The 71,504-nt window shown below is 42.0% G+C and overlaps 4 protein-coding genes across 7 annotated transcripts; 3 read left to right on the top strand and 1 right to left on the bottom strand.

Annotated features, from left to right (window-relative positions):
* Positions 1-1,874: 1,874 nt before the first annotated feature.
* LOC105702254 (chromosome-associated kinesin KIF4) lies at positions 1,875-5,662 on the top strand. 2 transcript variants are annotated; one of them, XM_023432246.1, is made up of 9 exons: positions 1,875-1,990; positions 2,079-2,157; positions 2,486-2,711; positions 2,800-3,235; positions 3,311-3,576; positions 3,815-4,249; positions 4,341-4,728; positions 4,835-5,201; positions 5,528-5,662. In XM_023432246.1, the coding sequence occupies exons 3-9, from the start codon at positions 2,486-2,488 to the stop codon at positions 5,534-5,536; spliced, it is 2,127 nt and encodes a 708-aa protein (XP_023288014.1). In that variant the 5' UTR covers positions 1,875-1,990; positions 2,079-2,157; the 3' UTR covers positions 5,537-5,662. The 2 variants fall into 2 exon arrangements, with proteins under 2 accessions (XP_023288014.1, XP_023288015.1); XM_023432247.1 differs by having other exon boundaries at positions 1,876-1,995.
* An 882-nt stretch (positions 5,663-6,544) lies between these two features.
* LOC111673939 lies at positions 6,545-7,924 on the top strand. The gene is made up of 4 exons (XM_023432244.1): positions 6,545-6,959; positions 7,080-7,232; positions 7,563-7,630; positions 7,855-7,924. Exons 1-4 carry the CDS (start codon positions 6,804-6,806, stop codon positions 7,922-7,924), a joined length of 447 nt encoding a protein of 148 aa, XP_023288012.1. The 5' UTR covers positions 6,545-6,803.
* Positions 7,925-8,414: 490 nt separating this feature from the next.
* On the bottom strand, positions 8,415-10,975 carry LOC105702260 (NADH dehydrogenase [ubiquinone] 1 alpha subcomplex subunit 10, mitochondrial). The gene is made up of 4 exons (XM_012429685.2): positions 10,752-10,975; positions 9,527-10,186; positions 8,819-9,211; positions 8,415-8,718 (listed from the first exon to the last, which is right to left on the bottom strand). The coding sequence occupies exons 1-4, from the start codon at positions 10,815-10,817 to the stop codon at positions 8,650-8,652; spliced, it is 1,188 nt and encodes a 395-aa protein (XP_012285108.1). The 5' UTR covers positions 10,818-10,975; the 3' UTR covers positions 8,415-8,649.
* An 856-nt stretch (positions 10,976-11,831) lies between these two features.
* Positions 11,832-28,499, top strand: LOC105702258 (tyrosine-protein kinase PR2). Of its 3 annotated transcripts, XM_012429684.1 has the most exons (9): positions 11,832-12,179; positions 12,245-12,443; positions 13,104-13,196; positions 13,656-15,251; positions 15,345-15,584; positions 15,658-15,779; positions 16,622-16,852; positions 22,185-22,813; positions 23,588-28,499. In XM_012429684.1, exons 3-9 carry the CDS (start codon positions 13,118-13,120, stop codon positions 24,594-24,596), a joined length of 3,906 nt encoding a protein of 1,301 aa, XP_012285107.1. In that variant the 5' UTR covers positions 11,832-12,179; positions 12,245-12,443; positions 13,104-13,117; the 3' UTR covers positions 24,597-28,499. The 3 variants fall into 3 exon arrangements, with proteins under 3 accessions (XP_012285107.1, XP_012285106.1, XP_023288013.1); XM_012429683.1 differs by lacking the exon at positions 12,245-12,443; XM_023432245.1 differs by lacking the exon at positions 12,245-12,443 and having other exon boundaries at positions 13,659-15,251.
* Positions 28,500-71,504: the final 43,005 nt, after the last annotated feature.

Genomic DNA, 71,504 nt, shown 5'->3' on the forward strand with positions numbered 1-71,504 from the left:
GGCCAGCAAAGAACGCGGCCACAAGAAAAGGCACCTACCGTCGTAGAGGCTGAAAAAATCCTAAGCTGATTAATTTATACATCGTTGAAACGAGCTACTGACGCTACTCGATATCGATATTTCATAATTTCTCCAAGAAAGAAAGGCCAAGCCCAGCACGCACTACGGCCCCAGGGTAGTGGAAGGCTTGGCCAAAAACAGCTGAAAATCCTGAAACGTTCCCCTCGTCGAGGCGGCGTCTCTAAATCGATCCGCAGACACATCGAAGTGCCACCTCGACTCAAGGTCGGCTCCTCGCGAGATCCTCCTCCCAAGTCTTTTTAAAATCATCCAAAGAAATATTGCGAAACCGATGGCCCCGAAGTCGGAGGGTCGTCCGACTTCCCGGCGCATGATAAAGAAACGCGAAACGTAATCTACCGCGGACCCAGGAGAAAGCTATTCCTAGTCTAAATCAACATACAAGAAATAAGCAAAGTTCACGCGGCCACTCGCGAGTCGGCGAGAAGTCACATCCCGTCTACTCGCGGTCCCTCAAACAAATCGTAACGTACAACCGATCCCCGTGCCGGTACGGACCTTTCGTCCTGCGACATGAAGGGATCGGAGGAAGGAAACGTTGAGACTTACCAACGGGACGATACGTCTTTTTCTGGCGGTACTCCCCCAGGAGATCCCTCCGCAGAGACCTGGGGTTTCTGACCTCCTCTCCATCTGCCTCCCTTCGACGTTGGCTCTGGCTGCATTCCACCTTTGTGTCCGCTTCCACTGCTTTCGCTGCTATCGCTGCATTCGCTGCATTCGCTGGATACGCTGGATACGCTGGATACGTTGTTTACGCTGTTTATGCTGGATACGCTGGATACGCTGCATGCTTCTACTGCCTTCGTTGAATTCCTTTTCTTTCGCTGAACGATATTTAATCCATGGCACTCGCGGACCGTGATCACTGTCGCGTCCTAACCTCATTGTCTTCGTGTCGATTCGGAAACTGCGCGTACATCCCACCTCGTCACCTACGAAGCCTCCCTTGCACCTCGTTAAGATCTCTGAATACCGTCGATTGAGATTTACTGCACCATGTTGATATAAATTTCGAACGTAGTATGCAATACGTCCCTCGCGCCCCCCGCCATTTTCTTAATTTTTGACGACATCTTATCGCCGAGCAACGCGGAATTTCAATCGCCCAAGGGGTAGAATGGATTTCGTAAAGAAAAAAAATGTTTATGAACAAAAACAATTAATGGTAATTATTTAAATATTATTGTGAAGTGTCTCTGACCCACTTAAAGTAGTTTTTGTTAAATGATTATTCACAGAATTTCTTAAAAAATATATTAAAAAAATGTTTTATTAAAAGTTAAGAAGTTTCTTAGCGATTCAATTGTTCCATCCACTGAAACGAAGTTAGAATATTATATTAGTGTAAAAAAAAATAGTTTATTCATATTTATACAGTGAAATGCCATAGGAAATTTACAATGCATCCACTTTCGGACATAGAAGCGGAATCATGATATCATGTCTCTTATATATTTACATTTTATACCTTTAGGATATCCATTCTGCCTCGGATGATTCAAATTCCGCGCTGCTCCCGCCACTAGTACGTCGCGCGGCTGGCGAGGACAGTGGGTCCGCGAGGAAACCATTGATGAATGCCAGTGTACTATAATTCACGGGCTTAATGTTGGCCACACTGGTCCACAGGGCCAGTGTCCAATTGGGACCCTCCAAATTGTTATGGCCCGTTCACACTACACAGACCTGGTTAAATACCACTGAAATATATAGTAAATTGGAATTGGCAACACTGCCTACAGTTTCGACCGTGGAGGTAAACGAGATATCGTATGCAACTTCACACAAACGTTCTATTTAATTTGAACAGAGATGAGCAGGTTCTGATTCGAACTTAACGGATATACCGAAAAGAAGTTAGCAAAGGTTGCAAATCGGCGCAGGAGGTCAAAAACGGATTAGTCAGGTAAAGTAGGTTTTAAATGCCGATAAAGTAATTCATATGTCATTCATAATCATTCATATACTCATTCATATATTTCTAATATTCTTAGCGGTGGTAAGGACCGAAGAGCTCGTCTGAGACGCTGAGCGCCTCTTCATCGCTGCTTCCACGAGACTCGAAAAATTCAAGTGAGACAATATTAATTTTTTAATGTAAATTACATTTCTCCAATTATTCACGACGATATAACAGATTAGATTTGACTTCCTTGAAAAATGGTTACAGATTTAATTTAATTAACAATGACCTGAACTTAGTGACAGCATTGCTTAAGAAAGGAAAAGAGTTTGATTTCGACGTTTATTGAATAATGAGTGTGATACAAAATTGAACTAGTGTTATAGACATTCATTTATGGTTACGTGCAAGGCTTTCCCCCTCAAAGACAAATGTAACGTTACCTACAAACGATGTGTTATTATTAATAAATGTGTGTATCAATTAAAACTGTTATAGATGAGCGAAGATACAGTTCGTGTGGCTGTCCGCATCCGACCACTGGTTCGGACAGAAATTGAGAAAGGATGCCAAACGTGTCTCACGGTAATTCCTGGAGAATCACAGATTCAAGTAAGAGGGACTGAAAAAGCCTTCACGTTCAACTATGTATTTGCGCCAGAGATTGAACAGGATTCTTTTTATAAGACTGCTATTCAAGATATGGTGAAAAATGTTTTCCAAGGTATGCATTTTCTTGCCAAATTTTTCCATAGATATTAAGTATACAGATATAAAAAACTTGCATAAAATATTACATTCATTATTTATAGGATATAACGTAACAATTCTGGCTTATGGACAAACCGGAAGTGGGAAAACACACTCAATGGGCACGAATTATGCCCATGGGGAACAGCCAGGGGTTATTCCCAGAGCTGTGCAAGATATTTTTGCTATAATTAATTTGAAGCAAGACTGGATTTTTAATGTAACCGTTTCCTTCATGGAACTGTACCAAGAACAATTATACGACCTGTTATCAAAAAAGCAACGCAATCAATGTATAGTGGACATTAGAGAAGATTCAAAGGGTGTTAAGGTTGCAGGGTTAACGGAAGTCAATGTTACAAATGCTGAAGAAACTCTGCAATGCTTAACACAAGGTTCTTTGGGTCGAGCGACTGGAGCAACGGCAATGAATGCGTGTAGCAGTCGTAGTCATGCAATTTTTACCATCACAATTTACCAGCAGAAAAGAGATGATCCGTAAGCATAATTAAGTAACCGATAAAGGATTAATGTTTTCTTTTTTCTAAATTGTAAATTTTATGTATATTGCAGCAATACTGCGACAACTGCGAAATTTCACCTTGTCGACCTAGCAGGATCGGAACGCAGTAAAAAGACGCAGGCCACAGGAGAAAGATTCAAAGAGGGCGTTAATATAAATAAGGGTCTCCTAGCTCTGGGAAACGTAATATCCCAATTGGGTGAAGGTGGAAGTCACTCTTACATTGGATACCGTGATAGTAAACTCACGAGGCTCCTCCAAGATTCTCTTGGAGGAAATTCAATGACGCTTATGATAGCGTGCGTAAGTCCAGCAGGTAGGTATCTTTAAGTAGCTGAATTAATTTTAAACAGCATTATTCTCTATTTTAACGTATTCGACCGCATGACAAATTAGTAATTTCATTCGAAATTAAGTAAAACAATTCATGAACATGTAACGAAAGATGACCGAATTAATGCTGGGGAGAAAACATGCTGATGGATACGTGTTAATATGTGGACAAGTTTTTACTTAATATTACATATGAATACTAATAGCAACTAATTTTCTAGATTACAATCTTGACGAGACCATAAGTACCTTGAGGTATGCCGATCGTGCCCGACGAATTAAGAACAAGCCAATCGTTAATCAAGATCCAGGAATTGCTGAAATCAACCGATTACACAAAACAATTCAGGAATTAAGAGTAGCATTGCTGGACACAGGACATGGGGGCTCATGTCCTCCCGAGCATAACGAACTTCAGGAGAAAAATCGACTGCTGCAAAAGAGAGTCCGTGACCTCGCAAGCAAGTTGAACGAAAATCTGCTGGAAGTTGTCCACATGCATGAACAGGCTGAACTTGCCGAACAAGCGCGGGAAAGAAACAAAGCGCAGTTGACTGCTGTTCTACACGAGTTTGAAGATCTTTCGAGCTTAAATGTATGTGCCATCTGCACAGACCTATGTAACAAAATTGAAACTATACGGATGAAACTGCTTGGTATGTATATAGAAAATGAATGTATAATTCGATGCAGTTTTAACACAAGTTTGCCAAGAACAATTATAATCGAAAGAATGTTTAACCATAGATCTTCAGAAAGACGACGCGAAGAATGCTGAAGAACTTCGTTGCCACGATATTTGTGGAAGTGCGGGAAGTTCAAGCAGTGGAATTGTTGAAGAAAAACCCCATACATCTGGATCGGAGGACGAATTCGATAAAAGCACGGATCTTGACGAAAAACAAGAAGAGCATACGTTGCAGCAAGCTGAAAGAAACAACGAGGTGCAAAATATCAATAGAGAACTGGCGTTAAAGGAAGATCTGATATCGAAACTTCTGAAAAACTCGTCCCATCTGGCAGATTATACGAAAGAACTTCAAGAGATGGAACAAGAGATAAAATCCCTACAGGCTGAGAAGGAAGAGCTTCTTCAAGCTTTACAAAGTGTTAAAGCGAATAACGCAAGCTCAAAGTTAGTGTTTCTAATATTTTTTTTTTTTTTACATCACTTTATTGTACTTAAGTAATAGAAGTGACACAGATATATTTTTATTTTAACATTACCCATGATTTTCTAGAATTGCAGAGACACGCCGAAAGAAGGTACAAGAACTAGAGAAGAAAATAACGGAATTAACGCGAAAATGTGTGGAACAAAACAAAGCAATCAAAATGAAAGAAAAGTCCGATCAGCAAATAAAAAATCTAACTACTGAGATTCAGTCTTTAAAACAAATTCGTGTCAAACTGGTGCGACAAATGCGATCCGAAGCTGAGAGGTTCGGTAAATGGAGACAAGAACGTGAACGTGAACTCTCTAAATTGAAGGATCAGGACAGGAAACGACAGAACCAAATGGCTCGTCTCGAATCCCTGTATAACAAGCAGCAAAATGTCATGAAGCGAAAAATAGAAGAAGCCACGTCGATAAATAAGAGATTAAAGGTATATTTCATATTTATGGGTAATCCTGTATTTACAGAATACAATATTTAGCCGTATAAAGGGTTTTCCATAAAGAGATTCCTTTTAAAATTTGTTGAATCGAATGTTTCGAAGAACATTTAATAAGAAAATGGTACGACCTACATAGGTCTACATTATCTACATTAACGATACATAGAAAACGAGAAAATTTACTATAAATACGAAAAATTCGTGCGATGTATGAGTATTGGTCTTTTCTTAAATCAAATCTTTATCGTATATTCATTGTAACGGTTTAATATCAAGTTTGCACTTAAAAGCAATAACTTGTGCACCTTGGACAGGAGGCTTGAGATGCAAAAAAAAGCGCATCAAAGGAGGGAAAAGACAAGTGGCAGCAAAGAAAACGCTCATGCATGGGTTACGCAGGAATTGAAGATTCTGCTTAGTACCGTTGATGCAAAGTGCACCCTAGAACGACTTATGCAGGACCGAGCTGTACAAACCAATGAACTTCAGACGCTAAAGTCAAGCGATTTAGATGACAGTCCTGCAACGAAGCAGAAGATTGCTGAGCTTGAACAATTTATTGACTTGCGTAATGCACAAATTGCGGATTTCCAACAAAAGATATTGGAAGCGGATCAAGGTATGCAAGAACAATACAATAAAGGCATAGTAACATCTTTGATCCATTGTTAAGAAGAGACTGAAAGTTTGTAGCATTTTCAACCGGGCTACGCTTTCTTACCCCAGTGTTACATAGACGTAATGCAAGTGCAAGTAGCGGGTGTGAGGCATAGCTGCCTGGTCTCGGTGTTGACTAGGGTTACACGTTTTTCGTGTATTGTTACACCATGGCAGAGTTACCGTACCGGTCGGCTGTGTAACTTATAAAAATATTTTCCGGAAATTAAGAAATTAAATATTCGTGCTGCAATTGCTGCAAAAACATGATTAGAAAACTGAAATCGCTTGGATTGAGTTTAACGTTACCTTTTATTAAAACTAGTACAATTCGCTTCCATGGGGGTAGACGTCATTTAAACGCTTGTGTGGTCTCAACCTTGTAGTTGTTCCTGAAGTGTTTGTCCGAACCCTGTCAATGTAACATTTTCCATCCTATTACAGAAAACAGGGCACGAACCAGGTGGCACGCTGTGCAATCTCTAGATTTAAAGGAAGCTTTGAATATCCTCTTTGATTTTTCTGCAGAAGATCGAAAAAAACGGGACGCGGAAAAGCATAAATATGATCTACTCATGGTGAGTATTTACATTGAAATTTCGTTCGATTGTCGGATAGAAGTAATATTCTATATTTGAGTCACATTGAAACAAGAAGAGATACATTCTTTGAAAAAATGCGTACTATCAGTAATTTTTAAATATTTGCATTATGATGTAACAAAATGCCATACCGGTTTAAAGTGTTTTCTGGACTCAATATAGATATTTGGTTCAAATACTTTCGATCACAAGACCCAACAGAGCACATACATTTTTGTGCAATAAAGTTCAACATAGTCTCTTTTTTTCAGTCGTCTTCTTTTGCGTTTAATTTATCATAAATTCCTTATCGTATTCCTTATCGTTACAGGATAAGTGTGATAAGCTTCAAATGAAAATTCGAGAATATGAATTGCGAGAGAAAGAAAGTCGCACAAAGTATAGACAGGAACTATTCCGTGAGTTACAAGAACAAGCGTCTCAGGAAGAATCAGACGATGAAATAAATGATACTGATCACAAGCCACGGAAACAAAAATCTGTTACGGTGAGGAATTCTACTACTTTCTTTTTTTTTCAATACGTGTATTTATAAACATAATTAGTTTTCATAAATGATTTAAGAAAATAAGTAGTTATTGAACAGAAATTTTACGATAATCTGCAGGTAAAAAAATGGAAATCAAAACTTAACGACGTTGATAGTAAACCACTCTATGATGTGTCCAATGTTACTGACGATAGTATAGTGGATGACGATGTTACTAAAGACCCAGACTGGAAAAAAACTCCTCTTTATAAGAGGATTCGAACACTTTGGGTAAGTCTTGAGTGAAATGTGCATGAATTGTCATAAATTTTACGTTGCAATTATTTTTGTTTTTACTGAAGAGTACCGCAGCAAAATCTGATGACGAACGCGTGGCGACAAAAAGGTCCTCAGACGGAGATATAAAATGCGCTTGTAAAACAAAGTGTACCACTCGACTATGTACTTGTAGAAAAAATCAGAAAGCTTGCAGTAATTGCAATTGTAATCCAGAAACTTGTCAAAATGTAGACAAAGAAAACGTAAGATAACTCACTTCATTTACTGTACAACTTAAATGTTGAATATAATGTCATTAATGCGATATGTGTTAAATTGCAGACGAGGTTAACATTATTCACTGACTTTTCTACTGACCCGACGCCCGTGAAAGCAACGAAGAGATCAAGGTAATTGTAAATTGTGTGGCATTTAGTAAATTTATTTACAAAAATTTGCGGTTTCACTATACACCTAAATAGTAAATTGTAATGTGATTACTTTTTAGAGTAACTTGATTGTGGTAGTATATAATATGAAACACACTTATAAGAAGAAACATTCTTGCTGAAACGTCACTATTCTTTGCGGCCTGATTTAAAATTGTGTTTCATCTTTCTTTCTAATTTTATAGGAAGTCAAAAAAGCCGGATGAAGAGAAACAAACCTTTTTAGATGTAACAACGACGTTAGAATCAATTTAAAACTGGACTCATCGCAGAAGGAATTTTATAAATTGACTCAAACATTTGCATTCCTTTATGTTACAATAATCATTATAAGGAGAATAAGCAATTGAAAATGTTGAGTTATTAAATTTAGTTTTTCGGTGATACTGTACATTAACCATAAAACTGTAATAGTACTTTCCGACAAAACAAATACTGTTCAATCAAATATTTCATTTTATTCGATGACGTACTTTTTAATGTGTAAATATTTTACCGTGAGACCATTGTTGTACCCTTCCACTTATTATTTCAGATGTAATTGTAATTATGTCGTAAATGGAAGATACAGTATAGTAACTTTAGAGGTCTAGTTGCAGATTATGGTGAAATTCTTAGGTTTCTTTTTATCGCAATTGGATAAAATTACGTTTTGGACCTATGCTTGGGCGAAATAATGATTGAAAAGAGTAATGTAAATATCTTACGTTTTGGTAGAACCGTATTTCAAAATTAAGGACAAATCTGTAAATATCGAAATGAAATATATTTTTTAATAAAACATACATTATTAAAAATTGCTTATAATGATCAACGAATTTTCTTCACATTCAAGATAACCCAATTTGCAATAGATGAACGTGTCCACTACAGAGCATGTACTTAATTTTCTAGGGATGAGATATCTTATTGGGAATAGCGTGTACCTGTGGGATTCTGAAAGTTCACTAATTTCACTAGTTTTTAATGGGATAATATTACTACAGTTTAAATAACACGTTGTCACCCAGTTCAGGATTATAGCCTTTTGTATATTTAAGCTTCGATATCTAGAAAAGAAAACAAAGGTTTTGTAAAAATTACCAGAGAGTAATCAATTCTGTTCTAACATACTTGATAAATAAATATTATTGCAAATTCTCTATTTACCTGATTTGTAGCCACATGATATTTTTCTTGCAAAGTGCCCTCGAGCAGCATTTCTGGCACATCGAACCGGAAAGATAGACAGGTTTGCATTAGAAAGTACTTGGCTTGACTATAAAGAATCCTCAGCTCACGCCATTCGTGTGGATGATTAAGATCCCAGTCCTTAAATCTTGTATCTTTTCTATCCGTAACCTCGAAACTCAACCTTTCAATATCTTCAATCACCACTTCTAAATCACCCTCGTTACTCCAATCGTATAATAAAACATTACTTGATTTTGCCATTTTTGGTAAGTACTCATGTTTATATTTTTCTTCAATGTTGGTAAGAAATTCCATTGTAAGTGCTTTTCCCTCTACCTCATATGGAATACCACGTTTCATAATATTTTTCTGTAATCATTACATGTCACTTACTACCATTCTTTATGTTTTTTAAATGTACTACATACTATAGTATACTTTTCTTAAATGCAGATATCACCGTTAATATAATAATAATATATCTATATTTTAATTTAATACAAAGGTAAACAAAACATTTATTCATGACATAGAAGTAAATCAAATATTTAATTTATGACAGTACTACGGTATAAAAACTAATCGATTAAAAACAGAGTAAACGCTGATGGCTATATCTAGTGATATAAACATAAGTGAAGCATAGATTGAACAGACATACATTTATACTCTAAAGATTTTTACCTTTATAGTTTCTGCTGGCACATCCAAATATATAATCAAATGTGGAAGCATGAGGTGGAAAAGACTATTGTCCACGACCTCATTATAGTATAACAATGAACCATTCGAGACATATCCTGCCTTATGCATGGCTTCCATGAAAACGTAATCCGACCAAGGGGTGCGTTGAAGTACAACACCTTGACCAGTTGAGAATAGATGTGTTAACGCATCTATATATTGACTAAATCTCATGACATAGTACATATGTTGGTAAAGATTTGAGTTTACATGATGAGGATCTCTACAAAATCTCTCTTCATCACATGTTTGTAACACAGGTGTATTAGTAAACAAGTGATCCAGTGACCTACGATCGAAACCTTGTTCATTTATTAGAATATTTGCCCAACGTGGAGGTGGAAAATAGTGCATTTCCAGTTGCTCGGCTAAATATCTAGCAAGTTTATCCTTTCCAGCAGCAATTGAGCCTTCAACAACCACAATTTTTGAATTATCATCGAATCTTGCCAATGTCTTGTCACTAACTTGATAATATCTATTAAATTTCTTTTCCTTATAAGGAAATGGTGGTGGTCGAGGTGGCCTATTCACACGCGCCGTTTTGCAAGTAATTAAGGCTACCTGTATCTTTTTAACATTTGCACCACTGACATTAACCTGTGAAATTATTGTTTTGTTAATAATTCATACATCAAGACTTAAAAATTCAGTCAAAATTCATTTTACTCTATTTGCCTGTACTAATATATTTAAAATTGCACATAATTATTTCTCATTACTGCTGTATCAGTTAGAACAAAATAAAAGAAAATCAATTTTATTACTAATATCAGTATAACTAAATCAGATGTTTTTCCGTGAATAAGTTAGTAAGGGATAGAGAACGCAATAGATCCATACGATCTTTTAATAAACTTGTAATTTTTAAGCGACATTATCAACTTATCATATCAGTTTCTTTCTTAATCAGGTTTTAATAGATGGAGGAATGTTCTCTAATAAATGTAAATCAATTACTTCTGAATCGCAATTAACAACGGAAATTAGTTGGTAATTCAAAGCAAAATCTGGTTGATCACGAAAGGAGAAATTTGTAGTTAATTCCGTGAATGTATTTTCAAATTATTTTACAAGTATAATTAAGAATTGCATAATTTACTTAATTAAGATTTTGATAAAACTATGCGGTAATTTAGACGTAAAAGGGCAACCGGATACTAACCTTACATAACCCCGCAAGAGCTCCAACATACAGTGGTTTTATCCGAGCACCGATTGATAATGCCATTTTTATAATGAAGTGCTCACAATTTTTAAGAAGCACGACAGAAGATGGTTTAAAAAATCATTTTTATAATCGTTGGTCCTTTAACAGATACATTTCACAGTCAGCTGAGCCAACCCTATCGAACACCATTGAAAAATTAAGGCCCGGTTCCACAACTCGAGTTAACCGGAGTTTAATTGGTTTACAGCAGGTTGAAACCAGGTATAAACCAGATAAACTTCAGTTAACTCGAGTTGTGAACCGGTCCTAAGGCCCGGTCTACATCCGCCTAAAACTGATATTTTCAGAGATGATTTAGGAGATTGCTTACGGGCAGAGTCGCTCTATCGATCCTGTGCTGCCCTCTGGTTTCGTACGTGAGCTTTCACCGTTTTTTTTCCCCCAAGGGCGGCGCAACGAATTTCTGGTAGGGGCGCGTACACACGGGATGGCGGTGCCTTCTATCAGTCGCCGTTGGCGGCTCACGTACTCGTGATGGTAATACCATGCGGCTGTGACGGTGGTGGCTTACCTACGCTTACCGACACTGCTCGCTTTTGATGGTAAGGGCAGAACGCTCGTGGCGCCCTCTTTGACTTTATCCTTTACTTACCTTATTTATTTTATCCTCAAATGGGAGGTAAAAAACGGTGAAAGCTAACGTACGAAACCAGAGGGCAGCACAGGCTGCGATCGCGCGACCCTGCCCCTGCGCAATCTCCCAACTCATCTCTGTATATTCTTACGTCCATGGCCTTGCGAGTCCTCGCCCGTCATTCGCAGTCATTCGAGAAATCTCGCGTATCGAGAGATCGATGCAGGCGGCAGCGCTATCTCGCGTGGACCGCGAGGGGCGGCGAGGTTTCCCAAGGCTGCCCTTTGGTCGCTGCGTCGCCGCCGCGCGTGCGTGGTGTGCGCCAGCACGTGTGCCTGTGTGAGCTCGCCCGGCTGTGTGTAGGGATGCGCGATACGGAGCTCTCGTTTGTGGTTGAAGGTGGGTGCGAGCAACGCGTCGGTGTGTCAAGCCGTGTCGCCTCGCTCGCAGGCCTCGGGTGAGAGCGAGTGTGTCGCGTTTCGGATTGCCTGGCGTGTCGCGGCGAATGCTCGAGACCGCGAACGGAGGAGCACCGTGCGCGCATCGACGGGTCGTCGTCCCGAGGAACTCGCCCGGTCGATCGGGCTCGGCGAAGATGTGAGAGAAACGAGGAAACCGCAAAGTCGTCGCCCCGTCGCCTGGCATCTTCGCCGGCCTCGCAGGGAGGAAGGAACCAGCGGACGGCGTCGAAGTGTCAGGGGGTGTCAGGAGGCGTCGGAAAGTGTCAAAGAGCGTCGAAAGGCGTCGAGGGAAGCCCGTTCGCAGTGGTCAGCGTCGAGAGAGCATGGGTGAGTCGACGACGCCTCAACTGGCCGAGGCCCGATCACTATTTATAAATCGTTCTCTATTTAAGGCCCTGACGCGGGGCGTGTCTTCGGGGGAGCCGGAGCCGGAGCTGCACGCGACTAGCGCACGAGTCTGGAGTAGGATGGGATTTTTTTTGCCCTCTGAGATCTTCCCAGCTATGCTGGCTCTGGCGCCAAGAGGCTCCGAGTGAGAGCGTTCCGATGCCAGGATATTAACTTTTGAGCCGGTCGATTCGTAGGTTCCTGGTTAGTTAGGCTTTTTAAATTCGGTGAACTCTGTATGCTTTGTTTTGTTCCTCCGATGAACACCAGGAGTAAAATTTGTGATATCGAGTCATGTGTCAAAGTTATTGATTCTTGCCATTTTAAACTATACTCGAGATGAGAAGTCGTTCATGTTTATTCGGTATTTGTGTGTGAAATTGTTTAGGGCGATAGGTATTTTAGGTATCTTGGATGACAGAGCAAAGTGGAAGAATTCTTTAATTTGTGAGTTTTGTCATGAATTTGCAATTGGGTAGGTAGACTGGAAAGTATTCCTTGACAAGGAATGTACGTACAAACATTGTCGATTCATCGAACTAACAAGGTTTCTTCCTTCAATGTCAGTCACGGATCGTGATCGTTTTAAAGTCATGTTACCGTTTCCAAGAATGTGAAAGTGGCCTTGTTCCATGTATAATGCTTTGTACCGCATAGTCTTGTGTTATAGCTTCTTGTTTGGTCATACATAGTTCTTGGTCTTTGTCTCTGAAGTTTTTTACCTTGGACACTCCAGTTCCCATGCTCCAAATACTTTATTACAATTACTAACGATTATCAAAGCGACGGTATAAGGAAGTTGTAAAGTTAATTTTAATATAGTTTGGGACATAAGACTGTACATATGTAACAATTTTGTTACAGACACACAAGGAGGGATGTCGCGAAATACTGGTCCTGGACTGTATGAATTTCTTATGGAGGCTGAATTGCAACAATATTATCCGGGTATTCGAGGTAAGCATAATATATTTTAATTGTTTATCAAATATTGAAATTGATTTCTTTTCTCATAATTTCATAGTTAATAAAAACGTGTAATATCGGTATTTGAAGTAACAAATACATAGATGTTTTTATTGCATACATTTTTGTTGATACATATAAATATACGCGCTAAGTTGAACATACTCTTGATACTGTGGCGTGACCTTGTATAATGACTTAACTGCTTAAGTGCAGTTGCACCCTATGTACTCGAAGCTATTACACTTTATATGTAACCTAGATTCAATAATATACCCTTGATTGATGATCACGTCGGTTACCAAACTGCGTATATCTATCTATAGTGAATCATAGAAAATAACCTAATGGAAGCATTTTCATAATTCAGCACGTATTACATTTTGAAAAATCTATATCAACGAAGTAACACGTCGTTAACGAAACAGAATCAATGTACAATGTTTTTAGGAGACCTGAAAGTACAGACGACTGCTCAGCTAAAATATGTAACAGAAGAAGATCTAAACGCAATCGGTATGAGTAAACCAGAGATGCGCCGTCTAAAAAAGTATTTCCAAAAGCACTTCCCGCAGAACTATTTGTCCAAGTTCAAGAAGATGCTTCTTCCAAAACGGGAGGAACAAGTACCCGGGGCATTGGGAATGTTACCCGAGGAAAGGCAGGACCGGCCTCCAGTCCGAGTCCCCAACAAGCACATGATACCAGCCGATGCGATAATTGTTAACAAAGAACTAGGAACCGGAGAATTTGGGGTGGTACAACAGGGAGTATGGACAAACGACGGGGAAAGAATTCAAGTGGCAATAAAATGTCTTTCAAGAGAACGTATGCAGAACAATCCTATCGAGTTTCTAAAAGAGGCTGCCATAATGCATGCCATCGATCACGAGCACATCGTCAGGTTGTACGGTGTCGTTCTAGACACAAACTCTCTGATGTTGGTTACGGAGTTGGCACCTCTTCGCTCTCTTCTGGAGTGTCTGAAGGAACCCAGTCTACGAGCCAGTTTTCCAGTACTGTCGCTGTGCGACTTCGCTGTACAGATTGCAGACGGCATGCAATACCTGGAAGCCAAAAGACTGATACATCGCGACCTAGCCGCAAGGAACATCTTGGTTTTTTCTAAGAACAAAGTGAAAATCTCGGACTTCGGCCTATCCAGGGCACTCGGAGTAGGCAAGGATTACTACCAGACGAATTTCAATGTTAATCTGAAACTGCCGATTGCGTGGTGTGCGCCAGAGTGCATCTCCTATTTGAAGTTCACATCTGCGAGTGACGTGTGGGCTTACGGAGTGACTCTTTGGGAGATGTTCAGTTATGGCTTTCAGCCCTGGGCTGCTCTGACGGGCCACCAAATCTTAGAGGCTATCGATGAACCCAACTTCCAACGCCTCGAGCAGCCCGACTGTTGCCCTAAGGATTACTTCTCGTTAATGCAACAATGCTGGCAGCACGAACCTACGAAGAGACCAAAGTTTTCAGAGCTAATCAACCTTCTGCCAGATTTGAAGCCTGAACAGGTTCAGGCGGTTCAAGATAGTGCGGAAACAGGGCAATTAGTATACCGACAAGGGGATGTGATTACGGTTTTGGACAAGGGGAGCAGCAACACGCTTTGGAAAGGTGTACTGAATAACGGGAAGACGGGACTGTTCAATCCGGCACACACGATAGCCTACCTCGGCTCGAATTTGCCGAGTAACAAGCCCGGGGAGTTTACGAGGGGCGATGGGAAAAATGCCTTCTCCTCGCAGCGTAGAAAAATACGAACAGACATGATCTCTTCTCCGCAAGGGGATTTCAAACACACCGGTCACGTTGGACTGGACGGCGCCTACTTCGGTGACATCAGTTTCTTAGGCGGAAAGTATCCGCACCTTCCGCGTCAAGTGGTCACGCCGTATAAACCTCAGGAAGACGCGACGGACAACTCTAGTCAATTTGCCAGTCAAGATGCAAGGAATGCAGACACTACCAGGGAATCGATCAGGGATAGCAGGAGTATTCAGCACGTGCACCACGACACCCAAAGCAAACACGGTAACGAGAAATCTCTTCGTTTCACTTTCAAGCCCTACTTCCGTTGTTTTTGAGACTAATTCAATGAAGTACTGATCGTGTGGTACCTTTCAGAAAGCCTTTGGTCTGACACGAGCTCTGATATATCTCATCTGGGAGCACCAAGCAATACCAGCAAGCAATCCATGATTTCGTGCATGGCCACGGGTACGGATAATGGCGGGGCCGATCACGAATATCACGAGATCAGTGACGAAGAGAACCAGGACAGTCCGTTGAGATTCGACAAACCTCTGAACTTCGACTTCGGTCCCAGCCTTCTGGACGAGATGGATCAGATGTTTCGATCGATGGGTAACTATAATCTAGGAGAAGGCTGTATAGCTTAACCCCTTAGAACCAGTTGACAAGGTAACTCTCCTTTTAGGTTCGTCACCGCCACCTCCTCCACCTGGACATCCTCTGCCTTCGGAGCACGATTCGAGCAATGCCAGGAACGAACTTCGAGAGATCCAGGCGAAGCAGTGTAACAAGAAAAAACAAGCCACCGTGAGTCCTATAAATATACCGTAACGTTTCCTCACTGTTAAACAGTTTTAAAGTCTCTTGTTTTTTTTTCTTTTTTTTTCTATATATATATTCATTCTACGTGCTTTCGGAGTCTGTTCCGCGCCTAGTAATCTGGCATTCGTGATGTATATATATACATATATTTCTGTGTGTGTTCTAAGACGCCATTTTTCGTAGTCGAGTGCAATCTAATACGCAAAGAGAGGAGGGTTTTTCACCGTGCGTGTACGTGTGCGTGTATACATTTTATAAATTTCATAAACTTTATAAACTTGGGACCGATCCGAGGAGGCAAGTTGGAGGGAACGTGGCGCCATAAGAGAGGACCCTCGATGACTTTGCGTGCGCGATTACGAGTTCCTGGAGCTTCGGAGTGCTTGCCGTGCCAGGGTGGGTCAGTGCCCGGGTCCAATTCGGTCTTCATGTCTGACGAGCATCGTATCACCATAAAAGCGTCTTCAGGATGAGACTCGATCTTTCATGTTACCATTTAGACTTTTGATCCTGATGCTGATGCAGGTTCATCACCACAGTCCATTTGGACGTACAAGATTCGTTGTTGGGAATATTATAAAAGTATTTACATTGCTTTTATTTAGCAAGAATGGAATAAGTGTTGCATTCAACGTTTTGCGTACTCGTACATTTTCTATATTCGGGAAGGGTTCTTTTTATTTTATTTTTATTTTTTTTTTTTACATTTTTTTCGGGCGTTGGGTATTCGAAAACACGTAGTGGCTGATTCATGGGCCAAGCTCGACCCACCCTGCAGCGTGGGAACATCCGAATTCCTGTACAGTGAACGTCTTTCCCACGTCTAGGTGAAGCCCATCTCGGCAGCCGATCAGAAAACTCTCTACTCGGCTATCGCCATGGCGCAGGAATTGACGGCGCGTTCCATGACAGACCTCGAGCATCCGCCGGAGTCTCCTCGCACGCCTGCCAGTCCCTCCAGGCGCAGAAAGTTCTCTTTTAAGTTGCCACATCAACACAGTCCCAAACCAGACAGACGACACTTTTCCGAGGAGGCCGCCAGTATACCTGACATCCAGGTACATTAAACAGCTCTTTTCGTTGCTTTTTGTTTATTTTTTCGTGGCCTAAGACGTTTAAGATGTTATGAAAGTCGACGTCGATGAAGGGAAATTCATCTATACACTTTTCGGTGATAACGCCATCTTGGATACTCAAGTCGTAATATAAGCCGACGTGCCACGTTACTAACATTTATATTTACGTTTACGTTTGTTGCACTCTGTACGGAGAATTATGCGAAATGGCATATTCCGCATGCTATTTCAATAGAATGATTATAATAAGATCGAATTAAAACTCAAGAAATCCTCTGAATTCATGATCTTTGATACTTTATTCGACCAACGGCGCCATCTACCACGTTTCGCGGCAACTAAATTTTTGCTCTAACGGCACTTACCGAGCACGTGTTGCTTACGGGGCATTCAAGAATTTCGCAACATATATTTATAAAACTTTTCCCGATATTTCCGCGATGAATCTGTAATTTTCCGTTACTATAGTGTTCTACATCGTTACATCTACGTCTGAAAGTCTTCGTTTTCAATTATAACCTTCCAAACGGGGCGTAAAATATAAAAAATATACGTTCCTGGTTCTAATCTGTGAGAAGTAACCAAATTTTGTTGGAAAATGAAATTCTGTGGGCTTCAAGACCATCATTAGGACCTCCATAATCATGTGTTAACATTCCAAATGATTCGATACACCTAGTTTGAAGAAAAGTTTTATAAATATTTTGACTTTTTTATATACGTCATGACGCTTTCATAACACCTTAAAGTTACGGCGTTTATTCCTCGCGCGACACTTTTCCGGGGACGTTTGGGTTTTTACTCGGAAATTTTTCGTCACTTTTTTTTTATTTTAATATCTTTACTGCCTATCTGGACATCTTGGGAACTTTCCTTTTGTTTTTCCTGTTTTTCTCTTTTAAATGCTTCATAAGAGACTTTGGGTCTATAATATGTATTTCTCATCTGCAGTTTATTTTTCCGGGAGATAATAATTTTTCCTTTGGGAAATAATTTTCTTCGAACTACCTTAATTGTCTTTCTGTATTGGTTCTTCGTCGCGACATGGTATCTACGTCAAAGTGATTTCAAGGGTTACTGTTTGACAACACAATTTTTATTAAACGGGATTTATTTCTACGGAGCTCTCAGCATTCAGTATTAACACTCAGTATTACCTCAACATTAACACTCAGTTTTCTTTTCGGGGAAAAGTACTATTTGTCCCTATCTAGGCACTCTCACATGATGGCATCAATTTCGACTAATTCAAATATCATCTCACCTCATACTAATACCCTTTAACACCTTCGATTTTCATAGAAAGCGTTTTATCTAAAGAACTCGCTTTGCGAGGATATTAAGAGAGGTTGAAGAACAAAGAAAAGAGAAAGAAACATGGAACGGCGTTAATTCCTGACGCCTCGTCAGGTTTACCAATTACATGTCCACGAACTAACGCAAGTATTATCGCTAATACTTCGACTTAACGCCCTCCACTTATCTCTAAGTTCTTACTGCGCTTACTAACATAATAATTATCACCTATCCTCCCCACGACCCGTGCCTTCCTCGCCTGTTTACATTTTTATTTATTTACGCGGTGCAATCGGCCCTGTTTTTATTTTCAATGTCTCCACCCGCCACTTCGTTCCTTCTTGTGTTAAACTCGGACCAATTGGTTCCCGATCTCCCGTGAACGAAATTCGTGGTTTCGGTAAAAATGAATGCTTCGGCTGGTTCCCGGTTAAAAACTATTGTAATCCTCGTTGTGGTTTGTAACGCACGCTTTCTTCTTCCAACCTTCGCTTCGATGTTCGCTTTAACGTCCTTTTCACCGTCTTCAATGCTCCCTTCAACGTTCTCTTCAATATTCGCCATGTCCCTTTCAACGTCCTCTCCGTCATTCTCTTCATCTTCTTCATCATCCTCTGTAACGTCCTCCATAACATCCTCATGCCAACGTCGTCCCCGAGACAGTGGTTGTGTTCGAGCTTGCAGTCCTTATCATCAACGGTGTCCAGCATTGAATCACTGGGTGCTCCGTCTACCCTGAAGCTGCCCCTGTGGGATAAGGCATCTGCGGAGTTTTACTTCGCAAAGTCCCGGGATCTACTTACCAAGCCAGGTGCCTGGGACTCGTACGCGGACGTGGACCTGGACGCTCGGATTCTGGACAGTGCAGCGACGAAGCAGAGCCTGGTTAAGTCGACGGAGTTCCTCGAGACTAGGAGTCGCCGGTGCGGGATCAACCCGGAGAACGCGATCGAGATCGAGACAAAGACCCTGGGCAGGGCGAACGGAAAGCTGCCGTACGGCCTAGAAAACAGCTTCGAGTTCTCCAGGGAGCAGAAGAGGGTTTCGACAAGTTACGTCGACCGATACTTCGAGCAGCCTAAGTATTACGAGGACGACGGGACCCTTGGGTGTCCCGTGAAGAAGGTGTCCTACTTTGCCGAGGAGAGGCTCGAGAAGCTGGAGAAGCTCGAGAAAATCAACAATCTGGAGCAACCCGGTAAGACCAAGTTTTACTCGGGCTTCCAGGAGCACAGTCCCTTGGGGAACGAGAGGATGCAGCTGCACTGCAAGATCAGCAACTGCGAGCAGACGCTGAAGGAAAGGAACGAGATGTTCCCAATTTCGGCAGGATTCGAAGGCCGGCCCGAGGAGTTGGCGAATTTCGACACCAGAGAGAAGATGGGCTTTGAGTCGCCGAGGGGTAAATCCTCGAAGTTTGACTCACCCAGGTTGGAAAAGCTCACGAGCTTCGACTTAGGGACCAGGCCGAAGGTGACCTCGTCATTGGGCGATGCCGCGAGGATGAATTTCGCAGAGATGAGCAAGATCATCGATCAGCAGAAGGCCCGGGCCGGGAAGGTTCCGTTTCCCGGCAGAAATCCTGCACAAGAGGCGAAGGCGGTTTACGGGTCCTCGGACAGCATCAAGGTCAACTTTAAGAGCGCCGGACCGGACAGTCCACGAGGGAACTTGGAGGCTGTCAGGATCAACATCCAAAGCTTTCGCAAGGCCGAGCAAGGCCAGAATGGACACGAGAGCTACCCGTTCGTGATATCTAGTAACCCGCTCTTTATCGCCGAGACCGAGAAGAAGGAATCCCCGATGTACAGCAGCTCGGAGAGTCTCAGGGCAAACTTCCAACGCCTCAGGAGGAAGTCCGATGTCGAGGCGAACAACCAGACGGAGCTGAACAGCAAGCTCCTCGCCGAGAAGTACCAGCGCGAGGTGTCCGGCTTGGAGAGTGTCAAGAGCTATCTGGATTCGAAGAAGGGTCAAGGGTTGAACCTAGGCCTGGGTAAGCTCACGCAGAACATGATCCAGCTCGGCAAGAACATCGCCCAGAACTCGAGGAACTTGGAGGCTTCGGCACCGAAGTCCGTCCTTCCGGGCTCTCGGAACCCGGAGATGCCTCCGCAGTCCCAGTCGCCCCTGAGGAACGTGAACGTGCCGGTCCAGAAACCGAAGCACCTGGACCTGAACATACCGCTGCAGGCAAAGCCGCAGATCGGCACTTCCCAGAGGAGGAGCATGCCAGGGAGTCCTGGGCTCCACCAGCACATCTTGGAGCCGCCGAAGCTCTACCAGAACGAGGCCGTCAGGAAGGACCCACCGATGGCCGATATCGCGATCGACAAGGTAAACCCATTCCGCCACAGAACCTCGTCCCTCTCGGAGAGCAGGAGACCCCAAACCAAGAACATCCGCAGGTCTTTCCACCCGAAGAACGACTCCAGCGAGGACTCGGACTCCATTAGCCATTCCGAGACGGACATCAGGAGCAGGTTGAGATTCAGGCGCCGCCAGAGGAAGGTGCCTCGCAGTCTGCGCCTGAACCTGAAGAACAGGGGCCACCTGCTTCATCCGGACGCGGCTCGCGGCTTCTCCGCGGTCGAGCTATGCGGAAAGTCGCCGCCACCCTCGACGAGCTTCCTGAACTCGCTGTCGCCGCCGTTCTCCTCGAGGAATAACCTGCTCTCCTGGCCGGAGAGCGCACCCAGCTCCAGTTTGACTTTCACCAGCAACTCGGACCTGGACTCCGACACCAGCTCGGAGTATCCGGAATTCACGAACGACGTGCTGACGTTCCCACCATCTCCCGCGCCTTGAATCCCTGGAAGTGGTTCTCTTCGTCCGAGGTGTGCAACTTTATTGGCACGTGGATGAAGAGATTCCGACGACCCGGTCGCAGGGCGATAGCTTAGCTTCTGTTATACTTAAATCGGCTGGGAAGAGTTGCAGTTTCCACCTTCATGGGCAATCCGAATTTCGAGCGAAAGCGCGCTTTATTCGTGGTATGCGGCTGTATTGGCGTAAGTTCCGATACCCTGAGGTAGTCAGGGAAAGTTTTGCGATCATCGGGAGAGAGTGCTCTCGGAATAGTCATTACCTGGACTGGGGGATTCGGACTTGACGGCGCGATGATACCTCTACCATCGTCCATTGTCCAGAATCTGAACTTCGGAGCGACACAAGTATCGTTGGTACGAGGAAGAGGACGGTTCGATATCTTGGATCCTGATTGAAACTTCATCGGTAACCTCGACCAGGATTACAGTGCTCCGGAGTTATCCGACGTCGAAGAACTCCGTGCCGATGGTTTCACCTTTCCCAGTCCTTCTACCCGCGGGGTGGAGTCGACGTCAGCGAGAGGAACTCCCTTCAGGGTTCCCGGCCGGATCACTGCCGTGAACGTGCTGCCCATTAACGCATGCTGCCTATTAACCCTCGCAGAGCTTTCGATCTCATGTCACCCGGAGTCGAGGACAGCGATTACACCTTGTACGCGACCCGTGACCCCGTCCTCGACCCCGGGTTTACCTCCTACGCTTTGGCATGCTTGCACGACGTACCGAATGCAGACCGTAGTACTAACGCTATCCTAATCGTCGACTTTTGATATATTTACACGTTTCTACCGTTTGTACGCGGATTAGCTAGAGAAAGAGAGGAACTCGGGCACCGCCGCCCTCGAGGCGCTCGAGATACGCGATCGCGGCTGGCACGCAGAGTTCCCGTCGAATGTACACACGGAACAACGAATTTAAACGCGCCTGCACCAGCCGACGTGCCACTCCGATCGATCCTCTGAAGTGTCACTTCCGGTTGGTCCAAACGCGACCCGGGCATTACCGATTAGCCGATTAGGACCGGGGGAGGACCGGTCCTTCCCCGAACTCGGGCCAGCGTCCCGCTGTCCTCCCCGTCCACCTGGAGTCTCTTCGTTGCCCTCTTCGTGGCCTCCACGGTTTTTAACTCTTCTGTTTTCTGTTTTCTTTCTCTCCTCCAAACGGCTCCCTCCCTCCCACGACTTGTTTAGGCCACCCTGTCCGACGAGGCCAAGGAGGTGTATAACAACCTGGTGGAGGCGCCCATCGCGGAGAACACCACGGACACGAACCCTCTGAGGATGCTGAGGTCCGGCCTGCCCGTCGTCAGGCCCAGGGTCCGGGGCAACAAGCACGCCACCCTGGGCCACGTCCCTGCCCACTCGGACGATCCCGGGGAACAGGGGTTCCACTTCGATTCCCACCATCACGGCGCCAGGACTTTGCCGAAGACCTTGCCGAAGATCCGAGTGCCGCCGCCGCCCAACGCGCCGCCACCCGTACCCCAGACCCGCGGCCTCGAGAGGCACAACTCCGCCTCCGAGATCGAGAACAACCAGAACCGCAACAACGTCGACGAGAACCCCATCCCTCTACCGCCGAGGGATCGCTCCAAGACCTTGCAGCCCAAGTCCAGCCTACCCCGCCACCAGAGGAAGCATCCGCTGATCATCCCTGGCGGCGGAGTGACCAGGACCCTCGCAAAGATGGCCGTCGTCACCCCGCCCGTCGAGGACCAGGTCGACGGGCACTCTGCGTTCTTCCAACAGGAGCCTGGGGCCTCGCAGAACCTGGAGAGGAACGAAAACCTTCTGCATCCTGTCTCGGTCGCTCTAAACAGGTGCGTGCCGATGACGGAAATTTCCTGATTTGTCGTCGTCTATGCTTTTTTCTGCAGAAACCAATGGATCGAACGGTCGATATGTTGAACGTGTTCAAGATTACCTACGTCCACGTTTTAAAGAAGCTCGGGATGACCAACCTTTTGGCCCGCTTGGGCTTCGTATCTTTACACGGTATAAAGTAAAAGCCCTGAGACGTGTCTGTATTTGTTTGGACTAACCTCATGAACCTACTAAGCGGATTTTTATGCGGTTCTCCCTGTTCTATAAAACCTCTTTAGGAAGGTTTAGGTGTATGAAATATTAATCTATGGGAAGAGCCAGCTACGGTGATTTTAGTGAAGCAAGTCGACGAAAACACGGAGCAAGCGCTTTTTGGACTACAATGCAAAGCGGGGATGAGTCGGTAGTAAAATATATAATATAGTTGATGTATGAAGGTATTGGAACTTCTCTTTTTTTGTTTCTTCATTTTATACTTGTCATGTCGCACAAGCATGCTCTGGGAGGTAGGGTCCACCTTACACTGTGTCTTTCCGTATATAGGGTTCCGTTGTCCCATATGTCGTTCACACAAGCACCGCGCAAGTAAATCATGAAGTACGTCATTAACAATTATATAACAATTGCACCAATGATAATGATAAGCTGTTATGGGCCGCGGGTTGGACATCCCTGCTGTATATCTTGAAAAACAGTCGCATAGTTTACTTTTATTGAGGTTTCTATGAATCTCGCAGACTTAATAATACTATAAAATCCGTCCCTTTCAGCCCTGAGGAGTTCGAACAGCGAATCGACTCCGAGTTGGCCGCCCTGGATTCCCTGCCGGTGGAAGAAAGCCGGTTGCACCGTTGCAGCGTGATTTCGGAGGACCTTCTCGAGTTCTCCGACAACCTAATCGACTGCGAGGTGCCGGAATTGCGGCAGGTTATTCCAGAGATGGCCGCGGATGGACGTCAAAGCGAATCCTCGAGTAAGCTGCAGAGAAAGACCAGCACCGAGTCGAGGAGCTCGTCGATGAGCTCGGCGTCCAAATGCCCGCCGGAGACCCTGGAAGCGAGCGATGTAAGCGGGAACTCGACTCCGACGAGCTTCAACCGCTCGGAGGACTCTTCAGGGTCCCAGAAGGCGGAAACGTCGAACCACGGGATATCCGGGAGGTCTCAGAGCTCGACCGGTCGAGGTATCGGCTCTTCGGTCTCACGATATGGTCCTTGCAACTTCGGGCATCAAGGGGACCGACCTCGCCCCGAGGGTCCGGTTACTGGTCCAGCAAACACCCTGGTAAACTCGACCTCTTCTGCGGCAAGGACTCAGGGCCATCAGGGCAAGGACAACTCGTCGGTACACGAGGAGTTTCGCGTCAACAGCTCCGGGAAGAGCTGCCATTTGGCTGGTGACAGAGGTACCGGCAGGACCAGTGATCTGTCCAGACAGTCCGACCATGTCTCCTGCGAGGATCTTCTAGAATTTGCCTGCGATGGGCCCAACGCTCGCAGGACTCGCGGCCCCAGGAACGGAGAACAGTCTGACGAGGTCAGGATCATGCTGAAGGTTCTTCATGAACAGTCCACCCCCGAGTCCTGCGTGGCCGCGCTTAATGTCACCGACTGGGACGTTCTCGCCGCCATCAAGCTGGAGCGGCTCCAGGGCTTGCTCAAGAAGGAGAACAACTTCGTAGGGTTGGAGGATTGCAAGGTCATGCTGACCCAGTGCGGCGGCGACGTTGTCAAGGCGGCTGCTTTGCTGAGGAACACCGAGGATACAGCCGCTGTTTAAGGATCCTGCACAGGAGGACGCGAACTGGGGAGTGTTGCTCCTCGAATGTCGGACTTTTAAACGAAATTAAAACACGGAATTAAACAATCGACGGCCCTACGTGATGGGTTGAGGGGTTAGCCTACTGTAACATTAAAAGATAAAAGATGTTAATATGCTGTACCTGAAGTGGAGGGGTTGATTTATGAAGCAGACGTAGCTGATTGAGAATAGGGCAACAAAAAATCAGAATAAAGCAACATAATTGTGGTATCAAATTTAAAAATACGGTTCTCTCGAAATGGCGTTTCTCAAAACGGCGTGCACGTTTCCTCGAGTTGTAGTTATCCAACGGCAGTATATCATCTGCAGTTATCATCATGGCATTGAACTAGAAACGGTCAATGCTTATCAATATGCTACAATTACACGTAGAATTTCTTTCCTTCCGTTTGAATTACTGCTGGATAGGGCAATAGCGCACCCTAATTGACCGTCTACAAGAAAATAATTAGTACTGCGAATTTGCCGCACGGTAGACATAATTAAATTTCCATCGGTATAACATATTTTAATAGTTAACGATATGCTTAAAAAGGTGCCAAACGACAATAGTATTCGCATCTTTACCTTCCCTACAAATCCGCGACTAAAGGACGCTTATTTTATTAATCCATCACAGTAGGCTAACCCCTTAAAGGCGGTTTTTTTTTTCAATCTCTACCTTCGGGAAGAATAATTGGATTTCAACGAGTTGCGATATTCCTATTGGACTGATTAAACCCTGAAAGAGGGATTAAAAGGTGAAATAGTTGCGGTCCTTCTTTTTCCTCGAGTTGGTACTCGAGGTCAACATTTGATTTCCATTGTTACAACGAATTGTAGGATCGGTTAATAATCCGCGCAGCTATCGATGAGCAGCAAATGGGGTTTCGTGTCGCCCTGGCATTTAGGAAGTAGCCCAAGCCGGGTCTTCTATGCAAAAAGGAGGATAACGTTAGTTACGCCATTTGCCTGCGACCGGTGAAACCGGTGCCGGTTTCTATTTCGATGTGAACAATGTAAATGAAGGAAAGTTACATTGTTTTTTGACAGTAAAGTCGGTGCCGGCGCCGATTTTGCCGGTACCTAGGCAAACGGCCTTAAGGTTGGGTGAAGCTTTTGTCATAGCAGCGACGAAGTTAGTTGTTCTAGACTTCTCGGACGTGCGTTTGTCCGACTAGACCGGTGTCCTTGTGGAGGCTTGATACGGCACGCGGACGTAGAATGGTAAACGCGGCGAATCGCGACGAATTATTTATTGCTTTCTCGTTTAATTAGCGCGAAGAGTGGCATCGAGGTCGAGCACTTTGAGTTTTCAGAGAGGGGTAGCGGGCGCGGAAGAGTCCTAGGGATTTCGGAATCACGAGGGCGATGTTTTAATTTAATCGGGACACCATTTCAGAAGACTAGATTTGTTAGGCTGATCCAGACTTGACTCGCGTCTCCTGCACGAAGGACGAGAAGAACGCCACCGACTGAGTTCCGCGAAGCACGCGTTGCGCATTGTCATACTTTAATTTTACGATAGGACAGGGATTGCCGCATTTCGAAGGAGTCAATTTCAAGTGTCATGCCAAATACAGGTCGCGACCTAATGTTAGGAGCGAAGCTAGGGACTGAAGCTCGAATCGTCTGGGAGAGAGTTGCGGTTCAATTGGATTGGATCGGAGAAAATTGCGAGGAAGCTCCATTCTTAGGGGCGTAAACGAGTTCATTTTAATTTTTCTTTTTCTCTTTTTTTTTTCCCCCTTATTCGGCAGTTTTATGTTAGAGCGAATCTCTTTAAGGTAATTCGGCGAGAGTTTATTACCTTTATTGAATTTTTCTTTCCCGAGGAAATTGATGTACGATCGGTGTCATCAATAATTGTCGGAAATTGGATTCGGAGAAGGAATGATTCGGGAAAGGTGATAATCCACCTTCGCCTTTTCTCGATGCGAAAGAATGGTGAATCGAAAGTGCGTTCCCGAAATTTTTTACTCAGACTAGTAACGCGTCAGAATGGTAGGATACTCAATGCTGTGTCAAGATTCATCGTTTGATCGCATTTGTCGGGTGTTTCTTTATGAAACCGAGATTTCGTCCTGGGAGGGACGGAAGCGTAAAGATTAGGTTTTAAAGGAGACTTCTTTTTTAAGCACGGTGTATCGTTCGCTGGTGTATATATAACAGTACTGAGAGTAGGGTCTCGAGAAGATGAAAAAGACGAGGTTATTTCGTTGTCGAGTGCACAGAAAAGACGCACAAAAAGATACTCAAATCTCTTCCGAGGACGGCAGATGGGTCGAGGTCGACGTCGTCGATTAAACGATTATTCTCGATCAAACGTCGATGAAACGAGATTCTTCAAGCGCCACGATTACAGGGTTGAGTTAGCGCCAAAAGTTCGAAAAATTCCTTGTGTTCCTTAAGGATAGATTTTAAGTAGGATTTAGGATGTACCTTAGAGACGACTTAAGTTGCGCCGAGTTTTAGGGAGAGAACAGTGTAAAAGCGAGAAAACCTTAAAAGCGTAAACGTAGTGCGCCGTAGGTCTGAAATCGTTGACTAACGTTAAGCTGTACTTCGCTGACCGTACTATTGCGATAGAGTTTCTTATTTTTTTTTTTTTCCTTCTTTTCTACTAGAACCGTGGCTGCATTTATACTTTTATCCTTTCAGGAGACGAAACCCGAGAACTGAATTGTTTAAAAATTAAGCCTAATGCACACTATGTATAGGAGATAATTGCCTTACGCCTTCCAATTTGCGAATTTTGTACCTAGCCAAAAAGATGGAACGAAGAGACACTAATTGGAAGTTAATTCGTGTCCTAGTTAAGTCAACCAGATGGCAGAGTTTATCCTACGCAGATCTTGGGACTTATTTGAAATAGTTTTATCCTAAATTTTCTATCTATTGATTCTCCAAATCCATTTAAGGGGGGTATTCCCGAGCTAGCTCTTTTTAATTGAATTCGTCGAATTCTGCGCATATTTAATCATGTAAAAATTTGTTTAATTAATCAGCGGAATATTGCTCAGACAAAAATGTACTAAATCGTGATGTACAATCATGAAATGAGAATTCGCAAATGTCGAATGGATGTCAATTTTGTATAAAACTATTTCAAATGGACGTTCAGATCTAATCCTATGTCATTGCCATGATTATCATTACCACTCGCGATTTGTAATTTTTTATTAATCGACGTTTTTATCCGCAATCGTTGGACGAGAGAACTGTGATGATACATTAAAGGGAAATTAATCGTAGTCGTTTCGACGTAATCGTCACCTCGAATATGCGAGAAGCACTGAACAGGCGAGGGTAATTCCAGAAATTTTTTAAAATAATTTTTTTACGTTTATACAGTTGCGTGCGTTAACAAATTTTGATAGAAAAACAAGAAAAAAATGATATTAAGAGACACTACCTGAATTCCTACGATTAAGTTGATTTAGATAATCGCGTTGTATTTAGACATTTGAAGTTTAATTAAACCTGCGCGCTTCGAAATGAGCTAATCGTCATCGCTATAATCAGACCTGGATATTTATTTAAGAAAAGTCCATTAAAAGTGTTCTATAAAAAGATATTTGCTATTGTTAACTTATCATGTGCACGCTACACAGATACCCTGCATGCATCAATTCCCAAGAGATTATAAAATATTGATCGATTACCAAGTCTCTTGAGTTAATTTGAGGAAAGTATTTAAATTACTTTTCTTTTTTCAAATAAATTCATTTAACTCGATGCTCAGTTAACAGTTTAGGAACTATGGCTAGTTTATGCGTGGAATGCTTTGATTAAATGTAAGCATACATTAACGCCTTAAGAATAAACAAATGCTGTACCAAACTATATTTAGAAAAAAAAAAAAAAAAGGAAGAGGGAAAATACAAATGGATACCCAGGTTTGATTGTAATTTCCGGAAAGTCCTGCGGGGGGGGGGGGGGTTACTTGATTTTTTTCGACTTCAAGCGACGCTAGTGCCAAGACGGGATACCACCCCGTGGGGGCAAGAAAGATCGCGCAATTTCTTCTGTATAACATAAATTGCGGTGAAATGAAAATGTGCTTCTCAAGTACGAATTACGTAGCGGAAAACCTGTCGGCCTCGATGAGTCGTGAAACTGCGCTCGATTTTACTCGGCGATCGCTCGTTCAAAGAGACACGAGTCCATCCCGTACCCCCTTTTGATACGCGACTAATGACAAATTAGTATATTTATACAACTCTATATTACTGCGTAAAGAAATCACAAGATGTTTTATATCGACTGTATTTACGATAATATATATACACGTATATACGAGTACGACTTATCTATCGCGAGACTTTAATTCTAAAATTTGTCGTCGGCACACCTTTTGAAAATCCCGGGAAAACTGGATGCCGAAGTTTTTAACCCTTTCTAACGTTGACTTCGAAGTCGCATATGGATATTTGATAAGTCTTATTTAATCAATACAGCAAAATTGAATGTAGCATCTTATTAATGGTATATCACTCCTTCGTAACTAAGAAATTTGCTTATAAATTGCAAATTTATAAACAAATATTTAAGTTAATACGAGGACGTTAATATTTGCAAATTTTATGTTATGTTAATTTTTTACTTGTTTAAGAGAGACCGGTGAAAAACGAGATCGAAACGCAACGAGCGTTTGCAAAATTGAATGTGGCATCTTATTGATGGTATCACTTCTTCCTAACCAAAGGAACTTGCTTGTAAATTGCAGATTCATAAACAAATATTTAAGTTAATACGAGGACGTTAATATTTGCAAATTTCATGTTATATTAATTTTTTGCTTGTTTAACAGAGACCGGTGGAAAACGAGATCGAAACGCAACGAGCGTTTGCAAAATTGAATATAGCATCTTATTTATGATATCACTTCTTCCTAACCAAGGGAATTTGTTTACAAATTGCAAATTCATAAACAAGTATTTAAGTTAATACGAGGACGTTATTATTTGCAAATTTCATGTTTTATTAACTTTTTTCGTTCGAACAAAATTGGGTTGCGGGGGTTAAATATGTATATAGAAAGTCGAGAACTGATCTTGGAATTTGGTCTTATCGTTCTCAGTCCCGTGTTAAATGTTGCTACAATTTTTTGCTTGTTTAAGAGAGACCGGCGGGAAACGAGATCGAAACGCAACGAGACATTGAAGTCGCGGAATGCGTTCGCCTCGTGGCTCCTGCGAATTCGATCCTTTTTGCTGCTCCGGGCCCAAGGCATCCGTGTAATCGAGTTTTAACAGCTCACCTCGTGTGCCGATTTCTCGAAACCGCAAGTGCAGGTTGTAGCACGCGGGTGCAAGTGTCATTTGCGTGTACGCGAGTGCTGCTCTCGTATCTCGCGCGTGATTGCTTCGCGATGCATGGGCGGCGACATGAAACGTTCGCATTGCCTAATGGATGGCCTCACGCGAGCCCTCGGAATAATTATTAATCTGGACTATCAATTTATCTTGCCTGCGAAGAAAAAAAGAAAAAACATTACAGATACGCTCCGGTGAAACCCGAAGGCGAGAATTCCGATAAACGAGGTGGAAACGAAAACGAAATGACCGAAACCCGATCTTATATTAATTACACATTTAAAGTTTTCTTTTTATATCGAAGAGCCTCGCAATTTAGACGATATCCCGCAGTATAGAGTATATGGTTGGAGTTCAAGAAATATTCAGATGCGTTGATTATCTATCGCAGCTTCTCCTTTTTTCCTCCGTATTGTCGCTTCTACTTTAAATGTATCTAACGCGTGTTTTTTTAATGCACGTAAAACCAATATTTGGGACATACGGGTATATTGTACATTTACACATATACCCTGGGTTTAACAAAATTCGGAATTTACATAGAGCTACTTTTTCTTGACAATGGAGTCGCAAAGTCCTGTACTATTTTTATCTTTGCGGTGCATGGTTTGCCTGCAATAATTAATTGAAAAAGAGCCGATCAAGGGTGTTGGGTAGTTGAATGCGTATCAACTGTACTTAGTTGTTTATGGCGTAGGAGAAAGGCAATTTACGATTGTGCTCTCCGATTTGCGTTCCACTAATTGACGCGCCTGATCACCGTTTTTTAATTATTCTTATAAAAAGAAAAACGAATATTAGGGTAATATTAGCCCAGATTATGCTATTATGATTGCAGGTAAACTGTGCACCGTAGATCAAACTTAGTGAAGAGCTCCATTTTTTTAACAAGAATTTCGTTACACCCTTTACAGCAAATTCATATGATGTACTGATTGCTGTAGCCCGCTCTGCAGCAGACACATTAAGGTGAAGTGAAAGAACCCCCTTCAAATCAGTCGATTTGAATACAACACTTTTTTAAGGGTATTAGACCAAACTGTCCGAAACTGACACATCACTCCTGATCATCTAAGAATTGTCCTGACACATTCAAATTTGGATTTTTGGAAAAAATTTGTTAACTGGGCCCAGACCAGAACCAAAATGGCGTCGAGGTCTCATATTTCGATCAATATACAATTATCGAAGGCCCTGATATGAGAAACTATAGGGTCAGGACAATTTTACGACAATTTAGAACACTCTGGTAATCGATAAACTCGCATTTGAACGGGATAAAGGCAAAAAAAAGTGTTGTATGCGCTTTTATGCTAAAACGATGGGAATAAGAGGTCTCGGAGTGAAAGTTTAATTGACCTGGAAATCACAGATGGCGCAGGGTGTCCCTCTACAGTCAATTAGGCCTCCAGAAAGCATGAATCCAGAGGATTTCTGGAGTTTTACTTCGATTTCTTGATATTTATTGTAGGAAAACGACAGGTGGAGTATGCCATTTGGTACAATATCCAATATAATTCGAGAGCTGTCAATATAAAAATCAACGTCAGCAACGTAGGCATTTAGAAAAATCTTCTTTATCGACGTCGATCAAGTTCCTCGACGTGTTTTACTTCATCTTAAATCGAGCGGAAACGATCAATGAAAATCTATCAGTGGAATTAAATAAACGTGAAAATCCCCGTGGGTTGCAGTGAGAAACATCGTAGGGTCAACTTCTGGAAGCTGTCGGCCCTGGGGAATATTTTGTCCTGAATAATGTAGCTACATTATCCCGCGTCGAGCATTGTTGAGCGTCGCCGCCTATGCTTGGTACACGCTCGGCGTACACGCGCAATCTTCCGCGTGTGCACCCACACCTTTACCGTAGGGCAAGTTCGCCGCATTCGCACACTCTGCAATCGGTATCACGCTACGTTTATACGAGGCTCTTTTTTTTCCGTTCTTTTTGCGTACTTCGCGGCACCGCGGAGAGAGAAGGAGAGAAAGAGAGAGAAGGAGAGAAAGAGAGAGAAGGACCGAGGCGGGTGAACGAGAGCGCCGTGGCACTTAACCGCGACAGTACGCGCGACATACTCACGCAGTTGCAGCGAATTTTATGCGAATCGGCACCGTTATTCGCTTTATATCACTTCCAAATAGTTTCCTGATAATCCGGACGTTAAACCCGGCAGAAATGCGGAAGCGTCCTCGAAGGAAGGGCACCCTGTGGTTTTACTTGAGAAATGTGGGGCGTTGAGTTGATCGTTTCTTTTTTCTTTTCTTTTTTCTTTTATAGACCGAACTTCGGGGAGGTGGAATGGAGGAATGGAGTTCAATGATCGTTGAATGATTCAGTTTTTGGTGGGATTAGGGAGACGCTGAAGTTTGTATTTAGTGGATTAATTGTAATTACGCGAAGCGTGCTGAGGGAAGGAGTTTAAAGATGGCGGATGCGCGCCGGAGTGATCGAGACGCCACCACGTGAGGATGCGAGATGCGACGTGTGTCGGTAATACGTTGTTTCGTTGTTTCTTCCAGTATTTTGTGTCGCGAGTGTTGCTGCAATCAGCTCGTCGGAATGATGTGGAAATGTGGTTTTGTTGTTGCTTCCAGTGGAAATATTCTTCCGCGGGGGAATGTCTTTGTGGAATGCGACGGGATCGGTGAGAAAAATTCAAAGGTGGTGGCACGCGTTGTTGGTTGAAGCGTCGCTACGGGTAATAATTATTAAAGATAGAACATACTTAGGGATACTTAGCTTTTACCATAATCCAGCTTCATTCGAAGCGTATTTTAAAAAATGGTTTCTACCGCGTTTCGAGTGAACGCATTGCTAAGGAATATAATTATTCGGAATAATGCGTCGCGATATCGCGGAGAACTTGAAAAATGGCAGCCGGTCGGGATGTCGCCGCATGAGCATTAATTTGGGTTCTAATGGCTAAACATATGATACATATCCCCTAATATCAAAATCTAACTCTATCCTTGCACCTCTTGCTACATCCAGTGCTATTGTACTACATGAATTACTATTGATAACCAAAAATAACGCGACAAGTTCGCAAGAAAGATTTATAGATGGCAGATGCGCGCGTAGATAGTCAGAATGATACTATATTATTGTGGCAATAGGTACATACTGGAGATGAAATGCATATTCTATAGTACATAATTAATCTTTATTAATATTCAATCCCATCTTTACGCCTTGTTATACCCAGGGCGAGTTTTTTTCCCTGATATGTGATTACTAAAAATCGTTGTAAAATTTTCAAGATGGCGGAAGCCACGCGCCCGCGGGATGCGCGCGCAGTCGACCGGGTAGCGAATCGTCGCACGTATTTACCAGTCGTTATGTCTTTCTTTCAATCGGTTTCTTCGCTATTTTACTCGGTTACGTCGCGGTACTGGGTTGGATCGAGAGAGTAGAGATTAAAGTTCCATTTTTGCCGAGCTCAGTCCGCAGACCGCCGGACTGGAAATGATCGACGCTCGTTCGGTTTCCGTAGAACGGCAATAGAAGCGCTTAGTTCCACTTTAAATCATAAAAAAGGACTAATATTTCGCGACGGCCGCAAATTGTTTTAGCGCCTACAAACGCGTGTTAAATTTCGTCGAATCGAAAGCCGAAACGGCACGTGCTCCTGCGAAAAGACTTGTATCCCATTGCAAATGCTCGTCAATGCCTATAAATGAGGTTTAACGACCACTGAGAAACGATTGTCCCCACTAAAGACTTAAAAATATTGATTTTAAAAGTCCCTCACTTATTAATTAAAGTAAATAATAAAAATAAAATCACCCAAATTTATGTTGATCGATAATCAAGTGCTCAATGATCGATCTCGTGTTAGCATTTTGATATCAGATTTAAAGACTGTCCTTATATAAATAAAATCATTGATATTAACGTTAACGTGACACGTAACGTTTAATATCTCTTTTAAGGTGAAGTGAAACACGTCGAGGAACTTGATCGACGTCGATAAAGAAGATTTTTCTAAACGCCTACGTTGCCAACGTTCGCTTTTATATTGACAGCTGGGTCGAATTATATTGGGTATTGTACCAAATGGCATACTCCACCTGTCGTTTTCGTACGATAATTATAAAGAAATCGAATTACCATCGCTCTAGCATAGAAGCGCATACAATACTTTTTTTGCCTTTATCCCGTTCAAATGCGAGTTTATCGATTACCAGAGTCTTCTAAATTGTCGTAAAATTGTCCTGACCCTTTCGATTCTCATATCAGAGCCTTCGATAATAGTATATTGATCAAAATATAAGAGCTCGACGCCATTTTAGTTCTGGTCTGGATTGAGTTAAAAATTTTTTTTGAAAAATCCACATTTTGAATGTGTCAGGACAATTTATACATGATCAGGAGTGACGTGTCAAAGTTTCGGACAGTTTGGTCCAATACCCTTAAAAAAAAAGTGTTGTATTCGTATCGACTGATTTGAAGGGTGTTTCACTTCACCTTAATTGTTCGAAAATGATAGATCAACTTTATCTTGTATCATTAACGGGTGAATTGAAGTGAAATTTGTTATGGTATTAAATTTATTGATTTTATGTTCGATGCGAGTGCACGTGTTTATTCTACACGAATGGCAAGGTAGAAATTACTTTCTACGCGGTTCAGGGTCGGACGATTCGCTGGCGGTGGTGCGAATTGTTGGGGGTGAACACGGGATTTACTGACCGTGAGAAAAGCATTAGAAGGCTTGCATACGTATCTTCCGGGCGGTACGAGGAGGAATTCCTGCAAGTGGAGTAATTTGTTGCCGAAGGTAACGCAACGGTCAGGTGCAAAAACCCAACCGCGAAACCGGATAGACCTACCGCGGTTGGTAACGACCGCTGCCTTCTTCCGTCTCGTGATAACGGGTCCCCGACGTCCTGCGGGAACGACTGGGGACAATAGTTCTTGTCCCTAATATTGGAGAATAGTATGAATTCTTGCCAGCCACCGAAGAAGCCGAAGAAACCTCTCGTTCCGATGTAACGATATCTTGGACCTCGAGACAAATCACGATGCCAGAAAATTGCGTTCATTGCGAGGAATGCTTTTACTACTTTTAAGAGAGGTCCGCGCCAGAAACGAGGGAACCTCCTTCCGCTACGTTACATAAGAAGCCAATTTCGATTTCAGCAAAAAAAGATAGGAGACGGTAAATTGTGCCCACTCTGGGCAGGGATAAACTCAACTCTCCATTAGAAGGCGTAGTTGAAGGGAGGAAAGTAACCTCTTTTTCTTTCCTTCAGTCGATTCGAATACAACACTTTTTTAAGGGTATTAGACCAAACTGTCCGAAACCTTGACACATCACTCCTGATCATCTAAGAATTGTCCTAACACATTAAAAATTTGGATTTTTGGAAAAAATTGTTTAACTTAGCCCAGGCCAGAACCAAAATGGCGTCGAGCTCTCATATTTCGATCAATATACAATTTTCGAAGGCTCTGATATGAGAAACAAAAGGGTCAAGACAATTTAGAACACTCTGGTAATCGACAAACTCGCATTTGAACGGGATAAAGGCAAAAAAAGTGTTGTATGCATTTCTATGCCAAAATGATGGGAATACGAGGTCTCGGAGTGAAAATTTAATTGACCTGGAAATCACAGCTGGCATAGGGTGTCCCTTTGCAGTCAATTAGGGCCCCAGAAAGTATGAATCCAGAGGATTTCTGGAGTTTTACTTCGATTTCTTGATATTTATTGTACGAAAACGACAGGTAGAGTATGCCATTTGGTACAATATCCAATATAATTCGATACAGCTGTCAATATAAAAATGAACGTGAACAACAACATTTAGAAAAATCTTCTTTATCGACGTCGATCAAGTTCCTCGACGTGTTTCACTTCACCTTAATCGCCACCCACCCACCCACCCACCCACCCACGGGGTCTCTTAAAACGAACTCTAAGAAATCAAGAAACCCAAGAAACTGTAAAAATCGCATTTACTTCAAACAGAGATAATCTCCATCATCCATTAGATATCTAAAGAAGGTCCTTCCGTTTTATTAAAACTCGCCCCAGGAAATCAGGAAGCCGAAAAGGCTAGAAAATAGCATCTACATTAAACGGGGATAAGTACTGCCATCCACGAGGTCTCCAAAAGAAGCGAAGTAACTTTCTTCCGTTTCGTCAAACCAAACCCGAGGACCTCGTGGAAACGAAGGAGTCCAGAAAATCCCACCTACGTCGAGGAGGGAAAAATCTTTTCGACCTCCAGGTGAGTTCCGCGAGAGGAACGAGAAGCGGCTTCTTCCGTCCCGCGATAACGGGCCCTCGGGACGCCGCGGAAGGAAGAAGAGAGACGCGCCTTATCAGCGGGCCATGAGTGCGAGAGAGACCCGCAGCCGCAGCGGCGAGACCGCCGCGGCTCCGACGCGGCGGAGTAGCGGTGGCACGGGATAGGAATGTCGACTGTTACCGGTCGAACGTCGAGCGTAATACGTAGTTATATACAGTGCCTACAGTACGTACCGAGGTGCTCGTTGCGATCGGGTCCGTTAAATCGACTCGACGGTTGTCGCCCTCTCGCAATTGTACGCGACGCGTTTAGCCCATACAAAAAACTCGTCGCGCTCTTTCGACTCGGGAGAGGAAAAATCGGATCTCTTGGGTGCCACGGAGATCGCGCGAGAGGCCTTGAGATACCTGTGCTCGCAGCAGCTCGCCGTCGTTCAACGACCGGTCCAGGTCGCGAAAGCTTTAGGACGGAACTATGTCGGTCGGGTGCGATTTTTTCCGCAGACTATTAATGTGAAGTGAAACGCATAGAAAATTTTCATCGACGTTGGTAAAAGGAACTCTAAATACTTACGCTGCCAAGTATCTTCTGTGTATCTGTATTCGTATCGAAAGCTTTTTCGAATGATATTAGGTATTGTACCAAATGGCATACTCCATATGTCGTTTCCGTACAATAATGACAAAGAAATCGAAGTAAAACTCCAGAAATCCCCTGGATTCGTGGTTTTTGATGCCCTAATTGACCGTAGGGCCCCATCTGTGATTTTAATGTCAACTAAATTTTTTCCCCGGGACCTCGCGTTACCTTCGTTTCAGCACAAAACTGCTAAGTGTTGAGTTATTTCGATGGGACTTTCAAACCTATGTCTTGCTCGGCTAAATTAACGTATGCCTTATCAAACGGCCCGCTTCTTCACGTCCTCGACATTTCAGTGCACTTTTTGGCTGATTATCCGGTGGAGTGATGTTTCGTTAGGTCAAGGTAGTTCTTCGATAAGTGCCATCCAAGCGTGAATACTTAACTATACTCTTGGCATGATTACTGGATCGTGCATAAAACTCTCTATCTAAGTAATGCGAATGATCTGAATACTTAATTCCGAATGAATGAGTGCACCCAAAAGGGAAATATAACTTAATAAGAGCACCTGATAACAGCCCATCAACGGGCGCATCTACTTTCTTTAAGACGCCCAAATAGTAAATCATCCGTTTAATACCGCCATTCGGTCAAGGTAGTGCCTCGACCGCGCATCAAAGTCTCCTCACCTGCAAGACCAACACCTGGAGCAGAGCATCGAAGCACCGATAGTTCCGCAACAGGTGCGCCTGCCATATTCGCAACCGCGGCCTTAAAGGTACGCATTCGTACCTTTAAGACCGCCATTCGGCCGGAATTGCATTATAACCCGTTCGTATTTCTTCTCCAGGGTCGTATCTCCCGCGAAGAGATACGACGTGAACCTTAGCGCACGTAAAGCCTAAAAAGGGAGGGCATCCTTAAGGTGCTCACTCTCTCCCGTCGATTTTCCTCAAGCTGTTCTTTACTCCGGAACAATCAGGCAGGGAATTTCTCGCGAAGCAGGAACCCGAAGGAGAGGGCGAGGCTTGGTAATGAGCAAAATCTGTCTTGGTGTTGGTCTTGTATTTAGTTATCACTAGCGAGGCTTCTGTCGAGGAAGGGAGATCGGGTATCAGGGTGGCGGTTCCTGGTTGACGCATCCTAGCGGTATTTTGGGCGAAGTATACAAAAAGTGTCTACTCCAAATTATTACAATTGTACCCAATTTCTCCTATCTTGGAATTGCATCCTTCCGCGTCCTTTTGTCCTGCGAGAAGCGTCGCGTTGCCAAGGCAACAGGGTGGTATTTCCTGGCTGGCGCATCCTAGCGGTATTTTGGGCAAAGTATACAAAAACAGTCTACTCCAAATTGTTACAATTGTACCTGATTTCCTCTATCTTGGAATTGCATCCTTCCGCGTTCTTTTTTTTCCGCGAGTAGCGTCGCGTTGCATGGCAACAGGGTGGCGGTTCCTGGCTAGCGCATCCTAGCGGTCAGTCCGACATAACTGCACTTGCTCCTGCACTTGCTCCTGCACTTGCTCGACTTTACGGCCGCATCCCCTCTGCAGACTTCGTCCCACGAAGGAGCGAATGCATCGGCCTGCAGATAGGCCTGCTTCGAATGGACTCGATTTCCGCCATTACGGTGCAGCGGACGGCATTTTGCGGAAACGAACTGTAGCCGGGATTGCAGAACCGGGGATGGTTTATTTAGAAACGGTGCACTGGGAGTCGTAATCTGGAAGAAATATGGCTAGAGAGATGAGTGGACTTAAGATTCAAGCATGACGTTCATTGGCCTTCAGAGAGGATCCACCGAGGGTAATTGAAATAAGTAGAAAAACATTTTCGAAGTGTATGTATTCCTGAGGATGGAAATGGGTTAGATCAATATTATTGATCTGAACGTTTTTCCTTTTCGATGTGCACGGATATTTTACTTATGTCGGCTTTTAGAGGCTTAGAAAGCTACCGATGAATATAGAATTCCGTTTATTGTCCTCATTTTTATTTTATCAGACATAAACGTAACAGTATTTGAATATATTTTATATTTAGGGGTTTGTAGATCTTTATTTGTACGGTATCTCAAATCCCTTTTCAGTTTCAAACTCCCTTCGGTGCTATTGCTACGCTTCAAATCTTCTTTTTGCTTTTAATCTCATTGTCAAAATAATTACATAAATACTCTTGTTTCGTATAAGAGCATTTGAACCGCCTTTAACAATCCATGCATGGGAAAAAAGGCATTTGCACTTTTAGCAAAGCACATCATTGCTGACAAAATTTCGCTCTTACAGAAATAATCACCCCAATGGGAAAAAACGTTTGCAATTATATCGAACGAGGGTGTTATTGCTAGAAAAGATAATATTTAAAAAGTACTCACATTAAAATGAAACAAAATGTTTTCTATATCTGTACGAAAAATATGACGAGAACACGTGGAGCTAATATTCCAGAAATATAAATATAATATTCTAAAGTGAATCTTTTGTAAATATTTCAAATATCTGATATTTACAAAATGTACGATATTCGTTATATACCTATATAGGGAATATAAGAGAAATATTTCCTGCTACTAGGGACTAGAAGAGCTCGCTGGTTTATTCCAGGTATTCCTGTTACATTACTTACATTAAAATGAAACAAAATGTTTTCTATATCTGTACGAAAAAAATGACGAGAACACGTGGAGCTAATATTCCAGAAATATAAATATAATATTCTAAAGTGAAAATCTTTTGAAAATATTTCAAATGTCTGATATTTACAAAATGTATGATATTCGTTATATATATATATAGGGAATATAAGAGAAATATATCCTGCTACTAGGGGCCAGAAGAGCTCTCTGGTTTATTCTAGGTATTCCTGTTGGAAAACCGATTTCCGGAAAATGGGCGAAGGTCGTCCTCGACGCACCTTCCATTCGCATACGAGGAGGCGCTCGAGTCGATAAACTTCCCGGCGGTCTTCAATGGGATATACGCGTAGTGCCGCCCGAGGAAAGGTTCTGGGCGCAGTCTCTTCGGTCTCTTCGAGCTCTTCAGCCTCTTCAGTACAGTTATAACTTCGGCGCGAGGTTGACGTCTCGCTTCTTCGCCGAGCCCGGCTCTCGAGAGAAGGCGGCGATGCTCGCATTCGTCGACGCGCCTCGGCGAGCCTCACACCCTCGTCGGCTTCCTCTTAAAAAGGAGCGAAAAGAAGAGAAGAAGATCAGAAAAGCTCCCTGAAAATCCTAAAAAGGAATCACCGAGTCGACTAGTCGACGATGACCTTGAAGTTGGTCCGATACTAAGCCCTGGACAGAGAAAATAAAAATAAGGATAAAAGGATACATGTTATTAAACAATACATGAAGGACAGAAATTAAAACCGTAAGCGGGGGAAGTTAGTAAAGTTTCGTGGGGTTTAAATTTTAAATCTTAAATTATAGACGCGATTATTTCTGAGGAATTTCGTGAGAGGTGCGAAGTTTGGAACTGATTTTACAGGAGTAACTTGAGGGTGATTTTATGCTCATGAGGGGTTAAAACAGTTTAACGTCAAATGATTCATGCGGTTCTTTTTTTAGGGGCATTGAAGATCGTTTCGAGGGAAGCTCGTAGATGATGGAAGAGGAGGCATTTTGAGGAGGGCCTTCAGTTTTACAGGAGATTTTCAAGGATTTCGACGTAGTTTTGCGGATATGTGGTTTTAATTTTGTAATAAATCCTCGATATGATTGTTCGTTACCGTAAAGGGTGAACGAAGGTTCGCATGGTGGGGATTTCACGACCGATGGAAGAGGAAATATCTTGGGGACGACTGCGAAATTGGGGGCAGGATTTTGAGGACGATTCGGGGATGATATGCAGTGGCTTTAGATAATGGAACGAGTTTGGTGATTGCATGACCATGGGGGAGAAGGAATGAAGAAGAACTCTTGGACTGAGGGTTGATAAAGACCGATCGATAGTTCGTGTTTGTTGTGACGCGTTAAAGCAATCGGAGCTCTTTCGATATTCGAGACAATGTTGTGCCTGAAGAAACGCAGGACCTACAGCTTTACGCAGGGTGCGTGCCAGGATCTGCCGAGGATCTCGAAGAAGAACAATCGATACGATGGCGGCATCGACATGGCCATCACGACGCTGCCCCGGAAGCATAGGTGAGTTTATGAATTTTTTTTAAATTAATCAAACGGATTTCGCAAATCCCAAATATACGTAACGTTAAGGCAAATCATTCGATTCATTTTCATGAACGAATTATTATTTTGAGAATTGGTGGTTCCCTCGCCAATTATTCATTAAAGTTAGGGTATTCTACTCGAGAATAACCGCGATTAAACGAGGTTTTTCAATGTTTGCTCTCGGAGAGGTATTAGGTTTTATAAGCATAATCATGGTTTTTTTTATTAAACATTTTTCCAAAAACTTGAATGACAATGTAACGATATTTTGTATAATCAGCTACCAATTTCCTTGCGAATACGGCTTAAATGAAAGAGCGAATAGGTTTCAATATTATTCAACACAGCTCCATGCACTTCTATTGAAAGGAAAATAAACTAAGAAAACTATGTTCATTCATTAACAAGTTCAAGTTCATGAACCCTCCGTACCCCAATATCTTGTTCAAGCCAGAAGAAACTGATATAACGTGACATTTGCGCATATTAACAATTTCTCTGTATTAGAATTTGTCTAAATTTGCATAAATGGGAATGTTTAGAAATATACAAGTTACGGAGTTCGATTGATTACAAAGGAGTGGTACCATAATGTGCTACATTAAGTATTGCTGGAAAAATCAAATAAGATATAAGAAATATCGATATACGGGATCGCGACATCAAAGTCACGTGACGTTATAAAGAGTTGAAGCAATTAAAAAAAATTGCATAGAAACCCATTACTCGTTAACATCGTTTACATCGTGGAATGAAACATTGAGCGATGGAAGATTTTTCCAATTTCTTAAGTCATCTCGAGCGGTAATTGCGAGGAGAAGTGTACCTCTTCACGCGAGTATATTCAACGCACTTACCGCGGCAACTTTGTACGTTCAATCGAGCCGTATCTCTTTCCCCTTCGTGGAGAAAAAGAAAAACAGCGAGGCTGGTCGAATCGCAGGAGAGGAGGGCCGCGGGAAAGGGAACCCGATCGCACCGCGGGCAACGATCGATCGTTCGATCGATCGATCGGCGAGGATCGATCCGCGAAACGAGACAATCCGCCGCGGCGAAGGACGCGTACGCAGCCGTAATGGCACCTACGGCGCGGTGCAAAACTACAGGGTAAAAGTAGTCCGATGTGGCCGGACAAGTGCCGGCACGTCGTTCGAGTAATTGCGGGTTAACCAGCCACTTCGGCTCGATTCTTCGGTTGCGCAACGAAAACAAGAAATAAGGGCCCGGGGAAGGTTGCCGAGGAAAGGAGCGAGAGGATGAAGTTAACGCCGATTCCCCTGGGTCCGGTTTTCTCTTGCACGATGCATCTTGACCTCATCGAATAGATTCTTTATTCATTTAGAGGAATATTTCAACCGATACGGGTTGTATTTCCTAGGGTTTAAGAAAGGAGGTGTTTAACCCTTTGGCTACTAAGAGCGTCTAAAGGCGTCCGACGTTTGGTCCAATATTGCCTGCACGGTTAGACGAATTTCGCCCGTATATCGAAATGGCTCCGTGTTCAAAGAGTTAATAGACGATTCCCCTGGGTCCGGTTTTCTCTTGCACGATGCATCTTGACCTCAACGAATAGATTCTTTATTCATTTATGCAACTATCCATCGATTGTTATCAGCGAACTTGATTTAGATACTTGATTTAAAAAGAAATAAGCAAGTGCCTAAAATTGAGAAACATATGATAATATATAATAGTACAACGAGAAATGAAGAGTTCAAAGGTATTAGAAGCTTGTAGGATAGATATCGGTTCCGATTGGTCGCATATGGTGATCTCGAATCATGGTATTCATCGAAAACATCGCAAGACCAAAAAATGAAAATCATAATATAACCCTTTTAGTGCCGAACAACGATGGCTCGTCGTTTAACAAGTGCTAACGACTTCGGCCGGCACTAACTAACAGGGTTAACATATATCGTCTAAGATGAAGTAAAGACAGTGACTCGATTTTAATTATATGAATACCTGTAATTACCGAGATATGATGATACCTTCCTTTAATTATGCTAAACGGTTATCGGATCCGTCCAGTTTTGATTTTGAGATGGTGCAATTGTACCGATCAACAGGATATAGGTACATATATCCAGATTAATTGTCCGTTTAGTTGAATGGAATTTCAATGGGAAGCGCGTCGAATATTTCTTTTAAACGAAATCGTCCGATACTAGTGAATTAGTTTAAATTCGCATGCCATGCATCCTGGTTTAGAATGCAAGGTTACGGCGGTGCCGATCGAGAGCGAGATGCGAAAAGAGAGGGAACGGAAATTTATACCAGTTTCGTAGCTTTCATCGGGACCCAGTTTAGCCGGCAAGTTCGTACGCCGCCCGCGAACTTGTACCGAGGTATTATGCATTACCTGCAGGAAATGTCAGTCATGTGCGATACGATGATTAGTTTTTATGCCCTTACTTTTATGCCCACGGTGCATGAGACCCCTATTTTCCGCTTTTAAAAGTCATCCTCCGCTTTTAATAGACGTACTTTACGTAACGCTTCCCTTTTATTCGCTAATCGTATCTCATCCTTGACACACGTAATCCCGAGACTCAACTCACATTTTTCTATACTGGGTTTTTATAACAGATTTTCCCTCAGAAATCACAGATAGAAACGTAACGGAGGGATTGGACATGAACATGAAGCTGTGAATCAGCGGTTAAGGTGAAGTGAAACCCCCTTCAAATCAGTCGATTCGAATACGACACTTTTTTTTAAGAGTATTAGACCAAACTGTCCGAAACTTTGACACGTCACTCCTTTTTTTTTTAAGAATTGTCCTGACACATTTAAATTTTGGATTTTTGGAAAAAATTTTTTAACTGAGCCCAGACCAGAACCAAAATGGCGTCGAGCTCTCATATTTCGATCAATATACAATTATCGAAGGCTCTGATATGAGAAACGAAAGGGTCAGAATAATTTTATGACAATTTAGAACACTATGGTAATCGATAAACTCGCATTTGAACGGGACAAAGAAGAAAAAAATGTTGTATGAGCTTCTATGCTATAACGATGGGAATACGAGGTCTCGAAGTGAAAATTTAATTGACCTGGAAATCACAGATGGCGCAGGGGGTCCCTCTGCAGTCAATTAGGGCCTCAGAAAACATGAATCCAGAGGATTTCTGGAGTTTTACTTCGATTTCTTGATATTTATTGTACGAAAACGACAGGTAGAGTGTGCCATTTGGTACAATACCCAATATAATTCGATACAGCTGTCAATATAAAATCGAACCTTGGCAACGTAGGGATTTTGAAAAATCTTTGTAGACGTCGATCTAGTTCCTCGAGCGGTTTCACTTCACCTTAAGGCCTTCTTGGATACTTTGACTAGTGGTAATTGTAAGGACTGCAAACGGTATTTCGGTGATGATCTATGCAAATTTACATACATTTTTACACACTTCGTAACTTAAGTTTCACGTAGAGAAACGTAAAATGAAAGGATTAGAAATTAGAAAATGTATAAATACGCCTAACATTGTACTCGTACATTTACCGTATTCGTGGATTTTTACTTGAATTCAACGTATTATATTACCATGTTCTATAATTTAACTCATATGCAATTTATCGTGACATCGGAATAACCAATAATTGAGCATGTCAATTCACGTGGACATTTTTATCAGTGTATCTTACAAGGAAGGTATCCTAGGTCGATCTTGCCGATTTGATTTCTTTAATAATATGTTATAGTAGATTAAAAACTAAGCGACATGTATTTCTTTTATCCGCCATTAAACACTTTAAAGGGGTGAAACCACCATCCAAAGTAAGGCCTGTGAAGGGTGGCTCACCCCTTAATTTTTTTTTTTTTCTTTAATTGAGAAAATTATATTTTTCATTTCTCGTTATGAGAAAGCTTTTCCAGGTGGATTGGTTAAAAAATATTATGTTCTTGTGGGTGAAACTTCCAAATCGCCCCTTGACATGCCTTACTTTGGATGGTGGTTTCACCCCCTTAAAGTGTTTAATGACAGATAAAAAAAAATACGTGTCACTTAGTTTTTAGTCTACTATAACATATTATAAAAGAAACTAAATCGGAGAGATCGACTTGGGAATACCTTCCTTGTTAGCAAGTAAAGTTGTCCCCCTGGACGTTACGGGGGAACATCCGAGTGAAGGAACAAATGACACACAATAAAAAATGGAAAATCGACATCTGATTTGAATATGACGTCGGTAATGTCTGCTTTATACTCGGGCAGGTAAGAGGATCACGAATACGCCGCGTTTTCTTCGCATACGTCAAGTTTCACCGGTCGACTTTGAACTGTCTCTCCAATTTGTTTAATTATCATGCATTGTTCGCCCGATGGCTCTCCCTGTTCTCAGGGGCCCGTTTCATCGCTATGGGAAGAGTAAATCGCACCTCGTTGATGTCCCCGAGGTGCAGGAGACACCGCCATCTGTCAGACGAGGAGATACGGCACGGGATACAGTTAGGAGGTCGAAAGTTTCCCTCGAAAGTCCGACCTAGGTTAAGAGGAAAGAAGAAGAATCAGAGGGAGAAATAATTCGAGATCACTCGCGCGCGAATAGCTTCGACGATTAATTCAACATAATCTGACGTATTAATCGCAATTTTGGGGAGAGAGAGAGAGCTCAATCATTTCATTCAATCCGTTTTGACATGTGATAATTGCACGGGAAACGACGGATTTACCTATTACGTATTACGCATAAAATATGTTAAATAGTGTCTAGATAAGGATTTAATTATATTCAATGTTGCGATAAACGCAATTTTGGAGCGAGAGCTCAATCATTTCATTCAATCCGTTTTGACATGTGATAATTGCACGGGAAACGACCGATTTACCTAGTACGTATTACGCATAAAATATGTTAAATAGTTTCTAGATAAGGATTTAATTATAATCGATATTGCGATAATCGCAATTTTGGAGCGAGAGCTCAATCATTTCATTCAATCCGTTTTGACATGTGATAGTTGCAGGGGAAATGACGTATTGGCTTATTACGTACTACGCATAAAATACGTTAAACAATACATAGTTAAGGATTTCTGTAAAAAAGAAAAATGTTGTTAAGAACTATACATCTTAGGCGATCGACGCGATGAATGTACATATTTTAATTACCATTTTATGAAGGACTTAGAGACGCGACGTTGGAATATTTTCGCGTCATGTCGGGGCATGCTTAACGAACCGAGATTTAATTAATACGACGAGATTTACAGTCACCTATGGGTGGGAAAATTCTATCCAAATCAGGATGCAATAAATTCCCAAGTTAAATTTATCTTTCGTGGTTTTCGTATAATATTCGTCGTTCGGACGGGATGAAATAAAAATTGTCCTGCAAACCGGAGTAGCCGTACCTCGCGAGGCTCTTTCCGAGGATCTCGTCCTACTTGGGTCCAGTTACTCGACCGAGACCAGTGGTTCATCTCGAAATTTTATTTCCCCGTATAAACACCGCGTCCGCGGTATTATTCCCGTGAACGATCTCGGTTTCTAGGCGAGGAACGCGGTTTGTACAAGAAAGCGAGGAAACTGGCGCGCAGATGTTTCCTTTTTAAATAATTTCCCCAGTTTCCTCGGTCCCGTGAACGATTTTCTCTTGGTGGGATTTCTTAGGGGGGAGTTTTTCGTCGTTTTGGTAAATAGTCAAGGAGGACGGAAAGTGGAGCGACGACGAATTATTCTGGCCTCTTTGGAGGAGATGGACGAGAGGAGGAGCGGAAAGACGATTCGGTTTCCGAGCGAGTCCCTCGCTTATGGCATTATCATTCAACGAGGATCCAGTTACTTGTTCCGGAAATAATTTTTTCGGTTCTGGTCCAAATTTTACCTCCGGGTAAACTCGCCTGGCCGTAGTAATGTAGTCGGATGCTCCGAAGTGGAGAGCGTGTATTTCAATTTTCAAGGTACTGTCAACCAGTGAACTGCTCCGAGATATTCCATCCATTCCGCTTTGTTTTTCTCGTTTTCATGAGTGGGAAAATAAAAGAAAAATATTTCCACCGAAACCAAGACTGCAAAAATATATTTCCGTCATTTTCTTCTCGGGAGTCTTCTCTCATTGGTATGAAATTAATTTAATAAACTTGTCAACCTGTTAACGTGTTTTGGATTACCGCATTCTTAAATCCATGTTACTCTTTGTGAGTTCCTCATTAAAGAAAGCCCATTAAAAGAAACGTTCAGTTATTAAATAATGACACTCGCGTGGAGTTTAAAAAAATGTATGCCTTCACATGTTGCAGGAGGAATTTCGGTTTTGAATAGAAAAAGGGATTTAAACAAAAATCAGTCATGCCGTTCCTCGACGTATAACAGCGCGTCGTGAAAAAAAGACAAAATGTGAATGATGAAGGGTTAATGTAAGGCGTCTTAAAAACGATACAGGATGCTCGGCGGGTCTTGAACGTTCTCCGTAGCGTAATTCTCGTTTAGGTGTAATTCCCTTGGCGGATTAATAGTCGCCCGGGACCGGATTTGCCGATCCAGAAATGCCGTCCGATAAGCCGAGGACTCGGAGAAAATCCCAGAAAGGATGCAAGCGAAACCGATCGCAGATTATTCAAGTTTGCTCAGGGGATAGATAAGGGAAACTGGTTCCGCAATTCCGTTTCTATGCACGCAATCCTCTCAAGGATAGCCGCGGGTAACTAGTACGCGTTGCTTGGACATTTCATATTGATGAACTGCCCACTTGTTCAATTAAAACGTACCGCGTGTCGACCGACGCCGTTCGGCGCCTTTTTATATTTTTCACCGAGACTCCTCGTGCAACGTCTTTTCTTTTTTCACTGCGTTTTTACAAGGCGTTCTTCCTATAACGCGTTTTCTTTTTCTCTTTTCACGGATTTAAAATTATACCGCAAAATTCGAGAGTCCAAATATTGGCGCCATTCGAGGAAAGTGACGGGGTTTCTTCGTTTTTTTTTTTTTTTTTTTTTTAAGCGAGAGACTGTTTTGGCATTCCGCAAATACGCCGCCTCGCGTTTCATTCGATTTCTAGGTGCAGTTTTCATGGGGGAAGCTACTCACGACGTGGGAGTGCTCGTCGACATACAAATCAGGGGATTCGAGCAGTTTCCAATCGTATCAATTATTCTGGCCGCGACTCTGCTGCGTTTCCGCCTGCGGACGCTTAACGAGGAGCTTTTCTTTCCTGGTTGACTAGCATGCTCCTAAGGCTCCAATCTCTACGTTCCGTGGAGGTATTATTGAAACAGAAGACCCAACAAATGTCGCTTAAAATACTATTCTTTAATCTAATTCTTTCCTGGTTGACTAGCATGCTCCTAAGACTCCAATCTCTACTTTCCGTGGAGGTATTATTGAAACAGAGGACCCAACAAATGTCGCTTAAAATATTTCTTTGTTGTTTCACTCACCTTTGAAAATACGGAAATTTCTTCTATGAATTCTTTTGCTCTACTTTGTACGATCACGGTTTATACATTTCTTAAGAATAATCCTGAAGCAAGAATCCTTACAAAATGGTAATTTGAATATTTTTATCAGCTCCGTTGCCGAGAGAGAAACTATTTGGGTGACTTACTTTAAACGTACGTTTTATCTCGAATTTTACATATAAATTATTTCCGTGCGCCTTTATTCTGTAGATTCGGTGAAAGTATTATTTCGTACTCTGGAGATAGAGAGAAGTAGATCCGGATTTTTCGAAAGTTTCAGAAAACTTTTACCACAAGATGGAATGAAAATCATACGGCAAAAAAAAATAATAACTCCATATTAGCGAAAGCTGGCCTTACTTCTATGGAGCGGTATTAAAGAAATGAACAGAGCAGCTTGTATCGCGAAACTTTGTATTATGAATTGAAAATGCGTAAATTATATGTAAGTGATTTTTCTCAAGTATTTAACTCTATCAGAACCGTGTATTGTTAGAATACCGTTGGAGGAAGAAATCGAACAAGTTGTACCTGGGAAATTTTTTTATTAATCATCACTAAACATGTGGAAGTTACTCGGAGGGTTTGTTTTAAATGCCTTTCATATAATAACTTATAAAAAGTGGAATCGAAATATGCGAAAACCTAGAGGTAGTCTTAACCTATTTAAGACTCGCCTGCAGGTGCATACTTTGTACGTAGCGGATGCAGCAGTTTCCGGTAGAATCAAAATGTTCTCACAGGTGTGTTTATGCAACTATACGGACTCGGAAGGTCGGAGGAAGTAATAATAAGAAAGACTGCGCGAAATTGAAAGTCTAGGCGGCATTTGGTTGCATGAACTTACGACAAAGGAGATGCGCGTCCTATCAAGCGGCAGATCATGCATAAGAAAAAAGAAATGGTAATTCGGAAGGCTAAAATTCGATAATGTGATGTAAATATGCTGTACAATTCGTAGTTAAATTCAACTGGAAATAATATTATTCGAACTCCTTCGCGAAAGGATGTCTATCGTCTCGTCTCAATCAGTAATTGTGGGACTTGGAAGGTCACAGGAAGTAATAAAAAAGGCTTTCCACGAGATTAAGAATCAGGGTGACGTGTCGTAATATGGCCTTACAGGTGTGCTTCCTTGAGGTAGGTCATACATGGAAAGAAAGAACGGTAATAACGTTTGGGTACATCCAATCATTTGGTAAAGCAAGATATGGCATATACTTACTCTCGGATATTTATTTGAAACAATGTAACTCGGAATTCTCCGCACGAGTGGATTTATTATTTTGTTGTTAATCATCAATTACCTCCCTGGAAAATGTCGAATCACGTTTTCATTAAACAGATTTATAATACTCGATATATAATTAATACGACGATGCGCAGGTATTACTGATTCTTGACCATGAAATCAACAATAAGTACCAGACTGAAATGAATTTTGTACATAAATATTCCATCACGGAGACTAACGTGAAGGAAAGAAGTGAAGTGCCATCTACAAGAGTCATTTTACAATGCAATAAAACGTACAATTTCCGTGTATTTAGCAGGAATGATACTTTTTTGACATTACCAACAGAAGGAAGAAATTGGTTTCATTTTTATCGAGTATACATCGAAAGGCGTGAATTAGACGATCTGGTTAGGTCGAGGTCGCGTTAATGAAACGTCGAATTATTCCAACGGATCGGGGATTTTATCTGTTGGGAACTGTTAGGATCACCCTCTGGTACAAGTAACAGTACATCCGCGTTATTATAATGCACCGAGGCTCGACCTCTTGCGCAAGCTCTCCGAGATCTCCGCACGCTCCCGCTAATTATTTATAATTGCAATTAACAACTCGCGTTTACGGTGGCCTCACCCTGAGAACGGCACTGTTCTCAGACAATTTGTCCGGGCTGACAAATGAAGCTGCAACTTTCAGAAGTCATATCTCCTTTTCGTCCCCTCCACGACATGTCTCCCTCATTCGGTCCCGTCTTGCGAGAGCGGCCCAGTTTTCACCATGGGCTTCCTCGCCGGATTTATCTCCCTCCTCGAGTTTCTCGCGAAAATGACAAGTTTATTTACGACCCGGCCAAGAGGATAAATCGTCGTTTAATGTGCTTTCTTCTTTATGACCGTCCTCGGTAATTAGAGGGGATGAATTGATCCCGACGAGGCAGAGAGGGAGTTTGTAATTTTTCTCTTTCAATTTTTTGCTTTTTTAGTACTTTTGGAGAAGATCGAGGTGTACTTTCGATATCATCTGGCTGGTCGGGAAATCCTGTCCCGAAAGCTTAATTCGAAGAAGTTCGATTTTTGAAGAAGAGTTCCTCAGCAACAACCGTATTATAAATGTAAATGAAAATTACGCGTGCTGGCACTTTATTTGATTTTATCGCTTTTCTTTTTAATCGAGGACTCGAAGGACCACGCTCAGAAAAAGTTCAGTTAAAGGATCGTAATGCCGGTTATTTTAACTAGAGTAGATTGTTAGACATCCCTTAATATTTTTCTAGTTATAAGCCTGAGATATTTCTGGTGAAAAATCTGGTCCGTGATACCCTTTCTGTTAAAAATAAACCAAAGAGAATTTATGTATAATTAAATAAGAATTCTCTGCCAGAAATTCATTTAGTGGTTTATGAATATTTAGTGCCTATTGTACGTACTTGGCGCGAAACTCCACCGAGTTTCATAATCTGATTCAAATAACCATATATTCAACCATACTTCGGTGATGAAAAGTTTCTAGTCGCTAATCAGACTTCTTCATTAACAATGACTTTTAACCCGATGCATCTAGTAACATTAAATGGAGCATTTTTTTTTGGGCGAATGAAAAGCGTATCATGAATCTCAAGGTGCGGAAAATTTATACTATAATTTATTATTATTATAAATTTATTTATGGAAAAATGAAAACAATCTTATATATGATTTCCCTTTAATTATTTTACTTTCGAGGGTAAGTAATGGCGGTGATTTCATATTCTCTCGAGTAAGATGTAATTGTTCCGCATTATAATTCGTAACGTCATGCCTCTGTTGTCTTCGGCCCTTCGGCTGCGGGGAAAGTTAAAGCTCCCGATTCTAACGATGGTAACTCGGTAAATCCCTCCCGGGAGTTAGAAAGCATGAACATTTTTATTGACGATGATTGATTCTTTTCGGCACGCACTGAAGCGTTTCGCGGGCACGCGTCACGTTTCAGCACCCTAATTACGGTTGTCATTTTTGCGAGAAAACAGGAGGAATAATTCTAGGATTCCGCGGAGCAAACTAGGCCGCTTCTCGTAAAACAGGAAAGAACGTAAGAAAAGTAGAGGGGCAAAATTCGGCGCGCAAGATTCAAAATCACATTTCTCGGCGCCCTTAATTTGTGAGAACAAAGAATTGTGAATAATTCTTATCAAAATTCGACGACCAATGTTATATTTCACGTTGGTCGTCGAATTTGCGGAGATGACATTTCTCAAACGTTTGAGGGTGTGCAAATAATTTCAACGGAAAGATTAGAGCAATCAGATCCAACTAAGCATTACAATTTAATTTACAAGTATAGAAACAGGTTAATGTTGAGAATAAAAGGTATATTTGATTATTTTCATTGGGAAATTGTAATCGACTCTGATATTAAAATGGGACCTTGCGGACCTTTGGTCTCAAATTAGTAAAATCGTGAATTTCCTATGCAGGGCGATTTATTATTTTAACGAGTGCGAACTTTGTTAACGTTCTTTGTGACGTGTGGTTTATCAATGCCTTATCACTTGGCGTGGAAGTGTTAAAATTAATACCAAGAGAAGAAACGATTAGAGACTATACATTTCCGGTGACCCTTGAGGATGAGAAAGACCGTTTAAGGGATGTTTTTTTTTTTCCACGGGAAGTACTTTGCCGGATTATCGGTACTTGTAATCTCGTAATTGCTCTCCGCGGAGTACCTGCGAATACGTATTTCGTGATTTATGGAGTCGAAGAGGTAGGATCGACTCCGCTTCCTGGGTGTTCGCTCCAACACTCGGCCAGGAAAGGTCGTTCCTGAGTGAGTACGGATCATGCAGGAGTACATGAAAGTACGTGATGTATCGTGCCTCCGAGCCGAGGAAATTGATAGTGATTACACTTAAAGAGAACGCGGAATTAAAGCACTCTTAAGTAACGCGCTAAGACCCGTTAGGCCGATTCACCGATTGTAAGTCGGGATTATTTTTCCCGCAAATACCGTTCCCCGACTCCGTGGGGGATTTTTGTAATGCGTAATGCTCGATCGAAGGTACTCATCGGTACTCGTGTCCCGTTTGTTAGACGCAAATTGCCGGGGATGAATAGAGTCGTGAACGAGCATGCGGCTCATCTCAATTGATAATGAAGTATGAAGGATGCGTGTCAAGGTGGCGTTGAAAAGACTTGTACACCTTTTTAATATCTGATTCTCGTTAGATACAGTTGGATCACACGTACTTTAGAGAGCTTCTTCAGGAAACGGTCAAAACGGATATAATAAACGCGTAGAAAAATGCGTACCCTGTTACATAAACAAGAGCCTGGGAAGTTAAAGGAATTACTATTAACCAGGAAAATGTAGGGGCACATTGAAAAATTTAATTTACTTAAAATGATCGGAATTATGGTTCTTTTAACTTGATTGTTCTTTAGTGTAGGTCTCATTGATCTTTCCGTAGCGTCTATTATTTAAATTGATCAAACGAATCGATACAAATGAATTGCTTGAATTAGTACAAATTGTGCACGAGTTAAAACCCTCTTCTGTATTTTCGTTGTTAATTCTTCAACTTACACAATTTCGACTTTTTCAATCTTTGTTTCACATCTAACCTTTAACGAAATATTATATTTCATTGGGAATGATTACAAAATGTTTCTTAAAAACGTTATTATGCGTTTCTCTCGTGGCCAAAAATTACAATGCTTCAATCTTAACGCTTTGTATGCTCTTGGAGATCGCATAAGTATGCTCTTCGCCGCAACGCCTGCGCAGTGCGGCCGCATTTACACCGCTGCAAGGCTGGTTGCCGGGACGTAGGCGTTCTCGGCACAGTCAATGCTCACTCCTGAATATTCAGAGACGCCTTTTTACCAGAGAATACACGAGTCTTGCATAATTCATAACACCACGAAAGAACTGTAAGACATCCTCGCAATCCTTGACATCTTCCCACTTAATCGTTCCCCGACATTACCCGAGTAAAGTGACTTAACTAAACGCATTCAAAGAGAAAAATGGTGACTCTTCTTATCTCCCAAATTTTACTCGCGCAGTGAGGAACCAAATTGCAAGAACACTGCAGTATGTATCACAGCGAGAAACAAATGAGGCTCTATTAAACATGATTAAAATATCGCTATAACTTTTAATGGACGAGAATGAGAAGATGTCTTGATAAATAATTATAAGATTATTTTTAATTCAATTACTTCATTAGGAGAAGCTAATGGTTCCACACTCAAATTTAAAATAAACTTTGACTTTTAACGTTTAAGAACTCATTCAGGACCTCATAAAATGATAGAACGCGCGTAGATTTTGTTAAAAATATATGCTTTTCGGGTGAATTAATAAGTATTACTACAATGCTAGGAACACGTGGGTTTGATAGGTTATTTTTATTTAGAGCTACGCTATATAGCGTAAAGTGTCCAAAACAAGAATTGAGGAGTTAAAAAGAGATAAGAATTTAACATTCAATCTCGTCTTTCCTTAAAATGAATAGGAGCTTGGATAGTGGAAGAATTTGTCGCCTTTTATGAAGTTCCATTCCCACGGGAAGCAGTCCAACGACTTCCGTTTCGTCACCCAATAACTGCTGTTCGAGGCGATCCAAATTCTCCCGAACCCAAAAATATATTATCTTGCCCGAGCATTGCTAGAGCCTTGTACAGTCTTCTCATCCCGTGGGATCTGGTTATGTAAATGAGGCGGGACATGGCACGCCTTTTAAATCCCCTTTAAATCCCTTTTAAAATCCTTTACACGCCCTTTAAACCAGATCTACCTGCTTTAAACAGTTTAACATAAAATTAACTTGAATACAATTATCGCGATTCACTTTCAATCAGGAATAAGCGTAACACCTGCGTTTGTCGGGACCCCTCCAATCATTAATTATAATACCTAAAATTATAATTAAACACCACCTTCCATGAATTTACCACGAAAATAAACAAGTTCGTACATTTCTAAGATGTCTATCTTGCATAGCTATTAACCTCTGATTGATAGTGATAAATATCATTTTATAATAAATGTGAATTAGAAGAATCTAGCTGATAACATATTTCGAATAGATATATAATAATCCAGCTTTGAAATTCACAATTAATCTTGGGTAGAAAAATCAATCCTCGACCTGTCCTTATCAACACCGACGCTCGACTGGAAGGAAACCAATGATTACGTATGTTAGGTCGAATCGACCGTGTCGATTCGTTTCCTGAAACCTTCAGACGAGACAATGTTTCCTTCTTAGACCTTTTAAGGCGAAGTGAAACACGTCGAGGAACTTGGTCGACGTCGTTAAAAAAGATTTTTCTAAATGCCTACGTTGCCGACGTTCGTTTTTATATTGATAGCTGTGTCGAATTATATTGGGTATTGTACCAAATGGCATACTCCACCTGTCGTTTTCGTACGATAATTATAAAGAAATCGAAGTAAAACTCCAGAAATCCTCTGGATTCATGCTTTCTGGGGCCCTAATTGACTACAGAGAGACCCCCAGCGCCATCTGTGATTTCCAGGTCAATTAAATCTTCACTCCAAGACCTCGTATTACCATCGTTTTGACATAGAAGCGCATACAACATTTTTTTGCTGTTGTCCCGTTCAAATGCGAGTTTATCGATTACCAGAGGGTTCTAAATTGTCGTAAAATTGTCCTGACCCTTTCGACTCTCATATCAGACCCTTCAATAAATCTATATTGATCGAAATATGAGAGCTCGACGCCATTTTGGTTCTGGTCTGGGTTAAGTTAAAAAATGTTTTCCAAAAATCCAAATTTTGAATGTGTCAGGACAATTCTTAGATGATCAGGAGTGATGTGTCAAAGTTTCGGATAGTTTGGTTTAATACCCTTGAAAAAAAGTGTTGTATTCGAATCGACTGATTTGAAGGGTGTTTCACTTCACCTTAAATTCCTTTAAATCTCTACGAGAAGTGACGTATGGCGCGAAAAATATCCCCGACCTGCCATTCTCCGCAAATCTCGGTACCGGACGACGCCTTGTTGGCCACCAGCGAGAGGTTATGTTTTGTCAGGTCGAATCGCGCGCGGCAATTCGCTTTTCAATACCGTAGCCCGAGACAGGAGTGGTTGACGTGCCTGTCGACACGGGGATAAATACCGTCCGTCAAACTAAACACGGTACCCACTCCCTAGGCAGCATGTCATTTACATCATTTACACCATTGCACGTTTGCGCCAGCGGAGTCTAACTTAAAATAAATTCCTCACTTTACACTTTTAACGTTTGCCCAACAATTAATGCCTTTCCAACAGGTTGAACAAAATGAAAGATCGAGAAGTTACACCCTACCGTTTCACCCCTTTTCGTCCCCCCAAAACGAGCACAACGTAATCCCAAAGTGGGTAATTTATTTCAGGGACACCCCGAGGAGAAGTAACTATTCTAAAGTGTTGATAATACCCAACCGTTTGTTATGAACGTGTTAAAAAAAAAAAGAAAAGTCACTTCTGTGTATTACCTATAAAACGCGTATTGTCGTATTCGCGGATGCAAAATCTGTTACTCTGATAAAAGCGCTCGTAACACTTGGATCGATATGCACACCTTAAAATTCCACGCTCACGGACCTCTGATATTAAATATTGCTAGAATCATCAAAGGACGTTTATTCCGCTGCTTTTTATTACATTGGTGGCATTCTTCGACGGTGCCAGCCGGGGAATATTCCGAAAGACTTTAAGAGCCGGTCGCTTACGAAAGTATTCTTGACTCCGGACGTGTTCGCAGCTCCGCGATCACCTTTCGTCCGGACTTCATCCCGGGATAAGTAGACGAGAATGTAAACATCAGTCAGCGACCTGAAGTGTTATTACTTAACGTTCTATGGCGACTTATAAATACGACGGGCGTTTCGAGTGATTCCCACCTCGTGGGCCCTCTCCTTACCTACAGAGTCGGAGTTACGCAAGGCTTTCGCGACGGCGCGGAAGGCCCTAAATTGCCGTAAACGTTTAACAACTTCGCGGAAGTCGAGCGAAACTGTGTCCCCGATCGAGTGCCATCGTGGCTGCTTTGTCGTAAATGATTTCCACTCCCTGTCCCTCCTGGTCGCTCCGGCATCCTGGGGCCTCGGCGAGGGAGCGACGCGCGGCCTAGACGCAGCGGTATCTCCGCAGATAAGGGGAGGAACCGTGCAGCTGTAATTGGCGATTTGACGATACCTTTATAGGATATATATGCTTACTTCCATGCCAATTGACGACCGTGGATTATTGATCGTTGGTCATTGGATGTACTCGAGTAAACTTCCTTTTAGCTAGGTTCGCAAATAAATGATTACCCCACGTACAAATGATTACTATCCAGGGTACTAATATGTGCGCGCGAAATGTCCCGTCGATGAAGAAGATTTTTCTAAATGTCTACATTGCCGACGTTCGTTTTCATATTGACAGCTGTGTCGAATTATATTGAATATTGTACCAAATGGTATACTCCACCTGTCGTTTTTGTACAATAAATGTCAAGAAATCGAAGTAAAAATCCAGAAATCCTCTGGATTCATGCTTTCTGCGGCCCTAATTGACTGCAGAGGGACATCCTGCGACATCTGTGATTTCCAGGTCAATTAAATTTTCACTCCGAGACCACGTATTCCCATCGTTTTAGCCTAGAAGCGCATACAACACTTTTTTTGCCTTTATCCCGTTCAAATGCGAGTTTATCGATTACCAGAGTGTTCTAAATTGTCGTAAAATTGTCCTGACCCTTTCGACTCTCATATCGGAGCCTTCGATAATTGTATATTGATCGAAATATGAGAGCTCGACGCCATTTTGGTTCTGGTCTGGGACAAGTTAACAAATTTTTTCCAAAAATCCAAATTTTGAATGTATCAGGACAATTCCTAGATGATCCCCTTATCTTATATGACACCCTTAAAAAAAGGTGTTGTATTCGTATTGACTGATTTGAAGGGGGTTTCACTTCACCTTAAGGGGGCTTTTACTTATTGACTGGGTTAAAGTACTCATTTTTCAAACGGGGACAGGATAGAAACGAAAGTATATATTTAAATGCAGTTTAAGCGGTTATTAACCTTTTAGATACATATTGATGTGATTGTTTACAATTTTACGTAAACGAATGTTTCAGTTAAGATACAGTATGAAGAATTGTTTTATCGGTGTACATCGTTGTTTGTCATATGTTTTTAGGCGGACCGATCACTCCAGGGTATTCTGCCTTTGGACGGATTTTTAGTACTTAGAAATGACCATTTTCATTCATTTCCGACAGCATTCGATATTTGTTAAAATGTGGTGTTATCAATGTTTGAAGAAACTGACAGAAAGAATATTAATAAATAACCAACATTTTCTGTATTTTCACTTCCATACAGTTGTCGGTGGTTATTTTTAAAGCCACATATTCTATCAATATGTGTGCAAAATATGAACCATGGGAAGCAAAACCTTTTGAGATATTTTATAATATTTTAAAAGTATGGTTAATCACGCTTAAACCTTATTTAAACTGTGGGTTTTCATTATTTCCTGTACAGTCAGAAAAATGGATATTTTTACCCTGTCAGTATAAACCTCCTTAATTTAAACTAGCTCATAATTAACATTTTTATATGCGCGCTATTTTACCATTACATCAGACATTACAGAAAATAGACCCTTGAATAATATTGCATTTTTTCCTGTACAGTCAGAAAAATGGATATTTTTACCCTGTCAGTATGAACCTCCTTAATTTATACTGGCACGTAATTAACGTTTTTATATACGCGCTATTTTACCATTACATCAGACTTTACGGAAAATAGACCCTTGAAGAACGTTGCATCTAGGAAGTCAGGTGAGTGAGGTTACGCGGCAGAGTGCAAGGTCAGGGGCTGATTGAAGCGAGCGAGCACGTGACTACCAAGATCCAAGATGGCGGTGCGCGCCGCGCAGATCGGTTCTAGAGACGCATCAGCGTGACGGCCAAGCGATATGCTGAGCGATGTTAACGGTGCCTAAGACGTAACAGAAGTATTTTTCCCGCTAGGCCATTGCAGTTTATACCCCACCAAGGTCTCGGGGCAGCGGAAGTTTTCTTCCGGATGTTGCGGTGAATTTCCCTCGCGTCGACATTCGATACTCCACCCTCGAAACTCGATATCTCTGAAAACGAGGTGTTAACGAGGAGGTGATAACACTTCACTGAAACATTGAAAAGTTGATTAATACTAAATTAAATTACCGCTCGATATGGCATAAATTAATAGGTCGGCCTAGAAAAGTGTCTATTAATCAGTACCGCATATACGCGCAGAAAGAAAAAAAATTGTATTCATTGAATAAAATCGTTTCATCGACTACATTTGATCCTTAGTTAAATTGTTATGTCAATTTTAGAAAATATTTCGGTCGATAACCCGAATATGGTTAATGTGAGAGATTACATTTGTATTTGGGAAGATCTATCATAATGACGTTTTTTCTTACACGTTACGTAACGTGTCAAAAACGCCATTACTTATGTATTAACCCAATAATTATTTTTTACAGCTAAACCAAGGAAAATATTGTTAATTTAATTACTCTATATCCACAAATTGGTTTCTCAGATAGACGAAACTAAATAACCATTTTTCCCATAAGTAGTGCGGGTATGGAAAGGTTAATTCATTTCCTTCGCGTATTATTCCCCAAAAACAATAGAACTGATCCATATCGGCATTATTGATATATATCCCGACATGACAGGGGTTATGTTCGATTAGTACTCCGTCAGGCGTCGTGTCGAAAAAGTCAGCTGTGAAGGGTTGCGCGGCGAGGGTGGCGAGCCGAGCGCTGATTGGTCGATGCGGGTGGGCACGTGACCACAGCGGGCCAAGATGGCGGCGCGGCCAGCCGGCGCGCGCGCCGCAGTTCGGTTTTCGTGGTGCGTCAGCGGGACGTTCGCGATGTGCTGAGCGGTGTTAACAGTGCCGAGGAGGCGATATCGAGGTATTCATCCCGCTAAAGCGCGACGATTCCACCCCACGTCATGGGATCCAGGCTGCGGAAGTTTTTCCGGATGTCGCGGTGAGTGTTTCCCGCATTGACATTCGATATACTCGACATTCGATACCGAGGCGTCGACGTCGGAACGGATTCTCGAGCGGGAGTGAATGGCGAATTCTCTCGCCGATGTGCCGTTCCTATCGCCGGAGTATGACTAACCCGGGCCTCGGTAATCCGCCGATAAAACGCGTCGCGGCGCGCCGTAATTGAGTCCCCGGAAAAATCGCCCGGGTTTGCGCACGCCACCGCTCCTTCTTGCACGTTCTGCCGTAACGGTCGTTGCTACCAACGGTCTCCGCGCTCTCCGGGTTCTGCCTCTCGGTCCCTCTCGCTCGCTCCCGTTCGCGCGCGACTCCCACTCTCTTTCTCTACCTCTAGATTCGCGCTCTCCCGTATCGTCGAGCGAAAAATCAGACGGGTATGGCTCGGAAAAAAGTACTTAACGTCACGCTAAATCCTTCTTACGCCTTTATCGGATGTCAGTGGGTTTTAGGGACTTTTTTTTTCCACCCCGAGTAATTTTTCTACGGCTTTTTAGATCTTTATTTTTATCGTTTTAATAGATTTTAGGCAATTTTAACTGATTTCTCCGACGGAAGGGAGATTAACGGTAAATGGATGCGAGTCAGTGCTTTGCAGCAACAATTCCCCCTCGAAGAGCGGTGTAGTCTTCTGTCTTCCTCGGGTGCGAGACACGTGGGTATGCTTCTCTCTTTTTCCCTCCAGAAACGCGCTCCCCGATGCTGCGCAGTAATGAGACGCGTAAATGTGGCTCTCGGGGAATGAATTTAGATAAACGGCGTTTATATCGGGCTTTCACGCGTAGTCATTTTATGCCGACCCGATGTCAATAATTCATAATCGCTTTCCAAGTACTGATAGATTTCAGAATTCTTAAATGAAAAGACGGATTTTAGAAGATCCTTGACCTCGACGATTATTAATAACTCTTAAGTGGATGTAAGAAATTTCACGAGATTATAAAAGTTCAAAATCGTCTTTTTTTCAACTATCCCGACTTTTAGCCAGAATCAGCATATTCATTTCTCAAGTTCTCGGATTTTATCGATACCAATTTTTACTTGATTTGTATATATTAGAAAATGACGAAAAGTGCGAGAATATTGTAGGATATTTTCACGCAAAATTTGGTTAATTGAACAAAATTGTTCGATTGGGTGCATTTGGTTGAGTGAACCAAATTTCAGTTTGTTTCGCCAAATTGACTGAAGTGTTTCAGTTAAATAGTTTTAATTTAAGAGAATATTTATGTCGATTAACCAAATACTTTTGGTTAAGTTAACGAAATTACTGTAACATTCTACGTGATCTACCACAATATTCGATGTAATTAAACAAAATTTATCAAGCAAAGAATTTTCTCATATCATCCAAATATTTGCTTATCCACATTATTACCATATTCTATGCTCGAGCCAACAATACTTTTATTGATTCAACCAAATATTTTCCTCCGTGGATATTGTAACCTGCAACTGCTGGAGTTACTATCACACATTTTTTTTTCCTCAAGCTCTCCACAAAAATGTGACAATAAGAATGTGAGAATATCTAATGGCCAGGAGAAGTACACGGAAGATTTTAGTGTTAGTGAACCCCTTGTTGCCAAGGATTTGCATTCTCCGATCTCTCTGTCTCTTTCTGACGTTACTCGTGAATTAGTATATACATCTCGCTTCCTTCCTCTCTCTTCCTAGGGCCTCACTTCTTGTTATTCCTAGATAAAAATGAATAACGTTCGCGTTTATCACGCACGGAACGGAATCGATGGCTCGAACCTTACCGTTGAAATAAACCACGACGTATTTTCAATACAGGTTGAAGTAGCGCTTGTAAATAGGTAAATCGAGTGTCGTGACTTACAAGAGCGAATTTACGGGAAGGAATGAGCAGGACGCGAGATAGGAACGGAAAGGCTGGGAATGTCCTTATCGCCGAACGTCGGGGTGTAATTATTTATTTATCTCCTGCGAATTGTTGCCTTTTACATGCTCATAATTCACCAGGCTCCACGAAAGCGAGATTCGGATTTCCCGAGATATGATAATATATTAGGTTATGAGGCGGTGTGTTAAACAAAGAAATTGAATTAAATGGTACTAATCAGTTGCTAAGCAGTTATATTACGCGTCGCCATTTATTCCTGGGCATTAATTTATCTATTATATTTCACATGGACAGAACATATATTTGAAATGATTTGGACGTCATTGCGAGGTCATAATTAATGCCTGTTGATTCCTTAGACCGTGGTCATTCTTGTGGTATTGTTTATTTCTTCAATTCGTTTACGGTGGAATTTTTAATTTTATTATATCAAGTATTCGATAATATATTAGGTTATAAAACTGTGTGTTAAGAAAAGAAAATGGAATTAAGTGGTACTAATCAGTTGCTAAGCAATTATATTACGCGTCTTAACAGTTGCCACTTATTCCAGGGGATTAATTTATCTATTTCACATGGACAGGACATATGTTTGGAATACCTTGGACGTCATTGCGAGATCGTAATTAATGTCTGTTGATTCCTTAGGCTGTGGTCATTCTTGTGGTATTTTTTTTTTCTTCAATTCGTTTACAGTGGAATTTTAGATTTTATTATATCAAGTATTAAGAAGCACCGGCTCGACGTACACTTTCCCTGAACTCTTGAGGCTCGGCTATTATTTTCCCGGCGATAACACATGCTTCGGCAAACTCGACATTGAGACTGGTCTTAAGCTAAATCATGTTTATCTTCGAGGATAACAAGAACCGGGCTGGTGTAAACACAACGTCTTAGCTGAGAATGGGCTTACTCGACCGCTGAACACTCCTAACACCTAATTTCCCGGATTTGGATAAGAATGTCTTAACTTCTACCCTCGATGGCCATACGTAAGCGGATTACAAATAAGGCTAATTTAGAAAATACAATTTTCAGTTATCTTCCTCCTATCTCGGTAAAATTATAAACGCGCCGCTACTTTTGCAACAGATCCGACTTGCACGTTGCTGAAGATGAAGGGAAATTTTTATAAAAATTTACAAGATATCGATCCGGGGTTGAAGTGAATTTTTCCTTCCGTGATTTCTTTTGTATACAATTCGATACGCTAAATTAAACAAAAATTAATAGGTTTTTTTTTCCTTTGAGTTGGTTTTTATTTTCATTTAACCTGACTTGAGAGCTCTTTCTAAGAATCAAGAAATGTCCTTTTTTTTTGGGCAATAATTTTTCTTTTCTGTTCGTTTAAATACATTCGGTTCCTCCACCGGGTTCTAGAATTCGATCGAGTTAGGAAGGCAATTCGATTATTATTCGAGCGTGGCCAAGTCGCCATTGAGCAGGAGAAACACGAAGACCAGCAAACCGGCAAACCGGCACGGAACAAACGCACACGCCGTGAAGGCGTCACGCATAACGGCCGAAACTGACGTCCACGTTACGCGAGGTCATTGTTTCGGTTTACTTTCGGTCTGTTTATAAAAGGGCCTTTTTATCGCAAGTACACTTCACGCCGCTTCACTTTAATGCTCGCATTCCTAATTGCCTCTTTTCAGTTAAGAGCACTCGAGAGAATTCAAAGGCTTCTTAGCTCGGAATATTTATTCGGAGATTACTAACAAATAATCTTATGATATTANAACTTATTATTCTATATATATTTTACAAGAGAGAAAAAAAAAGGTCATACCTCGCTGTACATTCATTCTTTACATTCTTGAGCTTATCTCCTTAAGCCGTGGTTATCGTGTGGGAGTCAAAATAATAATCTCGCCGATTAAATTCTCGAAATGCTTGAAGAGTGACATAATCAAAAATCGTCATAATACCCTATCTTGGATAAGCAACGTATTTACTATGCATAGAGGATTACCGCAGGTTCGTCCTGCTTCTTAGTCGAGATATGATGTGGCAAACGTCGAACGAGATAATGTAGAAGGGAATAGAGAATATTTTCAATGTTGTCTCAGCCTCGGGTAACGTGGACTCGCCCACCTTTGCGTTGTGCGCAGACCTTTAGCCTAGCCGGCGGTGCTCCAGAAAAGAATGAATCGAACCTTCTTTTGGGGGAAGAAAAAGGCTAGGAACCTTTGATTGTACATACGGCAAGGAAGAGGATCGGTAAAAGAGAGGCTAGAATCGAAGACACGGCGATGTCACGACGGACAATTACTCTAAATGAATGCCTGACGGCCGATGAATGGTCGTCAGATTTGGGGTAGATTTTTTTTTTTTTAAGCTAGAGAGACAAAGGCAAACGTGGGGACTTTGTTGAAACAGTTTTGTTTAAGTCCAATACACTCTTCGAGTATATTCAAGGTACAGGTAACCTCCTATAACACGGTAGATACCCTCCTAGAAAATGCCGTGTTGGGTGAAACCGTGTTATATGAGACCCAGAGCCAGTGCAAAAAGGGGGGATTACGTTCCGAAAACCTATTAAAAAGAAACATTTTTTTTTAATACCATATAAGCAACTCAATTTTTCTTAAAAATATAAGTGTATGTATAACACAAAACGAAAAAGAAAAAACAAGAAATATTATTTTCATGTAAAGGTACTATAGTTTATTATTCCTTCCCGGCATTATTTTAAGGTAATTTAGGTTTTAAATATGTTGAATAAAAATCATGTTATCCGGTGCTGTAGGAGTACAGTGTTGGGCAATGGTTTTCGCAATTTTCTTATTGTGTTAGAGCAAAACAGTGTTATAGGGTGCAGGGCTATACAAGGGTTCCCGCAATTTATCCTAGCGTGTTAGAGCGAAACCGTGTTATAGGATGCCGTGTTGTATGAGGGCTACCTGTAATTTGATACTTCGAAAAAGAATGATATAAAATGTTTACGATGGATTTTTCATAGAATTATTCGAAGGAAGTATTTGTGTTTATTTAGAGAGGAAAGTCACGAGAATGTGTAGAGTTTACGGTCATGCGTTAAGTGACGACCCATCATCACCTGTCGATTGGCATGAAACCTGGGATTATCATCGAGGAAGAATTTCTATCGCGTCTTCTATCGGGAATATGTGATTCTCTAGGAGAGGTGCACCGGGAACGATCAAAATACATATAATTTGCGTTGAATGGAGATTCAGAGTTAATTCTCGGCACCTTTGAGGACGCCGATCTACCTCGGCTCACCTATCGAATGAATATCTGACAAAAATATCTGGACATTTTTAAAATGAGAAGAGATGGCGGATAACGTTCTTTTTCCTTTGTGCAAGGAACCAAGAGAATTAAGGTGATGTGATAGTGGCGTCGACGAGGTTCTGTTTATAAAACTTTTCTCCCAATTCGATTAACCAAATAGTTTGAAACTTTACAACGTGAATAGGTAGACTAAAAGGGAGGTCCTGAAACTCATGAAATTTCAATTCTTTTCAAATTTGTTTATAGGTATTTTAATAATAGTTTATAAAAAATGAAATCTCACGAGTTTCAGGACCTACCTTAGGGTCTCCATATTCACGTTTTAAAGTATGAAACGATTTGAGACACCCAATTCGTAGAAAACTTTTATGAATGATTGAGCTTTCGGATGCCGCTTTCACATCCCCTTAAAGACCACGCGTATACGGCGTCGTGGAAAATGATGGAGATTTCAATGGCACTATCTCTTCGGATTCATTGTCAGATTAAAGTTTCCGATTATCCTCGATATTTCCATTTAAATATGCTCACTTCGATGCAAAACGCTTCTCGTAAGCGGTGATCTTTCAAAGAAGCTCCCGTTTTACTTGACTCAGGAGATAAGCAATTAACGCGTGCCTCTTCCGAGGAGGGTTATAAAACTTCCACTTATGGGGAGAAAAATGTGAGGATGTAAAATCCGTCTATCGGCAGATTCCTGCAAAACCGACGTCGCCCTAAGGGCGGCCTTACGTCAGGTGCGCCGGTGGTGGGGGGTAGCCCGAGCGGCGGCGGAGGCGTCCGAGGGACGGCGGGAACGGCCGAACGCGCGGGAAAGCCCGAGCCGCCGCGAGGAGGCACCGAGCGCTCGCCGCGGCGCGACAGTCCGCGACACCGCGACAGTTTGGTCGTGCCACGCGGTGCGTCACGTTGTCTGGTTGTTGCGTCGGGAGAGTGCGTTTGACAGTTCGGTGCCGGTGTCCTCGTCGCGCCACGACTCGGTCGGCAGGCAGGTTGTCCGGATTCGGGACACCGAGTGACACACACGTGCACGGGGACACTTTTTTTTTGGTTTTTTAAATGGAACCGTGGAGGCGCGACCCGGCGTGAAGGAGCGCAGTGGGATCGCCGGTGTACCGGTTGGTTCGTGGAAACCGTGGGACGTCTCGACACCGGGAAGTCAGGGTGACAAGACGGGGTTAATTGCGCCCGCTACGAGTCCGCAGCAGACATGAGCTAATCACCCGGTAAGAGGAGCACACGAAATGTACCTGTTCCGCTGTGCGGCATGCTAGAGTAATGGAAAGAAAGTTTGGGGAGGACTTCGCAAACAGAATTTCCTTCCTTGATATTGGAGCACGCTTAATGAGCGATTAAAACGGCCTTCGTTAAACCGGCTCGGACGTGAACTAATCAGCTGCGAGGATGTGCATCTCGTTGTTTATACGAGCCCGTACTTACCTTGCCCTTAGTAAGTTTTAGCACGTGAATGAGGTGCATGAAATTCTTCGTATTTTTTGCTCCATCTTGGAGCCTAATTAATGAGGATTTATTACCAGCCCGATTAACCCGAGATGAGTGCAAGCTAATCAGCTGATAGGTGAGCCCTGTATGCATAGGTATACTACGTACCTATCTCGTTCTACATGACGCTCTATAGCGTGACCGAAACAAAAATGAATTCCCGATCTTTTTGTGCAACTTTTTTTTTTCTTCTAGTGTTTGATTAAGAAAAAGGAAAAGGTGTGCGGCTAGAATAGAGTCTTCTAATTGAGATAAATATCCTTTTCTTTTTTTTTCTTTTTTATAGGGATTACCTTTTCGGTTAGGTCTCTCTACTTTTTCTTTATACTCTTTTGCGAAATGTCTGTTAAAGAAATCGATTCGACGAAATTCATTCCGTTTATACATTTTAACGGGGAACATTATTTCAGTTATTACGTATCATTAGATGATTCGATGGATTAGAATTTATCGGTTTGTACTCCGTGAAGTGGGTGATAAAAATATTTTATTGGTACCGGTGAAAGAAATATTTCTTTGGTTCAAAGATTTTTTTTTTCCTTTAGTGTGAGAAATTCGTTAAAATTTCGGCCGGATCGGCCGACACACGAGAGTTTCTAAATGCGCGATTTACGTGTTCAGATTTTATCGTGCTTTAAAAGATGCTTTGCCTGTGGCTTTCTACGGATATGATAATTAATGCGAAGGGAGACAATGCAAACGGCGTACGCGCAAAGCAATAAAATCTCAGACACTTAGGTGCGTTCCTAATTTACCGTGTGTAGGGTAATGTGGTAATTATGCTAAGCACCGAGCGAAGACTTAAATATCCATAAGGAACGGCCAAGTCTTTTCTAACGATAAGCAGGGACCTAGAAAGTCATATTTACCCCAAAAATCCTGTTTTCCTTGGTCTCGGTTTCTTTCCGATAACACACATTCGAGTTTGGTTGACGTAATGACTTTTTGTTTTGAGATAACGCCGGGGATAAATGCATCTAATGTAATTAAACGCACGCACACATTGTAATGCAGATAAATGACTCATGGTGACGCGAAAGAAAAAAAAAAATTCCGCACGATTAACTTAATCTCTTTTAGCACTGGTTTGTAGAGGACTTATTTACGGGTTATTATAGTTTGGAAAGTTACATTTTTATAATAACAACAGATTTATATGATGTTCTCCTTCCCGAATTGGAACTGAAAGTAATGTACCATGTTCGAGAAATTTTTCCATGAGACGGTATTAGAAATCAGCCATATTCGGTTAGTTTGACGAATAATTGAGATGTGCCGTAGCGAATAATTATTCTCGTTGGAGGCTATTAATGCTTCCCTTGATTTTACAGATGCACATTTATGGAGGATAATTTTTCGTCCCTGAGACCTAGACAGAGCACTTTTAAAAGCGATTACGAAGGGGATATGCCCGTCGTACTTTTACTTCTTAAGAAAGAGAATTCCACTAATTACAGTTAGCGGGTTAAGCGGCACAATTATCGACACGTTAAACGGCCTCTCTTGAAACGAAGTCGAGGTTTTTCCGTTCGCGGAATATATATNTTTTCAACGGAAACTCGATGCTCTCAATGCTACTGTAAACAATATACAAAAATAAAACAAAAATGACTCAGCTGCATCCTTGGCATGTTTTGATAAATTTCGGTCAAGTGGTCGTAATATTTTTTTTATCATTAAGTCCAGTGATAGTATTAAAAATGCCCTCTTGTTTATACTTTATCTCCGAAGTACGTGACCGACATTGCATTTTTTAATGTCGGTTACGGAAATGTTGCTCAAGAGGTCTGTCTGTAAAAAAGATACCCCGATGCTCGTCTTTCCATTATACATTCTCCATTACAACAAATCGTTATTTTTGCCAACAAGGTCGATAGACAATAATCTCTTCAACCAAATAATCGATTCATCTCGGCCTACTTTCAACGTGGATGTTATTTTTCTCAATTTTCAAATAATTGGAGTAAACATAAATATACACATATCAGAGGGAGTTCAATTGGACGTATTTCCAATTAAAAATGAAGCAAAAATTCATTTTCCGGCTCGTAAAACATCGATAATTTTTTCTTTTTTTCTTTTCCGAACCGTGACTAACTTCTCGTCGTCTTTGCGACGTAATGCAAAAAGAAAAAAAGAAAGAGTGGTTACGTTGCAATCTTGCGTTATCGGTGAGAATCACGTAGTGTAGCCGGCTCGTGCCTTCTGCCGTTTCCTTCTTCCTTTTCCCCACCCCCTCTCTCTCTCGAATTTTCTTTTCTTTATTATTGGCAACTTCCCCGGTTTTTGTTACTTGGCGGGCATTGCGCCGTTCGTTTGCGAAAATTGATTGCGCCAACGAGAATCGCTCGGCGAGCGATAATGGAAACGCATAAACCCGCGGGCTCTCGCGTTCGCTCGGCGCGATATTCGCGCCGAGCGACGTGCAAGACGCGCGCACCACGGCCTTGTTCGACGATTTTTTAAGTGGCACGGCTACGAGCCGATAATAGTATTACTCATGCACCTATCTAGGGGGATAAATCCTCGGTACACTTATTCGCGAGTTACGAGCACCGATGGAATTATGGCGCGGCTCTTGAATTATCGGATCATCGGCGCTCAAACCGTGGGGGATGTTCGACGTTGAGTCCCCTGCATCCTGAGGGCCGTTCAATTAGGCACGTTGATGCCGAGGATGCGTACACAGGGCGTTATTCCCATGCACGGAGAGAAAGTGGGTGGAATTTTGAACTAAATGCTCCTTTTCCAATTTTGGCTCAGATCATTGTTTACCGAGTCATTGGTTATTCAAGTCGGCCGTGTGTCGGTTATGGGTTTCAAATTATTCGGTAATTGATCAGTTTCTGACAGTTTTTATTTATTTGGTTGTTTACTTATTTATTTATGCACTGACTCATTGATTTATGTATTTATTCATTTGTTAAGTAATTGTAATGATATTTTAATTTGGGAGTGTACGGCAAGCGCGAGAAGTCCTGCGGACTCGCATTAGCTGGTTTTAATTGTTAATAACTCGATAAATAATGGTCTGAGCCGAATGTGGAGAGGGAACTTCTAGTTCGAAATTTCACCCTGTTTCATTCCCTGAATGATTACTTCTTGCAATGATACCTGATAGCAGTTTTTTTTCTTCTTTTTTTTACGCAGTAAGACTTCACCGACATGTTGCAATTACTCAATACTTTTGCACTTTCTCAATGTTTTTGTAAGTTGGTGACTGCCTGACGATGAATTACGAATGATAACATTTGGGCCGTGGGTACAAGTTTCTCAACAATCATTTTACAAATTTGGCATTATATACCCTGCTCGCCAAAAGATTCGCAACGCCTAAAAATGAAGATCGTGCAAAGGAGAGCACATGTTTAGGATAATGTAATGAGATAGTGACTTAATTTTAGTTTAAAAATACCTGTAATTACCGAGATTTGGTAATAGCCTCCACTTATTATTTTGTTATGCCAAACGTTATATGTTATTATCAGACATGCGCAATTTCTATTTTTTCGGCGTTAGTTTTTTTTTTTTCACCAGCAGTGGATTTAAGGGTTTTCAAGGGCGGTAATTTATTATTGCGCTATTGTTGTGTGAGTTTACCGTTGCCTTTCGTTCACATTTTTCGATGTCAGAGAACACCGAGACCGCATTGTCAATGGAGGAAATCGAACAATATCTCGGCGGCGAAATCTCGCGGTTCGTCCGCGATCGGTATTGAACTCGACTGCCGATCAAGGACAATCGATAATCGGTTCGGTTCGGATCGCGATTCCGCGCACCGAGCTCGATTTCCGCCGGGGCTCGGTTAGGCGAATTCATTGCAAAACTGGACGATTGCACAATTATTACCGGTCGTAATTGCACCTGCGCCTTGAATCGACTCGAGCACCGACGGCCTCTTAAAAATACCCCCAGGCGTTTATGAATATTTACAAATCCGAAGGTTCTCCTCACGGTCCAAGATTTCCTTCCACCACGTCCGGTATCAGCCTTCTTTATCGCCTACTAGTTGTCCTTCTCTTCGCAACTAAAAGAAACGCTGCACTTAAATTGAAAAAGAAAAATAAAAGAAAAATGTAAGCGTATTCACTCCTAAATTCATTTTTAGCGCCACTAAATATCGAAATATATAATGTAAGTCTCATAGACGATTACTCTTAAGACGATACAAAAGTGGCGGCTTAGAGGTTCCACTTATGGAGTTTTTTGGGTTCAAGGGGTGGAGCAATAAATTCTGTCATAGTACAGGATTTTATTGCTCGATCCGAGAAGTAATTATAATTTATTAAAATGTATTTATGCCAGTTAGGAAGGATAGGTAGTTCACATATATGAGGAGGGGGTAGTTTTTGGATTCAAGGGGCGGAGCAGTGAAATTGTAAATTGAGCAATAAATAAGCAATAAATTTTTCCTACATTTTGCACCACTTATTGTTTTAATTTCACACAAAATGTCAGGTCGCGCTGCCAGCTTAATGTTAAAGCTGGCATAGCCACTGATTTTTTGAAAACGGCTGGAGCACTAAAATACAAATTTGTGCAATAAATAAGCAATAAAAAAGCAGTAAATTTAGGTGTATGATTTATGAGGTTATGCTGACGTGGCACTGCTAGCTTTAGGGACGTGAGTTTTTCCCCGAACTGGATGTATCGAATCGTTTGAGATTTTCCTACGTAACTGTGGAGGGCTCCAAGGAATATCCTTACTTACGTAAAATTCCATGTTTTCAAATTTGTATGTAAAAATCGGTTTAATTTGTTATAAAGATAAAACGTCATGGGTATTGGGACTTTCCTCGGGGTCCTCCGCATTCGCGCGTGGTGAGATGTTTCTCAAACGATTCGGTACACCCAATTCGGGGGAAAAGTTTCATAAACGATTGACCCCCTCGGATGCTACTTTCGTGTGCCGTCTCGAAACTTTCTAATTTCAATACTAATTATTTCATTTTAACCTGTCGTACCTTAATACCAAGTACCCTGGACTCGGACCGTTACTCGCCGGGATATCGAAATAATTAAACGCCCAGCACTGACCTCGTTAGCGATAATTCCCGTGAGTGTTGAATTTTAACCTAAAATCCGAAGGATATGATCGCGGTCCTGAATTAATTTCCTTCCTCCGGAATACCTCGCGTCATGCTCTCCGTACGCCGTGTACGCCGGGGACCTCGTGCAATAACGAAACGCATTGCGCTGGCCTCGGCTGCGATAATTACG

This window comes from Orussus abietinus, unplaced genomic scaffold (assembly GCF_000612105.2).
Source record: "Orussus abietinus isolate OABI.00-Male unplaced genomic scaffold, Oabi_2.0 scaffold265, whole genome shotgun sequence".
NCBI classification, from domain to species: domain Eukaryota; kingdom Metazoa; phylum Arthropoda; class Insecta; order Hymenoptera; family Orussidae; genus Orussus; species Orussus abietinus.

What these genes read in the sequence shown, in the direction of transcription:
- LOC105702258 (XM_012429683.1), top strand. An exon ending in TCAGATGTTTCGATCGATGG is followed by an intron (nt 15,585 to 15,657) that starts GTAACTATAATC and finishes CTCTCCTTTTAG; the next exon opens with GTTCGTCACCGCCACCTCCT. An exon ending in GTCTCGGTCGCTCTAAACAG is followed by an intron (nt 22,814 to 23,587) that starts GTGCGTGCCGAT and finishes CGTCCCTTTCAG; the next exon opens with CCCTGAGGAGTTCGAACAGC.
- LOC111673939 (XM_023432244.1), top strand. Translation starts at nt 6,804, where the DNA reads ATGAAAATTCGAGAATATGAATTGCGAGAGAAAGAAAGTCGCACAAAG. An exon ending in GGAAACAAAAATCTGTTACG is followed by an intron (nt 6,960 to 7,079) that starts GTGAGGAATTCT and finishes GATAATCTGCAG; the next exon opens with GTAAAAAAATGGAAATCAAA. An exon ending in AAAGCAACGAAGAGATCAAG is followed by an intron (nt 7,631 to 7,854) that starts GTAATTGTAAAT and finishes CTAATTTTATAG; the next exon opens with GAAGTCAAAAAAGCCGGATG.
- LOC105702260 (XM_012429685.2), bottom strand. Translation starts at nt 10,817, where the DNA reads ATGGCATTATCAATCGGTGCTCGGATAAAACCACTGTATGTTGGAGCT. An exon ending in CTCTTGCGGGGTTATGTAAG is followed by an intron (nt 10,187 to 10,751) that starts GTTAGTATCCGG and finishes ATAATTTCACAG; the next exon opens with GTTAATGTCAGTGGTGCAAA. An exon ending in ATCATGTGGCTACAAATCAG is followed by an intron (nt 8,719 to 8,818) that starts GTAAATAGAGAA and finishes TTTCTTTTCTAG; the next exon opens with ATATCGAAGCTTAAATATAC.
- LOC105702254 (XM_023432246.1), top strand. Translation starts at nt 2,486, where the DNA reads ATGAGCGAAGATACAGTTCGTGTGGCTGTCCGCATCCGACCACTGGTT. An exon ending in AGCGTGCGTAAGTCCAGCAG is followed by an intron (nt 3,577 to 3,814) that starts GTAGGTATCTTT and finishes CTAATTTTCTAG; the next exon opens with ATTACAATCTTGACGAGACC. An exon ending in GCGAATAACGCAAGCTCAAA is followed by an intron (nt 4,729 to 4,834) that starts GTTAGTGTTTCT and finishes ATGATTTTCTAG; the next exon opens with AATTGCAGAGACACGCCGAA.